This window comes from Salmo salar, chromosome ssa25 (assembly GCF_905237065.1).
Source record: "Salmo salar chromosome ssa25, Ssal_v3.1, whole genome shotgun sequence".
NCBI classification, from domain to species: Eukaryota; Metazoa; Chordata; class Actinopteri; order Salmoniformes; family Salmonidae; genus Salmo; species Salmo salar.
In genome coordinates this window covers 43,982,599-44,054,687 of record NC_059466.1, presented here as the reverse complement: position 1 = coordinate 44,054,687, position 72,089 = coordinate 43,982,599, and the positions used below count along the sequence as shown (strand labels likewise).

The following is a 72,089-nucleotide window of genomic DNA, read 5'->3' as shown; positions in this document are numbered from 1 at the left end:
AGCATATAGAACACCAGGAGAATCAGACCAACAGTAGAGGTATAGCATATAGAACACCAGGAGAATCAGACCAACAGTAGAGGTATAGCATATAGAACACCAGGAGAATCAGACCAACAGTAGAGGTATAGCATATAGAACACCAGGAGAATCAGACCAACAGTAGAGGTATAGCATATAGAACACCAGGAGAATCAGACCAACAGTAGAGGTATAGCATATAGAACACCAGGAGAATCAGACCAACAGTAGAGGTATAGCATATAGAACACCAGGAGAATCAGACCAACAGTAGAGGTATAGCATATAGAACACCAGGAGAATCAGACCAACAGTAGAGGTATAGCATATAGAACACCAGGAGAATCAGACCAACAGTAGAGGTATAGCATATAGAACACCAGGAGAATCAGACCAACAGTAGAGGTATAGCATATAGAACACCAGGAGAATCAGACCAACAGTAGAGGTATAGCATATAGAACACCAGGAGAATCAGACCAACAGTAGAGGTATAGCATATAGAACACCAGGAGAATCAGACCAACAGTAGAGGTATAGCATATAGAACACCAGGAGAATCAGACCAACAGTAGAGGTATAGCATATAGAACACCAGGAGAATCAGACCAACAGTAGAGGTATAGCATATAGAACACCAGGAGAATCAGACCAACAGTAGAGGTATAGCATATAGAACACCAGGAGAATCAGACCAACAGTAGAGGTATAGCATATAGAACACCAGGAGAATCAGACCAACAGTAGAGGTATAGCATATAGAACACCAGGAGAATCAGACCAACAGTAGAGGTATAGCATATAGAACACCAGGAGAATCAGACCAACAGTAGAGGTATAGCATATAGAACACCAGGAGAATCAGACCAACAGTGGAGGTATAGCATATAGAACACCAGGAGAATCAGACCAACAGTAGAGGTATAGCATATAGAACACCAGGAGAATCAGACCAACAGTAGAGGTATAGCATATAGAACACCAGGAGAATCAGACCAACAGTAGAGGTATAGCATATAGAACACCAGGAGAATCAGACCAACAGTAGAGGTATAGCATATAGAACACCAGGAGAATCAGACCAACAGTAGAGGTATAGCATATAGAACACCAGGAGAATCAGACCAACAGTAGAGGTATAGCATATAGAACACCAGGAGAATCAGACCAACAGTAGAGGTATAGCATATAGAACACCAGGAGAATCAGACCAACAGTAGAGGTATAGCATATAGAACACCAGGAGAATCAGACCAACAGTAGAGGTATAGCATATAGAACACCAGGAGAATCAGACCAACAGTGGAGGTATAGCATATAGAACACCAGGAGAATCAGACCAACAGTAGAGGTATAGCATATAGAACACCAGGAGAATCAGACCAACAGTAGAGGTATAGCATATAGAACACCAGGAGAATCAGACCAACAGTGGAGGTATAGCATATAGAACACCACACCACATTCGTTCACTGGGGTAATGCAATCACACTTCCAGTTTGGAACTCAGGAGAGGCAGGCAAGGCTCAGAGCCCTGGAGATCTCTGGGCCTTATAATCTTTCAAATGACTAGAGGGATTCATCTCAATCACAAGACATTACAAAACAAGCACATTACAAAAAAATCACCCATGCAGAGTTGTCCTACAGTTAAAAATCGGTCAGGGATGTGAGGATAAAAATAATTTGACATGAATATCAGAATAATGTCTGTCAGGGCACAGAGGGACACCACATTCTGAGGAACGCTATGAAACGGATGGCCATTATATGAACATCAAAGCAGACAGTTGTGATGGGGCGGCCATGTTGACCTACTCAGGAAGGTCAGGGGAAGTGGCCGTGTGTGTGTGTGTGTGTTCATGCGTGTGTGTGTGTGTGTGTGTGTGTGTGTGTGTGTGTGTGTGTGTGTGTGTGTGTGTGTGTGTGTGTGTGTGTGTGTGTGTGTTGAACTGAGCTCATGTAATTTATCACCCACATGGCCCCAGGGAGAGGGCACTCAGAAAACAGATAAACTTTGGGGGCTAGGGAAGGGAGGACGCAGTTATATCTACAACTATCTCGCTGAGGCCCCATAGAACAGAGAATAAACAAAGAAAGCTTTGTAATAAACCAAAGGGAAAAAAATGAGCAATATACTGTAAGGAGTGTAAAACTACGAGCTGTGAGAATATGCTGGAAATCAGTGTTGCTGTGACTGCTGGGGTCATTTTTAGATGTCTCTTTTCTTTACAGTTGTTGGATTGGTATCTGTACATTTAGACACATTTAAAGAGAAAGACTTTGAATAAGTCTAAAGGAGAAGATATTTGTTGTAAGCAATGTGACAGAGGCACAAGTCCTGTCACATCTGCTGCCTCTGGTTTGTGGCAGGGTTTTGGGGGTAAAGAGCCTCGGAGCGGCCAGATCTTAGGGAATCAGACGGCCTTGTTCGGAGAAGAGTAAAACAAAAAGCATCTAAGCGGACCCTTGTGCCTTTAAAGACAATTGGGTCACTGAAACTCTCCCAATCTCACTAGCTGACACTAGAGGAGACGCAGCATAATGGAGGCATTTATCTGGTATAGTAAAGTCCTTAGAGAGGGCGACTGTCCTCAGTCAAAATGAAAAGTAGAAGGACAACTCTGACAAAGGAGGTACTGAATCACAACCTAAACATTTGCTTGAGCAAAATATGCCGGCCAAATGAGTATGGATCAGAAGCAGAAAGACCATCAGGGTAGCTTGCTCAGGCAGCCCAAAGATCGACCTAGTCTTAAATCAAACACATGCTGAATACATTACTGTAATGTAACCTTTCATTTGGCAGAGATGGCCACGGGCAGATGCAACCTGACAATGTACCCAGATAGCACATTTGGTTCTCATCCAAGCAATTATCTTGCACCAGTCCCATAAAGTTGTGGGAAGGTTGTATGCTAAGTAACCATAGGACAACCACGCTCTCACCAAGCTATAAGAAACATATGGTTCTAAGTACGGTATGTGATAGCTGGGTAGTGTATTCTAACTGAATGTTATGTGATTGAGTTTCACAGGGGCAGGCAGCTACACTATTAATCTGTAACGAACTGCAGAAATAAATGGTGCTATGTTAACATACTGGTGTTCAGAATAAGTAGTAGAAATCTAGTGTAAATCTAAATCACTCCTAATCTAACTAGCATTTCACTGCATTATATCCTGGTGATCCACACTGCCACTGACCTGGAGTCTATCTAGAGTACTTTATTGAGCATCAGAGACAGACAGACAGACAGACAGACAGACAGACAGACAGACAGACAGACAGACAGACAGACAGACAGACAGACAGACAGACAGACAGACAGACAGACAGACAGACAGACAGACAGACAGACAGACAGACAGACAGACAGACAGACAGACAGACAGACAGACAGACAGACAGACAGACAGTCCTTTCCTACACACATAATCAGAACTAATCAATCACTTCCTTTGTCCAGAGATAAGACGTTCCACACCAACATACCACACGCTGACTAGAGTCTGACACATTAGTCATCATGGCCCACCTCAAGCTTTCTAAAAGGATGAAATGGAAAGTACGTCACCAAAACAAATGTTAAATACTGCAAATGCCAGCAGCTTTTCACCTTGCTGCATTTCTATTAGACTAACCCCCCGAAATTAAGTTTCACCCCAAACAAATGTCCAGGACTGTGGCATCCAGATTATTTCTCTCATTCAATATGTGAGAAATCTTAAAATTGAGATGCATTTCAACTGAGGATTTGTCCCAATATCCTTTATGAGTGGTCTATGAGCAATGAGGATATTATTCTGCTGTATACACATGGTAGCTTTCTTATTAACAGCGTGGAATAACATAGCCAAAGTGGACAAATTCATGTGGGAATATGTTAGTTATTTCAGAGCAACCAATTTCCACAAATGCTTTGCTATTTTTGGCAATGTTTTTCTGTAAACAGTTCAGAGAAGTGTTCATCATTCTAATATTCTAACTGGGAAAAAGTGATTAGCCCTTCAGAGGGCAAAATGCATTTCTGGTCCACAAGTCTATACTGCCATCTGGGGGTTCATTCCATACAGCAAATTCTACATTTGAAATGTTTTTGTCAGCTTTGTCATTCTATTGTAATGATGCTGAACCTCTGCTGTGACCCATGAACATCTACATGCACTGTAAGGAAGAGAGTTTGAAAACATATGTCAGTTTTAGGACAAGGGGATTCATCTTCAAGTATCAAATGTATTGAATACATCTAGCATAATTATCTCTTATCTGAATTACAAACCCATTACTTTAAACTTTCCTATTAATCATTTACTACAACAGCAAATTACAGAAGCAATATAAAAAAAAAAGTAAAAAATCCTGACACTACAAAACGAAGCAATTTCAATCCACGTATAGAAAATGTGTATACCATTTTCAATAATGATCTCAATCATTTGTACATTTCTGGATATTATCACATAATCTGAAACTATATGACAGAAGAAAGAACATTGTTTTCTGGGATTTTATCAAATTGGTTGTCAATAGTAAATATTGTGAACAACCCCATAAGACTGGAGCTCAGACTTGTTCTGAGAAAATAACATTTAGGAAGCATTTTGGGGGAAAACAAGACTTTGTAAGTGTAATGAGTGTAAGGACAGCAGTCTTTCCATTAGATGGCCCTTACACCAAGTACAAACATTGCTTTGTGAAACTAGAAGCTCTGACACTTGATGAAATCCTCTCTATTGAGTTGAAATGCATTCATATCAATTTCAACAACTATAGTGAAACTTACGCTTACTCTACTACTTCTGGCCACGGATGGCATGGAGAACACCAGCACTCACACACACCTGAAACTAAAAAGTAATGAGCGCTCTCAACAGCTGACTGACAAATGCAAACAATGATAAATCAATGGATAAACCGAATGCATTGGAATAAAGGCTACTTTTATCAAGGACCCATGGAAAACAAATGGCCAAAATGAGGAGGTACAAAGCCAAATCTATGCATAAAAGAGCTCAGCTGAGGCCCGAAATTCAGCACTACTAAGTGGACAGCTTCTGCGACATAGAAATGAATGGTTTGAACCATGACAGATAGGTCCACATAAATGTAGAAGTGTTAATAAAGATATTATATTCTTATTTACAATAAAAGTGACTCCAAAATGACACAATACATTATTTACCATTAATTTCTATCGGCACAAAGTAATCTGAAACACATCCAAAACAATAGGATTATGGGACTAAATGCTAAACTTTTGACTACTTTAATACACATAAGTGAATTTGTCTCAATACTTTTGGTCCCCTAAAATGGTGGGACTATGTACAAAAAGTGCTGTAAATTCTAAACAGTTCACCCGATATGGATTAACAAACCTGACAAATTAAAGCTGTCCAAAGTTCTTGAGTACAGAGCCAAAAGAACAGGAAATGTGTCACTGTCCCAACATGTTTGGAGCTCACTGTACATGCCTAAATAGTATCATTGAGGATGTATGACTTATAAAATATGGTTACATTTAATTTGCTCTGCTAAACCTACCGTTTGGAATGCCTTCAAAAGCAACAGTAAATATGTTCAGTTATTAAGAGATCTCTCAAAAATCATTCTCACGACAGCACATTGATAGTAATCAGTGGAAAATATCAAAGCTAAGCAGGGCTGGGTTTCATTAAAACCCTGGATGGGAGACCAAATGGATAGCCGTAGATAGATCGACTCTCCAGATAGTAGATATAACATTGAGGATCTGACATTGTTTCAAAGGCACAAATTCAACATATTTTATACAAGGTTTGTCTATGTGGAAATGTGTTTACCGTGACGATGTAATCCTGTGGTTGAAATTATACCCTCAAAACAACAGTTTACCTTTTTTAAAATCCAATGCATTTTCCACGTAGATTCCAAGTCACAATACGTTGACACATTATGTTGAAACAACATTGATTCAACCAATTTGTGCCCAGTGGGAAGCACAATGGCCGTGTTCCAGACTGACTACATTGCAGACTTCTGCATGCACATTTGAAAGATTACAAGTTGTGGCAGGTTTTAATGAGCAATCATCAACTGCACAGCTCAGGTTTATCTGTAGCAGATTATAAAAAAAGACCTGCAGAAGAAAAGAGGGCAGGACAACATATTAACCAAGGATAACATACTACAAATGATAACATATCACCAAGGGTAACATATCACCACGGGTAACATATCACCAAGGACAACATACTACAAATGATAACATATTAACCAAGGATAACATACTACAAAAATAACATATCAACAAGGGTAACATATCACCAAGGATAACATACAACCAATGATAACATATCACCAACGGTAACATATCACCAAGGGTAACGTATCACCAAGGACAACATACCACCAAGGACAACATACCACCAATAACACATCACCAATAACATATCACCAATAACATATCACCAAGGATAACATATTACCAATGATAACATATCACCAATGATAACGTATCACCCAGGATAACGTATCACCAAGGATTACATACTACCAAGGGTAACATATCACCAAGGATAACATATCACCAAGGATAATCTATCACCAAGGGCAACATATCACCAAGGGTAACATATCACCAAGGATAACATATCACCAAGGATAATCTATCACCAAGGGCAACATATCACCAAGGGTAACATATCACCAAGGATAACATATCACCAATGATAACATATCAGTAAGGATAACACATCCCCATGATAACATAACACCAAGGATAACATACCACCAAAAGTAACATACCACCAAGGATAATATACCACCAGGGATAACATACCACCAGGGATAACATACCACCAAGGATAACATACCACCAAGGATAACATACCACCAAGGATAACATACCACCAGGGATAACATATCACTGGGGATAACATACTACCAAGGATAACATACTACCAATGATAAAATATCACAAAGGGTAACATACCACCAAGGACAACATACTACCAAGGATAACATATCAGTAAGGATAACATAACACCAAAGATAACAAACTACCAATGATAACATATCACCAAGGGTAACATATCACCAAGGGTAACATATCACCAAGGGTAACATATCACCAAGGATAACATAACACCAGGGATAACATATCACTGGGGATAACATACTACCAAGGATAACATACTACCAATGATAACATACCACCAATGATAATGTATCACCCAGGATAACATACTACCAATGATAAAATATCACAAAGGGTAACATACCACCAAGGACAACATACTACCAAGGATAACATATCAGTAAGGATAACATATCACCAATGATAACATAACACCAAAGATAACAAACTACCAATGATAACATATCACCAAGGGTAACATATCACCAAGGGTAACATATCACCAAGGGTAACATATCACCAAGGATAACATAACACCAGGGATAACATATCATCAAGGATAACATACCACCAAGGATAACATATCACCAGGGATAACATAACACCAGGGATAACATATCATCAAGGATAACATACCACCAAGGATAACATATCACCAGGGATAACATACCACCAAGGATAACATACAACCAAGGATAACATACTACCAAGCATACCATATCAGTAAGGATAACATATCCCCAAGGATAACATAACACCAAAGATAACATATAATCAAGAATAACATACCACCAATGATAACATATCATCAAGGATAACATACCACCAAGGAAAACATATCATCAAGGGTAACATATCACCAAGGATACCATACCACCAAGGATAACATATCATCAAGGGTAACATGCCACCAAGGATAACATATCATCAAGGATAACATACCACCAAGGATAACATATAACCAGGGATAACATATCACCAGGGATAACATACCACCAAGGATAACATACCACCAGGGATAACATATCACTGGGGATAACATACTACCAAGGATAACATACTACCAATGATAAAATATCACAAAGGGTAACATACCCAAAAGAATATCTAGTTAACAGAAGAAAAGAAAGAGAAAATCAGGACAGAAGAAAAAGGATATCAAAGTGAAACAGTTCTCTAAAGACACAAGAGACAATAATACAAGAAACAACACTTCTGTAGCTTGTCAACTATGTGTCTGTCTATCCCTGTTCTCTCCCCTCTGCACAGGCCATACAAACGCTTCACACCGCGTGGCCGCTGCCACTCTAACCTGGTGGTCCCAGCGCGCACGACCCACGTGGAGTTCCAGGTCTCCGGCAGCCTCTGGAACTGCCGGTCTGCAGCCAACAAGGCTGAGTTCATCTCAGCCTATGCTACCCTCCAGTCCCTAGACTTCCTGGCGCTGACGGAAACATGGATTACCACAGATAACACTGCTACTCCTACTGCTCTCTCTTCGTCTGCCCACGTGTTCTCGCATACCCCTAGAGCATCGAGCCAGCGGGGTGGTGGCACTGGAATCCTCATCTCTCCCAAGTGGACATTCTCTCTTTCTCCCCTGACCCATCTGTCTATCTCCTCATTTGAATTCCATGCTGTCACAGTTACCAGCCCTTTCAAGCTTAACATCCTTATCATTTATCGCCCTCCAGGTTCCCTTGGAGAGTTCATCAATGAGCTTGACGCCTTGATAAGTTCCTTTCCTGAGGATGGCTCACCTCTCACAGTTCTGGGTGACTTTAACCTCCCCACGTCTACCTTCGACTCATTCCTCTCTGCCTCCTTCTTTCCACTCCTCTCCTCTTTTGACCTCACCCTCTCACCTTCCCCCCCTACTCACAAGGCAGGCAATACGCTTGACCTCATCTTTACTAGATGCTGTTTTTCCACTAATCTCATTGCAACTCCCCTCCAAATCTCCGACCACTACCTTGTATCCTTTTCCCTCTTGCTCTCATCCAACACTTCTCACTCTGCCCCTACTCGGATGGTATTGCGCCGTCCCAACCTTCGCTCTCTCTCTCCCGCTACTCTCTCCTCTTCCATCCTATCATCTCTTCCCTCTGCTCAAACCTTCTCCAACCTATCTCCTGATTCTGCCTCCTCAACCCTCCTCTCCTCCCTTTCTGCATCCTTTGATTTTCTCTGTCCCCTATCCTCCAGGCCGGCTCGGTCCTCCCCTCCTGCTCCATGGCTCGACGACTCACTACGAGCTCACAGAACAAGGCTCCGGGCAGCCGAGCGGAAATGGAGGAAAACTCGCCTCCCCTGCGGACCTGGCATCCTTTCACTCACTCCTCTCTACATTCTCCTCTTCTGTCTCTGCTGCTAAAGCCACTTTCTACCACTCTAAATTCCAAGCATCTGCCTCTAACCCTAGGAAGCTCTTTGCTACCTTCTCCTCCCTCCTGAATCCTCCTCCCCCTCCCCCCCTCCTCCCTCTCTGCGGATGACTTCGTCAACCATTTTGAAAAGAAGGTTGACGATATCCGATCCTCGTTTGCTAAGTCAAACGACACCGCTGGTCCTGCTCACACTGCCCTACCCTGTGCTTTGACCTCTTTCTCCCCTCTCTCTCCAGATGAAATCTCGCGTCTTGTGACGGCCGGCCGCCCAACAACCTGCCCACTTGACCCTATCCCCTCCTCTCTTCTCCAGACCATTTCCGGAGACCTTCTCCCCTTCCTCACCTCGCTCATCAACTCATCCTTGACCGCTGGCTACGTCCCTTCCGTCTTCAAGAGAGCGAGAGTTGCACCCCTTCTGAAAAAACCTACACTCGATCCCTCCGATGTCAACAACTACAGACCAGTATCCCTTCTTTCTTTTCTCTCCAAAACTCTTGAACGTGCCGTCCTTGGCCAGCTCTCCTGCTATCTCTCTCAGAATGACCTTCTTGATCCTAATCAGTCAGGTTTCAAGACTGGGCATTCAACTGAGACTGCTCTTCTCTGTGTCACGGAGGCTCTCCGCACTGCTAAAGCTAACTCTCTCTCCTCTGCTCTCATCCTTCTAGACCTATCTGCTGCCTTTGATACTGTGAACCATCAGATCCTCCTCTCCACCCTCTCCGAGTTGGGCATCTCCGGCGCGGCCCACGCTTGGATTGCGTCCTACCTGACAGGTCGCTCCTACCAGGTGGCGTGGCGAGAATCTGTCTCCGCACCATGCGCTCTCACCACTGGTGTCCCCCAGGGCTCTGTTCTAGGCCCTCTCCTATTCTCGCTATACACCAAGTCACTTGGCTCTGTCATATCCTCACATGGTCTCTCCTATCATTGCTATGCAGACGACACACAATTAATCTTCTCCTTTCCCCCTTCTGATAACCAGGCGGCGAATCGCATCTCTGCATGTCTGTCAGACATATCAGTGTGGATGACGGATCACCAGCTCAAGCTGAACCTCGGCAAGACGGAGCTGCTCTTCCTCCCGGGGAAGGACTGCCCGTTCCATGATCTCGCCATCACGGTTGACAACTCCCTTGTGTCCTCCTCCCAGAGTGCTAAGAACCTTGGAGTGATCCTGGACAACACCCTGTCGTTCTCCACTAACATCAAGGCGGTGACCCGATCCTGTAGGTTCATGCTCTACAACATTCGCAGAGTACGACCCTGCCTCACACAGGAAGCGGCGCAGGTCCTAATCCAGGCACTTGTCATCTCCCGTCTGGATTACTGCAACTCGCTGTTGGCTGGGCTCCCTGCCTGTGCCATTAAACCCCTACAACTCATCCAGAACGCCGCAGCCCGTCTGGTGTTCAACCTTCCCAAGTTCTCTCACGTCACCCCGCTCCTCCGCTCTCTCCACTGGCTTCCAGTTGAAGCTCGCATCCGCTACAAGACCATGGTGATTGCCTACGGAGCTGTGAAGGGAACGGCACCTCCATACCTTCAGGCTCTGATCAGGCCCTACACCCAAACAAGGGCACTGCGTTCATCCACCACTGGCCTGCTGGCCCCCTACCTCTGAGGAAGCACAGTTCCCGCTCAGCCCAGTCAAAACTGTTCGCTGCTCTGGCACCCCAATGGTGGAACAAGCTCCCTCACGACGCCAGGACAGCGGAGTCAATCACCACCTTCCGGAGACACCTGAAACCCCACCTCTTTAAGGAATACCTAGGATAGGATAAAGTAATCCTTCTAACCCCCCCCCTTAAAAGATTTAGATGCACTATTGTAAAGTGGTTGTTCCACTGGATATCATAAGGTGAATGCACCATTTTGTAAGTCGCTCTGGATAAGAGCGTCTGCTAAATGACTTAAATGTAATGTAAATGATAACATATCATCAAGGATAACATACCACCAAGGATAACATACCACCAAGGATAACATATCGTCAAGGATAACATACCACCAAGGATAACATATCACCAAGGATACCATACCACCAAGGATAACATATCATCAAGGGTAACATATCACCAGGGATAACATATCATCAAAGATAACATCTCACCAGGGATAACATACCACCAGGGATAACATATCTTCAAGGATAACATACCACGAATGATAACATATCACCAAGGATAACATATTGTCAATGATAACATACCACCAAGGATACCATTTCACCAGGGATAACATATCAAGGATAACATACCATCAAGGATAACATATCATCAAGGATGACATACCTGCAATGATAACATATCGCCAGGGATAACATACCACCAAGGATAACATATCGCCAGGGATAACATATCACCAGGGTAACATACCTCCAAGGATAACATATCACCAAGGATAACATATCAAGGATAACATATCATCAAGGTTAACATACCACCAATGATAACATATGAGCAAGGATAACATACCAAAGTAAGGGAATATTCTATTATCAGTCCAAGCGTATGTGAAGTACAGGGAGACAGGCAGTGCATTCGAGTTGAGTTTCAGAGAATGTCTTGAAAATGTACATGTGACATGTCAATGGACCAGTGCAGAGTCAGATTTGACAAACGCAGGGCAAGGTTGAGCTTAGTACACGTATCTATGTGTGGAGAAAAAGTGGTCTAGAGTTTTATTTCCTTTGGTTGCACATGTTACATGCTGGTAGAAATGAGGTAAGATGGATTTAAGTTTTCCTGCATTAAAGTACCCGGCCACTAGGAGTGCTGCCTCTGGATGAGCATTTTCTTGTATGCTTATGGCCTTATACAGCTCGTTGCGTGCAGTCTTAGTGCAAGCATTGGTTTGTGGTTTGTGGTAGACAGCCATGAAGAGGGCACGACAATGCCTATTCCCCCTCAGCAGAACGAAAATATTTGGCATGGGTCCTCAGATCCTCCATTTTTTTACAGCTGCACCATCGAGAGTATCCTGACTGGTTGCATCACCGCCTGGTATGGAAACTGCTCAGCCTCTGACCGCAAGGCGCAACAGAGGGTAGTGCGTACAGCCCAGTACATCACTGGGGCCAAGCTTCCTGCCATCCAGGACATCTATACCAGGCGGTGGCAGAGGAAGGCCCTTAAAATTGCCACCCTAGTCATAGATTGTTCTCTCTGCTACCACACGGCAAGTGGTACCTGAGCGCCAAGTCTAGGTCCAAGAGGCTTCTGAACAGCTTCTACCCCCAAGCCATAAGACTCCTGAACAGTTAATCAAATGGCTACCCAGACTATTTGCTTTTTCCCACTCCCCCAATTTTTACACTGCTGCTACTCTTCGTTTATTATCTATGCATTAGTCACTTTACCTCTACCTACATGTACATATTATCTCAATTACCTCTGTATTGTCACGGTTGTTTGAAGGAGCGGACCAAGATACAGCATTTTCGTAGTTCCACACATTTATTTAAATGTGAAACTTAATGCAATACATACACTTGAAAATAGAAAAACAACAAACCATGACGCAGAGAGGAAAACACACTACTCAAAAGATAATAACCCACAAACAACATTGAGAAAAAACCCTACTGTAACGCCCTGGCCATAGAGAGGGGTTTTTTGTTCTTTATTTTGGTTAGGCCAGGGTGTTACATTGGGTGGGTGTTCTATGTTCCTTTTTCTATGTTTTGGTATTTCTTTGTTTTGGGCCATGTGTGTGGCTCCCAATCAGGCACAGCTGAAGCTCGTTGCTGCTGATTGGGAGTCACACATAAGGAGCATGTTTTTCCTTTGGGTTTTGTGGGTAATTGTTTCTGTTTAGAGTGTTTTCCTAACAGGACTGTTTGCTGTCGTTTTAGTTCATTTTGTAGTGTTCTCTTGTTTTTTGTATTAAAATTCTAATGATGAACACATCCTCTGCTGCACCTTGGTTCCCTCTTACAGACAGCCGTTACAGAATTACCCACCGAAAACGGACCAAGCAGCAGAGGAAGGAGAGGCACCAGGAGAAGGACTCATGGACTTTGGAGAAGATGGAGAGGATCGTTCAGGATTCCTGGAGATGGGAGGAATTACAGGACGAAGGTGAACCATGGGCTCAAGCTGGGGAGTATCGCCGCCCGCAGTGGGAGATCGAGGCGGCGAGAGCTGAGAGGCGCTGGTACGAGGCAAGGGAGAGCAACGGACACGGGAAGCATGCCCCACAATTTTTTTTTTGGGGGGGGCACACGGGGAGATTGGCAGAGTCAGGTGGTAGACCTAAGCCAACTCCCCGTGCTTACCGGAAGCAGCGTGGCACTGGTAAGACACCGTGTTATGCTGTGGAGCGCACGGTGTCCCCAGTGCACGTTCAAAGCCCGGTGCGCTCCATACCAGCCCCCCGCAAGTGCCATGCGAGTGCAGGCATCGAGCCAGTGCGGATGGTGCCAGCTCAGTGCGTCTGGTCTCCAGTGCGCCTCCTCGGTCCAGGTAGTCCTGCCACCTCCCAGGACTAGGCCTCCAGTGGGTCTCACCTGTCCAGAGCAGTCAGAGCTGCCCGCCAGTCAACAGTCGCCAGAGCTGCCCGCCAGTCAACAGTCGCCAGAGCTGCCCGCCAGTCAACAGTCGCCAGAGCTGCCCGCCAGTCAACAGTCGTCAGAGCTGCCCGCCAGTCAACAGTCGTCAGAGCTGCCCACCAGTCAACAGTCGCCAGAGAGGTCAGACTGCGCTGAACTGCCGGAGTGGCCAGACTGCGCTGAACTGCCGGAGTGGCCAGACTGCGCTGAACTGCCGGAGTGGCCAGACTGCGCTGAACTGCCGGAGTGGCCAGACTGCGCTGAACTGCCGGAGTGGCCAGACTGCCCTGAACTGCCAGAGTGGCCAGGGACGCCCGCCAGCCCGGTGAGTCCTGTGCCTACGCCTAGGGCCAGGCCTCTGTCATGTCTCCCCAGCCTGGTGAGTCCTGTGCCTGTGCCCAGGGCCAGGCATCCATCATGTCTCCCCAGCCTGGTGAATCCTGGGTCAGTGCCGTCGGAGCCGCCAGGGACGCCCGCCAGCCGGGCGCAGCCAGGGACGCCGGGCGCAGCCAGGGACGCCCACCAGCCGGGCGCAGCCAGGGTCGCCCGCCAGCCGGGCGCAGCCAGGGTCGCCCGCCAGCCGGGCGCAACCATCGCCGCCCGCCAGCCAGGCGCAACAAGGGTCGCCCGCCAGCCGGGCGCAACCATCGCCGCCCGCCAGCCGGGCGCAGTCAGCGTCGCCCACCAGACCTTCGGAGCGGCCAGGTGCGCCACCTAAGAGGGCGACGTCAAGGGTGGAGCAGAGGCCACGTCCCGCACCTGAGCCACCGCCGTAAGAAGGCCCACCCGGACCCTCCCCTTCAGAGTCAGGTTTTGCGGCCGGAGTCCGCACCTTTGGGGGGGGGGGTACTGTAACGCCCTGGCCATAGAGAGGGGTTTTTTTGTTCTTTATTTTGGTTACGCCATGGCGTTACATTGGGTGGGCGTTCTATGTTCCTTTTTCTATGTTTTGGTATTTCTTTGTTTTGGGCCATGTGTGTGGCTCCCAATCAGGCACAGCTGAAGCTCGTTGCTGCTGATTGGGAGTCACACATAAGGAGCATGTTTTTCCTTTGGGTTTTGTGGGTAATTGTTTCTGTTTAGAGTATTTTCCTAACAGGACTGTTTGCTGTCGTTTTTGTTCATTTTGTAGTGTTCTCTTGTTTTTTGTATTAAAATTCTAATGATGAACACACCCTCTGCTGCACCTTGGTTCCCTCTTACAGACAGCCATTACACCTACTTAAATATGATCTCTAATCAGAGGCAATGAGGATCAGCTGCCTCCAATTAGAGATCAACACCAAACAATCCCAACATAGAAATAGAAAAACTAGAACTAAAACATAGAACACCCCATGTCACGCCCTGCCCTACTATAGAAAATGACATCTTACTAGGGTCAGGACGTGACAGTACCCCCCCCCCCCAAGGTGCAGACTCCGAATGCAAACCCCAAAAAAATAAAAAATAACCACAAAACACAAAGGAAAGGTAGGGTGGGTGACTAGTGTCTATGGCGGCGGCTCTGGTTCCGGGCGTAGTACTCCCACCGCCCGCTGATCCCCCTGCTTCTGTATGTCCGGAGGAACCAGACCATTGATCATCGCCGGAGGCGTCGGACCGCCAACCGCCGCTGAAGACTCTGGGCTAAAGGCCACCACTGAAGGCTCCGGGCTAAAGGCCGCCGCTGAAGGCTCCGGCCTGAGGAGCGTCGCTGGAGGCCTGATGCGTGGGACTGGCATAGGAGGCGCCAGCCTAGTAACACGCACCTCAGGGCAAGTGCGGGGAGCAGGAACAGGACACCCCTGACTGGGCAGACGCACTGGAGGCCTGATGTGTGGGGCTGGCATAGGAGGTGCCAGACTACTAATACGCACCTCAGGGCGAGTGCGGGGATCTGGCACAGGACTACTGGGCTATGGAGGCGCACTGGAGGGAGAGTGCGAGGAGCAGGAATCGGTCTCACCGGACTGGGGAGACGCACTTAGGGCCGAGTGCTCACAGCAGGCACTGGCTGTACCGGGTTATGGCTGCGCACTGGAGGAATAGTGCGAGGAGCAGGCACAGGACGTACTGGACTATGGAGGGAGAGTGCGAGGAGCAGGCACAGGACGTACTGGGCTATGGAGGCGCACTGGAGGGAGAGTGCGAGGAGCAGGAATCAGTCTCACCGGACTGGGGAGACGCACTAAGGGCCGAGTGCTCACAGCAGGCACTGGCTGTACCGGGCTATGGATGCGCACTGAAGGAAGAATGCGAGGAGCAGGAACAGGACACCCCGGACTGGGCAGGCGCACTGGAACCCTGATGCGTGGGACTGGCATAGGAGGCGCCAGACTAGTAACACGCACCTCAGGGCGAGTGCGGGGAACAGGAACAGGACACCCCGGACTGGGCAGGCGCACTGGATATACTGGGCCGTGGAGGCTCACTGGAGATCTCGAGCGTAGAGCTGGCATAACCCGTTCTGGCTGGATGCTCAACTTAGCTCGACTAATGCAGAGCGCGGGCACAGATCGCACCGGCCTGTGAATGCTCACTGGCGATACAGTGCGCATCACCGCATAGCTCGGTGCTTGCCTCGTCACCTGCTCCCCACGGTAAGCATGGGGAGTTGGCTCAGGTCTCCAACCTGACTCCGCCAATCTCCCCGTGTGCTCCCCCCCCAAATTTTTTGGGGGGGCTGCCTCTCCCACTTGCCTCGTGCCTTGTACAGCGCCTCATAGTAACGCCGCTCTGCCTTCGCTGCCTCCAGTTCCTCCTTCGGTCGGCGATACTCCCCAGCCTGACTCCAGGGTCCTTTCCCATCCAGGATTTCTTCCCAAGTCCATTTCTCCTGCTGCTCCATACCACACTGCTTGGTCCTTTTATGGTGGGTTATTCTGTCACGGTTGTTTTGAAGGAGCGGACCAAGATGCAGCGTTTTCGTAGTTCCACATATTTATTTAAACGTGAAACTTAATGCAATACATAAATAACTTGAAAATAGAAAACAACAAACCGTGACGCAGAGAGGAAAACACACTACTCAAAAGATAATAACCCACAAACAACAATGAGAAAAACCCCTACTTAAATATGATCTTTAATCAGAGGCAATGAGGATCAGCTGCCTCCAATTAGAGATCAACTCCAAACAATCCCAACATAGAAACAGAAAAACTAGAACTAAAACATAGAAATAGGAAACATAGAACAATCCTAAACACCCCATGTCACGCCCTGCCCTACTCTACTATAGAAAATTACATCTTACTAGTGTCAGGACGTGACATGTATATAGCCTTGGTACTGTTATTTTATTGTTGCTCTTTAATTTCTTTTGATTTTTTAACCTTTTTGTTGTTGTTGTTTATTTAGTAAATCCTTTCTTAATAATATTTTTTCTTAAAACTGCATTGTTGGTTAAAGGCTTGTAAGTAAGCATTTCACTGTAAGGTCTACACTTGTATTTGGCACATGTGACAAATTTGATTTGAATGAATAGACAGCTACAAATAAATATAGATGAAAACTCTCTTGGTAAATAGTGTGGTCTACAGCTTATCATTTTTAAATTTGTTATTTAACCTTTATTTAACTAAGCAAGCCAGTTAAGAACAAATTCTTATTTACAATGACGGCCTACCCCAGCCAAACCCAGACGACGATGGGCCAATTGTGTGCGGCCCTATGGTACTCCCAAGCACAGCTGGATGTGATACAGCCTGGATTCAAACCAGGGACTGTAGTGACGCCTCTTGCACTAGAGATGCAGTGCCTTAGAACGCTGCGCCACTCGGGATCCCTTCAGGAGACTTGATGAGGTACTCTACCTCAGGCGAGCTTAACCTTGAGACTTCTTTAATATTAGACTTTGTGCACCAGCTGTTATTGACAAATAGACACAGACCTCCACCCCTTGTCTTACCGGAGGCAGCTGTTCTGTCTTGCAGATGCATGGAAAACCCAGCCAACTGTATAGTATTCATGTCATCATTCAGCCATGACTTAGTGAAATATAAGATATTTCAGTTTTTAATGTCCCGTTGGTAGGATAGTCTCGAACGGAGCTCATCCAGTTTATTCTCCAATGATTGCACGTTGACCAATAGGATGGATAGTAGAGGCGGGTTACCCACTCACCGAGGAATTCTCACAAGGCACCCGGATCTGCGTTCCCTGTATCGGCGGCGTCTCTTCATGCGAATGACAGGGATTTGGGCCTGGTCCTGTAGCAGCAGTAAATCCTTTGCCTCATTAAAAAAAAATCTTTGTCCAGGTCGAGGTGAGTAATCTCTGTTCTGATATCCAGAAGTTATTTTAGGTCATAAGAGACAGAGGCAGAAACATTATGTACAAAATAAGTTACAAACAACGCGAAAAAACACAAAATAGCACAATTGGTTAGGAGTCAATAAAACAGCAGTCATCCCCTCCGGCGCCATTGTATTGATAGTGTGATTTGGATTACTGTCTTGCTGCATGACGCAGCTGCGCTTCAGGCTCAGCTCACAGACGGATGGCCTGATATTCTCCTGTAGAATTCTGATACAGAGCAGAATTCATGGTTCCTTCTATTAAGGCAAGTTGTCCAGGTCCTGAGGCAGAAAAGCATCCCCAAGCCATCACACTACCACCACCATGCTTGACCGTTCGTAGAAAGTTGTTACTGTGGAATAAGGTTTTTGGTTTTCGCCAGACTTAATGGGACCCATTTTATTCAAAAAATGGACTCAAGTTTCCCAAAAAGCACCTGGAAGCACCTGGGTGATCTTCATGACTCTGGGAAGAATGTTCTATCGACAGATGAGTCAAAAGTATAACTTTATGGATGACATGGGTCCCATTATGCCTGGCAAAAATCCCAAACTGCGTTCTGATAACATCCAGTATCAAAAATATGCAAAAATAGAGAAAATCAGTAAGGGGGCAGATACATTTTCACGGCACTGTATGTGTTGTGCACTACCTTTTGTTTCCCAGAATATAGCAGAGTGTCGTGAAACTTTCCTCTCCTCTCAAGTTTTTCAAAAACGTTCAAAGGGTAACTGAGTTTAAATGGATACACATGAATAAGGACACTGAGATGGTTTTGAGAGTCAAAGGTTTGAGAGTATGAGCTGGAATATGCTGTAGAATCTGAATAACACGGTTCAGAAGCACTGCAGCGGCAGAATTTCCAACTGTTGTTGCAAATGTCATTTTTAGGTAGTTTTTAGGAGATGATAAATAACTGTGCCGGCCGAATTGTCTTTTCACTACTACATTTTTACTGTTGTGTTGGAAGAACAAGACTTTGTTCTTTATCAACGACACAAGTTTATCCACTATCACTCGAACATGCCCATTTTCCTGAGCTCGCATAACAACATTTTGTCAAAGTACGGTGGCCCTTCAGGATCACAATACGGTGAATCATAAGACATAACTCTTTGGAGTTTTCTGAAAGCGAAACTAGAACAGTATTTCTTATGAACACAAAATGTTCACTAGAACTTATCTAGTCAGGTTGTTATCTTGATTCCGAGAGAGCATCTGCAGCCCTATCTCAGAGGACATTTACCTTTACCTAATCATACATTCTAGCTGAAGTTCTCAGAAACTATGTGCTATCCACTATTTTTTTTTATTTGAGTTCAACTAAAAAATATATAAATAAAAAAGCACAAATAATTTTGGGGGAAACAGGACAGCCCCTTGAAAGGTAATTCGCCATCAGATAAAACAAAAATAGAGTTTATTGTTATTGTTCATGTGCTGTATAACAAATTAAATGTAAGTGTTTACAAAACAATAGGATTGACAGGGTGCATGACATAATCTAATGATGTTTTTACCAACAACAACACTGACAATATCAAATTCTACTGACAAACAAAAACGGTTTCATCCCAAAGTTAGTAATGTATCATTCTACTGTATAGTATACAAAGCTGTTACAAGTCACAACACAGGGTCAGGTCAAAGGTTGGTGCTGCAGAGCAAACTTACAAGGAACTAAGGTAGTTCAGACATCATCCATCTTGTGAAGCTGGTTGTTGGTAGCCTGGGTACCAGTCTGTATCTTACTGTATTTGGAGGTAGCTTTTTTGAATACTGAAACAGTCAGGTAGCCAAGCTACATTTTGCTTTTATGTATAGGTAGAATTCAGGTGAAGATTATTGAATCAATCATCCTGCCAACATTTTTCCATGACTTAAGGGGAAACAATTTAGACATTCTAATAACTTTACAATGCAGTTTTCATGATGAAGGTGGATGTTGATGCTCATTAGGCCATTACTTAATGAATCTCACTTATGTAAATGGTCAAAGATTTGCATGCAATAAATGATTTGTGTTCTGAACAAACATACCTCCAATAAATTATACAAATGAATATTTTATCCTCACATTTTGTTTAGTTCACTAAATATACAAATGCACACTATTTTCTACTACTAGGGTAAGGCAACGCACAATACTAGTTGTTATGTGCTTATCCTGGCTACTGTGTACGTGTCACTATTCTCTGGCTAGCTTCTCCTGACCAAATCATCATTAAATATTCTGGTTTAACCCTTTACACTTGTGGGAGTTGGGCTAAATTGAAATTTTTCTTAATGAAGAAATATGAAATACATATGCATAAGCATGGTAGCAATTGAAAGGGAACAGTTGGGAGATTATGGGGAAATTATCTGACCAAAAGGTGAGGACACAACAGTTCACCTGACACAAGAATGAATATAAACATTACACTGTTGATATTATGTGCATTTTACATTTACTGTACTTTTAAAATATTCTGGATACATTCAGTAATATGATGAGGATATTTGTGGAAAATGTGGGGTAGGTGCAACATAAGACAAAAAATGACAAGGGTTTGAGTGACAGGACTAACTCCAAAGTGTGCCCAGTTCCTAAGTAATTGCAATGCACTTTTATGATTCAAAGAAGAGTCTTCAACTATAAGGTGCTTTTTTGAGCTCTCCTAATGTAGCTGTGCTGTTGAGGAACTAGAGCAGGCACACTTGTCGTTGTTTTGTTTGGAACACAGCCCTGCATCCCCGCCATCACACAAAACCGTTGTTATTTACGCAATCCAGAAACAGTCCATTATAAATCGCAATCTTGGTCAGCTTTTTATATTACCAAGATGACTAAGTTATACAATAACAACTGTACATCAAACATAGACTCATTCTGTTCAGAACAACCCAGGGTATGACAGCCATGTCATCCGGTAACTGCATGATGGCCATGTCATCTTGTAGCTGTACATCAAACATAGAGATCATAAACATTGACACTGTATATGAAATGAGTTGTGAGATGGAAATGCGAAGTGCACATTTGGACTCAAAGGTGTTTGACTTGCTTTTCTGACATCAAAGCAATATTTATTAGAATACTCAAAGTCTCATCTTTCATAGTACATCCAGTCATCTTAATTACAGCATTTCCCTTAGACAACATAACATTTGCAAAAGTTTCCCATTAGCAGGAGGGATGGAGGGCAACTTCTTGTTGCATGTGGTGCTCAAGTTCAGATCAGCTGAACCCATACAGAGCTGTGAAGCACAGAGCCTGAGCTCTAATGCCATTTATAGCATGTTACTGTACAGGCACTGTGTTCCAATTTAGGCAAAGTGGAAAACAATTTAAATGTATATCTATTTGTGAACTGTCTCTTTAATAACTATTGCATGAAAATGGTTAACAGAATGTATCAGTGTAACTGAAAGAAGAGGTAATCATTTTAAACACCAATACAGTTAGTGAAACAGCTTAACTGGTACATGACTGAAAAATGAACATGAGATGGAAACTTTTTTTGTTAAATTGCTTGATCTAAAGTGACATTAAGATAGTACCCCAGCGATTCATGTAATTGAACACATTACTGAAGTGTTTTATAAAGTAACATGTACATCACATCATAGTAATAAATGGGAGAATATGAGAAATGTAAAAAATGTATAAAAAAAAACTTTGGATGGAGATTCTAAAAACATGACGATGCATTTTTGAATCAAGCAGTACCACATACAGTTGAAGTCGGAAGTTTACATACACCTTAGCCAAATACATTTCAACTCAGTTTTTCACAATTCCTGACATTTAATCCTAGTAAAAATTCCCTGTCGTGGGTCAGTTAGAATCACCACTTTATTTTAAGAATGTGAAATGTCAGAATAATAGTAGAGAGAATGATTTTTTCAGCTTTTATTTCTTTCATCACATTCCCAGTGGGTCAGAAGTTTACATACACTCAATTACGATTTGGTAGCATTGCCTATAAATGGTTTAACTTGGATCAAACGTGTCAGGTAGCCTTCCACAAGCTTACCACAATAAGTTAGGTGAATTTTGGCCCATTCCTTCTGACAGAGCTGGTGGAAATGAGTCAGGTTTGTAGGCCTCCTTGCTATCACGTGCTTTTTCAGCTCTGCCCACAAATGTTCTATAGGATTGAGGTCAGGGCTTTGTGATGGCCACTCCAATACCTTGACCTTGTCCTTAAGCCATTTTGTCACAACTTTGGAAGTATGCTTGGGCTCAACGTCCATTTGGAAGACTCATTTGCGACCAAGCTTTAACTTCCTGACTGATGTCTTGAGATGTTGCTTCAATATATCCACATAATTTCCCTTCCTCATAATGCCATCTATTTTGTGAAGTGCACCAGTCCCTCCTGCAGCAAAGCACCCCCACAACATGATGCTGCCACCCCCGTGCTTCACGGTTGGGATGTTGTTCTTGGGCTTGCAAGCCTCCCCCTTTTTCCTCCAAACATAACGATGGTCATTATGGCCAAACAGTTCTATTTTTCTTTCATCAGACCCGACCACAATTCTCAAAAAAGTACGATCTTTGTCCCCATGTGCAGTTGCAAACCATAGTCTTGCTTTTTTATGCCGGTTTTGGAGCAGTGGCTTCTTCCTTGCTGAGCAGCCTTTCAGGTTATGCCAATATAGGACTCGTTTTACTGTGGATATAGATACTTTTGTACCGGTTTCCTCCAGCATCTTCACAGGGTCCTTTGCTGTTGTTCTGGGATTGATTTGCACTTTTCGCACCAAAGTACGTTCATCTCTAGGAGACAGAATGCGTCTCCTTCCTGAGCAGTATGACGGCTGCGAGGTCCCATGGTGTTTATACTTGCGTACTGTTGTTTGTACAGATGAACGTGGTACCTTCATGCATTTGGAAATTGCTCCCAAGGATGAACCAGACTTGTGGAGGTCTACAATTTTTGGTTGATTTGGCTGATTTCGTTTGATTTTCCCATGTGGTCAAGCAAAGAGGCATTGAGTTTGAAGGTAGGCCTTGAAATACATCCACAGGTACACCTCCAATTGACTCAAATGATGTCAATTAGCCTATCAGAAGCTTCTAAAGCCATGACATAATTTTCTGGAATTTTCCAGGCTGTTTAAAAGCACAGTCAACTTAGTGTATGTAAACTTCTGACCCACTGGAATTGTGATACAGTGAAGTAATCTGACTTTAAACAATTGTTGTAAAAATTACTTGTGTCATGCACAAAGTAGATGTCCTACCCAACTTGCCAAAACAATAGTTTGTTAACAGGAAATTTGTGGAGTGGTTGAAAAATGAGTTTTAATGACTCCAACCTAAGTGTATGTAAACGTCTGACTTCAACTGTATCTGTTCAAGGTCATCTTGAGGGGAACTAAGACTATGGCTAACGCTAGTCAACATGAAATAGAACTACTGCACAGTGACCACAATCCCCACAACTGGTACAACTAGACATTGACACGGGGTTTCTCAACAACAGATTGTCAGTATTGCTCTACTTATACACACTTGGTTTTGTACTACTTAAAGTGAGAAGGTGGGATGTAAACCCTGTTATTACTGTTTTGTAGTTCAGACTATATACACTTCTAGGATTTCCCTTCCGTTTAGTAAGACAGAGTACGTCAACATCTCCATTTATATGGCCTCTGAGACCATTGTCATGACAATCACTACTTGTGCTTATTCTTGATGGCTATCATACACACCCGATGTTATCACGGAAAACTGTCTTGCAATAACATACAAATATGATACTTTGTTGTTCCATATGTTGTCATCCCATATGTTGTCATCCCATATGTTGTCGTCCAAATATGTTGCCATCCCATATGTTGTCGTCTTCCCATATGTTGGGGCGGCAGGTAGCCTAGTGGTTAGAGCTTTGGACTAATAACCGAAAGGTTGAAAGATCAAATCCCAGAGCTGACAAGGTAAAAATCTGTTGTTCTACCCCTGAACAAGGCACTGTTCCTAGGCCATCATTGAAAATAAGAATTTGTTCTTAACTGACTTGCCTTGTTTAAATAAAGGTAAAAATCAAAAATGTTGTTGTCGTCCCATATGTAAATTCCAAATGAAGGCTCTCCCTGAATTGTAATAAATATTTAAGTTGGTGTCATAAATGAAAGCCTCTAAGGTTTTTTATCACCATTAGAACCTTGGATGAGTCAACCCATGGCAACACCATGGTAACCCGGCACTTTGTCAAGATAAATAAGACTTTTCTGAGCCAAATCCTGGTTGAGTCAAAGTCAATGGAACTTCTAGTGTTGTCTTGGTAACTGACATCCTTATTTTACACAGCACATATTTAAATGACAACAACGACAAATAAACACTTTTCAGAGTCAGAATTCTGTATGTACAAATGCGACATCTACAGACCCCTCGCCGTCAGTCTTGAAAGTAAGAAAGGAGAACGATAGAGTAGGGAAGGGAGGGGGAATCAACACAGTCAGTGAAAACACAAAACAATGGGCTTCTACGAGTAGAGAAATAAAGGCTCTCTAGGTGGTTTGGCAAAAAAGAAACTAAATGTAAAATCCCTTATCTTGAGGCAACATTGGTTGTTAAGGCTCTAATGCAGCTGTGCTTGTTTAGTATTGACCAACGACGACTGTGTTGTGAAAGAGGGATGCGCAAGGAGGAAGATAAGGAGGAGAAGAGGTGCTATCTGGAATCCTCTGGCTATGATTTGATGGTCTTCTTGTCAGAAAGGCTGAGAGCCCCTTCGAAGTCAGTCCCGTTCCCATTTTCTGGAATGAGAAAGAGAAAATAAATAAATAGGAGTTGGAATATTTTCAAATGATTCAGCATGAGAGAACTATGACAAAGAATCAACAAACTGATTCAGTATCAAAGATTCAGAATCAAAGGATTCAGAATGAAATATGATAACATCTTTGAGCTGACTCAGTATCAAATGATGCATTGTGAATGAACAATAAGAGAGAATCTCTAGGGGCAGACCTATGGTCAGAGTTTTGCACTTGACATTGCCATGGTGACTCGTCGGCGGGGTCTTTCCCTCCCTGTTGCCGTGATGCCTCTTCAGCTCATTGGCTAGTTGTTTCCCCAGGGGTATATCTCCATTCGACCTTTGACCCGCCACCTGCAGGTTCAGTGGCCTCTCCCCTGCAGGAACACACAGCTAGGTAAGGACAAAGCTCGGATACAGACAGCTAGGTCAAATCAAATTTTATTTGTCACAAGTGCCGAATACAACAAGTTTAGACCTTACAGTGAAATGTTTACTTACAAGCCCTTAACCAACAATGCAGTTAAAACAAAAATACCTAAAAAATAAGAAATAAATTACAAATAATTAAAGAGCAGCAGTAAAATAACGATAGCGAGGCTATATACAGGGGGTACCGGTAAAGAGTCAATGTGCAGAGGCACCGGTTAGTCAAGGTAATTGAGTTAATATATACACATGTCGGTAGAGTTATTAAAGGGACTTATGCATAGATGATAAACAGAGAGTAGCAGCACCGTAAAAGGGGGGGGTGCAATGCAAGTAGTCTGGGTAGCCATTTGATCATCTGTTCAGGAGTCTTATGGCTTGGGGGTAGAAGCTGTTTAGAAGCCTCTTGGACCTAGACTTGGTGCTCCGGTACCACGTGACGTGTGGTAGCAGAGAGAAGAGTCTATGACTAGGGTGGCTGGAGTCTTTGACAATTTTTTTTGCCTTTCTCTGACACCACGTGGTATAGAGGTCCTGGATGGCAGGAAGCTTGGCCCCAGTGATGTACTGGGATGTACGCACTACCCTCTGTAGTGCCTTATGGTCAGAGGCCGAGCAGTTGTCATACCAGGCACTGATGCAAGTAGTCTGGATACTCTCGATGGTGCAGCTGTAGAACCTTTTGAGGATCTGAGGACCCATGCCAAATCTTCTCAGTCTCCAGAGGGGGAATAGGTTTTGTCGTAAACTCTTCACGACTGTGTTGGTGTGCTTGGACCATGTTCGTTTGTTGGTGATTTGGACACCAAGGAGCTTGAAGCTCTCAACCTGCTCCACTACAGCCCCATTGATGAGAATGGGGGCGTGCTCGGTCCTCCTTTTCCTGTAGTCCACAATCATCTCCTAGTCTTGATAACGTTGAGGGAGAGGTTGTTGTCCTGGCACCACACGGCTAGGTCTCTGACCTCCTCGCTATATCCTGTCTCGTCGTTGTTGGTGATTAGGCCTACCACTGTTGTGTCATCGGCAAACTTAATGATGGTGTTGGGAGACGTGCCTGGTCTTGCAGTCATGAGTGAACATGGAGTACAGGAGGGGAATGAGTACACACCCCTGAGGGGCCCCCGTGTTAAGGATCAGCGTGGTGGATATGTTGTGACCTACCCTTACCACCTGGGGGAGGCCCATCAGGAAGTCCAGGATACAGATCCAGAGGGAGGTATTTAGTCCCAAGGTCCTTAGCTTAGTGATGAGCTTTGAGGGTACTATGGTGTTGAATGCTGAGCTGTAGTCAATGAATAGCATTCTCTCATAGGTGTTCCATTTGTACAGGTGTGAAAGGGCAGTGTGGAGTTCAAAAGAGATTCCATAATTTGTGGATCTGTTAGGGCGGTATGCAAATTGGAGTGGGTCTAGGGTTTCTGGGATAATGTGTTGATGTGAGCCATGACCAGGCTTTCAAAGCACTTCATGGCTACAGACTTGAGTGCTACGGGTCGGTAGTCATTTAGTCAGGTTACCTTAGTGTTCTTGGGCACAGGGCCTATGGTGGTCTGCTTGAAACATGTTGGTATTACAGACTCAGTCATGGACAGGTTGAAAATGTCAGTGAAGACACTTGCCAGTTGGTCAGCGCATTCTCGGAGTACATGTCCTGGTAATCTGTCTGGCCATGCGGCCTTGTGAATGTTGACCTGCTTAAAAGGTCTTACTCACATCAGTTGCGGAGAGCGTGATCACACAGTCGTCCGGAAGAGCTGGTGCTCTCATGCATGTTTCAGTGTTAGTTGCCTCGAAGAGAGCATATAAATAGTTTAGCTCTTCTGGTAGGCTCGTGTCACTGGGCAGCTCTTGGCTGTGCTTCCCTTTGTCGTCTGTCATAGTTTGCAAGCCCTGCCACATCCGACGAGTGTCAGAGCCAGTGTAGTATGACTCGATCTTTGTCCTGTATTGATGTTTTGCCTGTTTGATGGTTCGTCGGAGGGCATAGTGGGATTTCTTATAAGCTTCTCTGTTAGAGTCCTGCTCCTTGAAAGCGGAAGCTCTACCCTTTAGCTCAGTGTGGATGTTGCCTATAATCCATGGCTTCTGGTTGGGTTATGTACGTACAGTCACTGTGGGGATGACGTCATCGATGCACTTATTGATGAAGTCAGTGACAGATGTGGTATACTCCTCAATGCCATCGGAAGAATCCATGGTTGCACATTTAACATGCTGATAGAAATTAGGTAAAACAGATTTAAGTTTCCCTGCATTAAAGTCCCGGGCCACTTCTGGATGAGCGTTTTCCTGTTTGTTGATGGTGGTATACAGCTCATTGAGTGAGGTCTTAGTGCCAGCCTCGGTCTGTGGTGGTATGCAGACAGCTATGAAAAATACAGATGAAAAATCTCTAGGAAGATAGTGTGGTCTACAGCTTATCATGAGATACTACAGTTTTTAATGTCCCGTTGGTAGGATATACGTGCATTTAGCTCGCCCAATTTATTTTCCACCGATTCTGCATTGGCCAGTAGTACGGATGGCAAGGGCAGATTCGACACTCATCAGCGGATCCTCACAAGGCACCTCCATCTCTTTCCGTTATATCTTCACCGTTTCTTTCTCCTGCGAATGACGGGATGAGGGCTTGTTCGGGTCTCTGGAGTAAATCCCTTTCGTCCGACTAATTAAAGGTAAATTCTTTGTCCAGTTCAAGGTGAGTAATCGCTGTTCTGATTTCCAGAAGCGCTTTTCAATCATAAGAGCTGGAAGCAGAAACATTATGTACATTGGCTCTCATAAGGACAAAGTTAGGATACAGACATGATAGACCACAGCTGTTATTTAAAGGGATACTTTGGGATTTTGGCAATGAGGCCCTTTATCTACTTCCCCAGAGTCAGATGAAGTTGTGGACACCATTTTATGTCTAAGTGTCCCGTATGAAGGAAGTTAAGGGCACTTTTGCGAGCCAATGCTAACTAGCATTAGCTCAATGACTGGAAGTCAATGGGTATTCGCTAGTCTATGAGTATTCGCTAGGCATGAAAATGGTATCCACGAGATCATCAGACTCTAGGGAAGTACTGTAGATAAAGGGCCTCATTGCAAAAATCCTGAAGTGTCCCTTTAACCTGCAACCATACAGGGAGCTGTTATTTCATCTGTAATTGGGCAAAGAGCTGTTACTTAACCTGTATTTAGACAGGGAGCTGTTATTTAACCTGTAATTAGACAGGGAGCTGTTAATTAACCTGTAATTAGACAGGGAGCTGTTAATTAACCTGTAATTAGACAGGGAGCTGTTATTTAACCTGTATTTAGACAGGGAGCTGTTATTTAACCTGTAATTAGACAGGGAGCTGTTATTTAACCTGTAATTAGACAGGGAGCTGTTATTTAACCTGTAATTAGACAGGGAGCTGTTATTTAACCTGTAATTAGACAGGGAGACGTTATTTAACCTGTAATTAGACAGGGAGCTGTTATTTAACCTGTAATTAGACAGGGAGACGTTATTTAACCTGTAATTAGACAGGGAGCTGTTATTTAACCTGTAATTAGACAGGGAGCTGTTATTTAACCTGTAATTAGACAGGGAGACGTTATTTAACCTGTAATTAGACAGGGAGCTGTTATTTAACCTGTAATTAGACAGGGAGCTGTTATTTAACCTGTAATTAGACAGGGAGCTGTTATTTAACCTGTAATTAGACAGGGAGACGTTATTTAACCTGTAATTAGACAGGGAGCTGTTATTTAACCTGTAATTAGACAGGGAGCTGTTATTTAACCTGTATTTAGACAGGGAGCTGTTATTTAACCTGTAATTAGACAGGGAGCTGTTATTTAACCTGTATTTAGACAGGGAGCTGTTATTTAACCTGTAATTAGACAGGGAGCTGTTATTTAACCTGTATTTAGACAGGGAGCTGTTATTTAACCTGTAATTAGACAGGGAGCTGTTATTTAACCTGTATTTAGACAGGGAGCTGTTATTTAACCTGTAATTAGACAGGGAGCTGTTATTTAACCTGTATTTAGACAGGGAGCTGTTATTTAACCTGTAATTAGACAGGGAGCTGTTATTTAACCTGTATTTAGACAGGGAGCTGTTATTTAACCTGTATTTAGACAGGGAGCTGTTATTTAACCTGTATTTAGACAGGGAGCTGTTATTTAACCTGTATTTAGACAGGGAGCTGTTATTTAACCTGTATTTAGACAGGGAGCTGTTATTTAACCTGTAATTAGACAGGGAGCTGTTATTTAACCTGTATTTAGACAGGGAGCTGTTATTTAACCTGTAATTAGACAGGGAGCTGTTATTTAACCTGTAATTAGACAGGGAGCTGTTATTTAACCTGTAATTAGACAGGGAGCTGTTATTTAACCTGTAATTAGACAGGGAGCTGTTATTTAACCTGTAATTAGACAGGGAGACGTTATTTAACCTGTAATTAGACAGGGAGCTGTTATTTAACCTGTAATTAGACAGGGAGACGTTATTTAACCTGTAATTAGACAGGGAGCTGTTATTTAACCTGTAATTAGACAGGGAGCTGTTATTTAACCTGTATTTAGACAGGGAGCTGTTATTTAACCTGTAATTAGACAGGGAGCTGTTATTTAACCTGTAATTAGACAGGGAGCTGTTATTTAACCTGTAATTAGACAGGGAGCTGTTATTTAACCTGTAATTAGACAGGGAGCTGTTATTTAACCTGTATTTAGACAGGGAGCTGTTATTTAACCTGTAATTAGACAGGGAGCTGTTATTTAACCTGTAATTAGACAGGGAGCTGTTATTTAACCTGTAATTAGACAGGGAGCTGTTATTTAACCTGTAATTAGACAGGGAGCTGTTATTTAACCTGTATTTAGACAGGGAGCTGTTATTTAACCTGTAATTAGACAGGGAGACGTTATTTAACCTGTAATTAGACAGGGAGACGTTATTTAACCTGTAATTAGACAGGGAGCTGTTATTTAACCTGTAATTAGACAGGGAGCTGTTATTTAACCTGTAATTAGACAGGGAGCTGTTATTTAACCTGTAATTAGACAGGGAGCTGTTATTTAACCTGTATTTAGACAGGGAGCTGTTATTTAACCTGTAATTAGACAGGGAGACGTTATTTAACCTGTAATTAGACAGGGAGCTGTTATTTAACCTGTATTTAGACAGGGAGCTGTTATTTAACCTGTATTTAGACAGGGAGCTGTTATTTAACCTGTATTTAGACAGGGAGCTGTTATTTAACCTGTAATTAGACAGGGAGCTGTTATTTAACCTGTAATGGACAGGGAGCTGTTATTTAACCTGTAATTAGACAGGGAGCTGTTATTTAACCTGTATTTAGACAGGGAGACGTTATTTAACCTGTATTTAGACAGGGAGCTGTTATTTAACCTGGATTTAGACAGGGAGCTGTTATTTAATCTGTAATTAGACAGGGAGCTGTTATTTAACCTGTATTTAGACAGGGAGACGTTATTTAACCTGTATTTAGACAGGGAGCTGTTATTTAACCTGTATTTAGACAGGGAGCTGTTATTTAACCTGTAATTAGACAGGGAGCTGTTATTTAACCTGTAATTAGACAGGGAGCTGTTATTTAACCTGTAATTAGACAGGGAGCTGTTATTTAACCTGTATTTAGACAGGGAGCTGTTATTTAACCTGTATTTAGACAGGGAGCTGTTATTTAACCTGTAATTAGACAGGGAGACGTTATTTAACCTGTAATTAGACAGGGAGCTGTTATTTAACCTGTATTTAGACAGGGAGCTGTTATTTAACCTGTATTTAGACAGGGAGCTGTTATTTAACCTGTATTTAGACAGGGAGCTGTTATTTAACCTGTATTTAGACAGGGAGACGTTATTTAACCTGTAATTAGACAGGGAGCTGTTATTTAACCTGTATTTAGACAGGGAGCTGTTATATAACCTGTAATTAGACAGGGAGACGTTATTTAACCTGTAATTAGACAGGGAGCTGTTATTTAACCTGTATTTAGACAGGGAGCTGTTATTTAACCTGTAATTAGACAGGGAGCTGTTATTTAACCTGTAATTAGACAGGGAGCTGTTATTTAACCTGTATTTAGACAGGGAGCTGTTATTTAACCTGTATTTAGACAGGGAGCTGTTATTTAACCTGTAATTAGACAGGGAGCTGTTATTTAACCTGTAATTAGACAGGGAGACGTTATTTAACCTGGAATTAGACAGGGAGACGTTATTTAACCTGTATTTAGACAGGGAGCTGTTATTTAACCTGTAATTAGACAGGGAGCTGTTATTTAACCTGTAATTAGACAGGGAGCTGTTATTTAACCTGTATTTAGACAGGGAGCTGTTATTTAACCTGTAATTAGACAGGGAGCTGTTATTTAACCTGTAATTAGACAGGGAGCTGTTATTTAACCTGTATTTAGACAAGGAGCTGTTATTTAACCTGTAATTAGACAGGGAGCTGTTATTTAACCTGTAATTAGACAGGGAGCTGTTATTTAACCTGTATTTAGACAGGGAGCTGTTATTTAACCTGTAATTAGACAGGGAGCTGTTATTTAACCTGTATTTAGACAGGGAGACGTTATTTAACCTGTATTTAGACAGGGAGCTGTTATTTAACCTGTATTTAGACAGGGAGCTGTTATTTAACCTGTAATTAGACAGGGAGCTGTTATTTAACCTGTATTTAGACAGGGAGACGTTATTTAACCTGTATTTAGACAGGGAGCTGTTATTTAACCTGTAATTAGACAGGGAGCTGTTATTTAACCTGTAATTAGACAGGGAGCTGTTATTTAACCTGTATTTAGACAGGGAGCTGTTATTTAACCTGTAATAAGACAGGGAGCTGTTATTTAACCTGTAATTAGACAGGGAGCTGTTATTTAACCTGTATTTAGACAGGGAGCTGTTATTTAACCTGTAATTAGACAGGGAGACGTTATTTAACCTGTAATTAGACAGGGAGCTGTTATTTAACCTGTAATTAGACAGGGAGCTGTTATTTAACCTGTAATTAGACAGGGAGCTGTTATTTAACCTGTAATTAGACAGGGAGACGTTATTTAACCTGGAATTAGACAGGGAGACGTTATTTAACCTGTATTTAGACAGGGAGCTGTTATTTAACCTGTAATTAGACAGGGAGCTGTTATTTAACCTGTAATTAGACAGGGAGCTGTTATTTAACCTGTATTTAGACAGGGAGCTGTTATTTAACCTGTAATTAGACAGGGAGCTGTTATTTAACCTGTAATTAGACAGGGAGCTGTTATTTAACCTGTATTTACACAGGGAGCTGTTATTTAACCTGTAATTAGACAGGGAGCTGTTATTTAACCTGTAATTAGACAGGGAGCTGTTATTTAACCTGTATTTAGACAGGGAGCTGTTATTTAACCTGTAATTAGACAGGGAGCTGTTATTTAACCTGTATTTAGACAGGGAGACGTTATTTAACCTGTATTTAGACAGGGAGCTGTTATTTAACCTGTAATTAGACAGGGAGACGTTATTTAACCTGTAATTAGACAGGGAGACGTTATTTAACCTGTAATTAGACAGGGAGCTGTTAATTAACCTGTAATTAGACAGGGAGCTGTTATTTAACCTGTAATTAGACAGGGAGCTGTTATTTAACCTGTATTTAGACAGGGAGCTGTTATTTAACCTGTATTTAGACAGGGAGCTGTTATTTAACCTGTAATTAGACAGGGAGACGTTATTTAACCTGTAATTAGACAGGGAGCTGTTATTTAACCTGTATTTAGACAGGGAGCTGTTATTTAACCTGTATTTAGACAGGGAGCTGTTATTTAACCTGTATTTAGACAGGGAGACGTTATTTAACCTGTAATTAGACAGGGAGCTGTTATTTAACCTGTATTTAGACAGGGAGCTGTTATTTAACCTGTAATTAGACAGGGAGACGTTATTTAACCTGTAATTAGACAGGGAGCTGTTATTTAACCTGTATTTAGACAGGGAGCTGTTATTTAACCTGTAATTAGACAGGGAGCTGTTATTTAACCTGTAATTAGACAGGGAGCTGTTATTTAACCTGTAATTAGACAGGGAGCTGTTATTTAACCTGTAATTAGACAGGGAGCTGTTATTTAACCTGTAATTAGACAGGGAGACGTTATTTAACCTGGAATTAGACAGGGAGACGTTATTTAACCTGTATTTAGACAGGGAGCTGTTATTTAACCTGTAATTAGACAGGGAGCTGTTATTTAACCTGTAATTAGACAGGGAGCTGTTATTTAACCTGTATTTAGACAGGGAGCTGTTATTTAACCTGTAATTAGACAGGGAGCTGTTATTTAACCTGTAATTAGACAGGGAGCTGTTATTTAACCTGTATTTAGACAGGGAGCTGTTATTTAACCTGTAATTAGACAGGGAGCTGTTATTTAACCTGTAATTAGACAGGGAGCTGTTATTTAACCTGTAATTAGACAGGGAGCTGTTATTTAACCTGTATTTAGACAGGGAGCTGTTATTTAACCTGTATTTAGACAGGGAGCTGTTATTTAACCTGTATTTAGACAGGGAGCTGTTATTTAACCTGTAATTAGACAGGGAGCTGTTATTTAACCTGTATTTAGACAGGGAGCTGTTATTTAACCTGTAATTAGACAGGGAGACGTTATTTAACCTGTATTTAGACAGGGAGCTGTTATTTAACCTGTAATTAGACAGGGAGCTGTTAATTAACCCTTAATTAGACAGGGAGCTGTTATTTAACCTGTATTTAGACAGGGAGCTGTTATTTAACCTGTATTTAGACAGGGAGCTGTTATTTAACCTGTAATTAGACAGGGAGCTGTTATTTAACCTGTATTTAGACAGGGAGCTGTTATTTAACCTGTAATTAGACAGGGAGCTGTTAATTAACCTGTAATTAGACAGGGAGCTGTTATTTAACCTGTATTTAGACAGGGAGCTGTTATTTAACCTGTAATTAGACAGGGAGCTGTTATTTAACCTGTAATTAGACAGGGAGCTGTTATTTAACCTGTATTTAGACAGGGAGCTGTTATTTAACCTGTATTTAGACAGGGAGCTGTTATTTAACCTGTATTTAGACAGGGAGCTGTTATTTAACCTGTAATTTGACAGGGAGCTGTTATTTAACCTGTAATTAGACAGGGAGCTGTTATTTAACCTGTAATTAGACAGGGAGCTGTTATTTAACCTGTAATTAGACAGGGAGACGTTATTTAACCTGTAATTAGACAGGGAGCTGTTATTTAACCTGTAATTAGACAGGGAGCTGTTATTTAACCTGTATTTAGACAGGGAGCTGTTATTTAACCTGTAATTAGACAGGGAGCTGTTATTTAACCTGTAATTAGACAGGGAGCTGTTATTTAACCTGTATTTAGACAGGGAGCTGTTATTTAACCTGTAATTAGACAGGGAGCTGTTATTTAACCTGTAATTAGACAGGGAGCTGTTATTTAACCTGTATTTAGACAGGGAGCTGTTATTTAACCTGTAATTAGACAGGGAGCTGTTATTTAACCTGTAATTAGACAGGGAGCTGTTATTTAACCTGTAATTAGACAGGGAGCTGTTATTTAACCTGTAATTAGACAGGGAGCTGTTATTTAACCTGTATTTAGACAGGGAGCTGTTATTTAACCTGTAATTAGACAGGGAGACGTTATTTAACCTGTATTTAGACAGGGAGCTGTTATTTAACCTGTAATTAGACAGGGAGCTGTTAATTAACCTGTAATTAGACAGGGAGCTGTTATTTAACCTGTATTTAGACAGGGAGCTGTTATTTAACCTGTATTTAGACAGGGAGCTGTTATTTAACCTGTAATTAGACAGGGAGCTGTTATTTAACCTGTATTTAGACAGGGAGCTGTTATTTAACCTGTAATTAGACAGGGAGCTGTTAATTAACCTGTAATTAGACAGGGAGCTGTTATTTAACCTGTATTTAGACAGGGAGCTGTTATTTAACCTGTAATTAGACAGGGAGCTGTTAATTAACCTGTAATTAGACAGGGAGCTGTTATTTAACCTGTAATTAGACAGGGAGCTGTTATTTAACCTGTAATTAGACAGGGAGCTGTTATTTAACCTGTATTTAGACAGGGAGCTGTTATTTAACCTGTATTTAGACAGGGAGCTGTTATTTAACCTGTAATTAGACAGGGAGCTGTTATTTAACCTGTAATTAGACAGGGAGCTGTTATTTAACCTGTATTTAGACAGGGAGCTGTTATTTAACCTGTATTTAGACAGGGAGCTGTTATTTAACCTGTATTTAGACAGGGAGCTGTTATTTAACCTGTAATTAGACAGGGAGCTGTTATTTAACCTGTAATTAGACAGGGAGCTGTTATTTAACCTGTAATTAGACAGGGAGACGTTATTTAATCTGTAATTAGACAGGGAGACGTTATTTAACCTGTAATTAGACAGGGAGCTGTTATTTAACCTGTAATTAGACAGGGAGCTGTTATTTAACCTGTAATTAGACAGGGAGCTGTTAATTAACCTGTATTTAGACAGGGAGCTGTTATTTAACCTGTATTTAGACAGGGAGCTGTTATTTAACCTGTATTTAGACAGGGAGCTGTTAATTAACCTGTAATTAGACAGGGAGCTGTTATTTAACCTGTATTTAGACAGGGAGCTGTTATTTAACCTGTATTTAGACAGGGAGCTGTTATTTAACCTGTAATTAGACAGGGAGCTGTTATTTAACCTGTATTTAGACAGGGAGCTGTTATTTAACCTGTAATTAGACAGGGAGCTGTTATTTAACCTGTAATTAGACAGGGAGACGTTATTTAACCTGTAATTAGACAGGGAGCTGTTATTTAACCTGTAATTAGACAGGGAGCTGTTATTTAACCTGTAATTAGACAGGGAGCTGTTATTTAACCTGTAATTAGACAGGGAGCTGTTATTTAACCTGTATTTAGACAGGGAGCTGTTATTTAACCTGTAATTAGACAGGGAGCTGTTATTTAACCTGTAATTAGACAGGGAGCTGTTATTTAACCTGTATTTAGACAGGGAGCTGTTATTTAACCTGTAATTAGACAGGGAGCTGTTATTTAACCTGTAATTAGACTGGGAGCTGTTATTTAACCTGTATTTAGACAGGGAGCTGTTATTTAACCTGTATTTAGACAGGGAGCTGTTATTTAACCTGTAATTAGACAGGGAGCTGTTATTTAACCTGTATTTAGACAGGGAGCTGTTATTTAACCTGTATTTAGACAGGGAGCTGTTATTTAACCTGTAATTAGACAGGGAGCTGTTATTTAACCTGTAATTAGACAGGGAGCTGTTATTTAACCTGTAATTAGACAGGGAGCTGTTACTTAACCTGTATTTAGACAGGGAGCTGTTATTTAACCTGTAATTAGACAGGGAGCTGTTATTTAACCTGTAATTAGACAGGGAGCTGTTATTTAACCTGTATTTAGACAGGGAGCTGTTATTTAACCTGTATTTAGACAGGGAGCTGTTATTTAACCTGTATTTAGACAGGGAGCTGTTATTTAACCTGTATTTAGACAGGGAGCTGTTATTTAACCTGTAATTAGACAGGGAGCTGTTATTTAACCTGTATTTAGACAGGGAGCTGTTACTTAACCTGTATTTAGACAGGGAGCTGTTATTTAACCTGTAATTAGACAGGGAGCTGTTATTTAACCTGTAATTAGACAGGGAGCTGTTATTTAACCTGTATTTAGACAGGGAGCTGTTATTTAACCTGTATTTAGACAGGGAGCTGTTATTTAACCTGTATTTAGACAGGGAGCTGTTATTTAACCTGTATTAGACAGGGAGCTGTTATTTAACCTGTAATTAGACAGGGAGCTGTTATTTAACCTGTATTTAGACAGGGAGCTGTTATTTAACCTGTAATGGACAGACTGCTCTTTAATTACTTGTTACTTTTATTTCCTATTCTTATATATATTTTTTAAACTGCATAGTTGGTTAGGGGCTCGTAAGTAAGCATTTCACCGGTAGGTCTACACCTGATGTATTCGGCGCATGTGACAAATACAATTTGATTTGATTACTCTACTGCTACTCTCTGTTTATCATATATGCATAGTCACTTTAACCAAACCTACATGTACATACTACCTCAAATAGCCCGACTAACCTGTGCCTGTATATAGCCTCGCTACTGTATATAGTCTCGCTACTGTTATTTTTCGCTGTTGTTTTTATTTCATTATTTATCTATTGTTAACTTAATACCTATTTATTTTGATTTAAAAAGTAAGTAAGCATTTCACTGTAAGGTCTACACTTGTTGTATTCGGCGTACGTGACAAATAAACTTTAATTTTATTTAATTAGGCAGGGAGTCCCTGTTCTCAACAGAAGACACATTACTGATATAACAGAATGATAATAAAGTACTGTGGTATTCTAGCACTCAAATCACCTCACAAAAAGTCAACACCCCTTATTTAAAACAATGCTTTGTGGCTTTCTCTCTGTCATCAATAGAGGCTGTTAAATGAAAGAGCGGTGTGTTGTGCTGTGTATGAAAAGTGTTAGTCACGCCACATTGCTGTCAACGCTGTGACTGAAGACCCAGAGGTGGAGCACAAAGGAAGATAATTCAGTCTGTGTACATGTGAGTGCATGTGTGTAAGTGTGTGTGTTTTATTGTGTTTAAGTGGGTGTGTTTAAGTGTGTGTGGTTGCGCGCGTGTGAGCATGAGAGGAAACAGAGGAAGCAGGTGAAAGTGTTAACGTTGCGGTGTCATGCTGTTGACTGTGTGAGGTTGAGTTTGTGAAAGTAGAGAGGACGTGTCACCCTTCATCCTCAGTGCTCACCACACACTCTTCGTTGTCTCAAATTACACATGTTTCCCGGTCGAAACAGTTCCGAAGAGTTTGTGCATATATTATGATGATATTTTATGACGTTTGTTTGTTTTGGACATCGGTGAGGGTTTTTTCGGCTGTTTGGGCACACAAAATGTTTTCTGGATCCAAGCCGAAGTTCAGAGCCGAAGTCTACGCCCCTTTGTGGGTGATTGATCAACAGTAGGCATTATTCAATAAAGTCTTTGTTGTCATTCAATGAGAGACTCGTTTTCATGCACGTTTTAAGTGACAAATACTGCACTAAACATCTTAGTTAGATGTAAAATTGTACGAATAAGATCTCCTTGGCAAAAACGTCAAAATTCATGACAGATTTCTTGAGATATCTTAGATTTAATTTGGACAAACTCAAAATGGACAAACCGTACTATTGCCACTCAGTTTTTCAAGCGAAGGTCTTTTCAAGCGAAGGTCTTTTAAGGGAGTATGCGAGCACACTTGTTCGCTTCGTACTAGCTGAGTTCGACTAGGCGCCAGCCAAACTGAAGCATTCTGATGTCTTATGCGCGAAAAATGCTAATATCAGTCCCATGACTTGAATGGGATTTGTGCTACAAATGTTAAAACGTTAGTATGTGGAAACAGTGCCAGGGAAACTAAACCAAAGCATGGATTGCAGTCATACCTTGTCCACAGACTGCTTACAGGGTCAAGAAATCAATGTGTAATTTTGTAATTTGGGTGAATTATCCATTTTAGAGGGCTTCAGGGCAAATCAATAGCTGCCTAATGGTCCTCAAAGCAAACTTAAAAACAACTCAGAGCATTTATAATCTTTATATATAAGTCTGTTTTCTGAGGACCTAGATAGATTGTGTGTATATATTGATATGTAGGCTACATGTGCCATTTTGAAATGTATGTAGTTCTGCCCTTGAGCTGTTCTCATTCATTAATGTTCTGTGTTATGTCAAGTTTCAGGCTTTGTGTGGACCTCAGGAAGAGTAGCTGCTGCTTCACAACAGCTAATGGGGATCCTAATAAAATACCAAATACCAAAAAATACACACACACACACACACCTGGACCCATCCTGAAACTCCCCCCAAAAACCCCAAAACAAATGACTGAAAGAAATGAAAGTGTGACTAGGAAATGAAACATAAAGGCAGTGTATATTTAACCAGCAGAAATAGAATGGTGGCGGACAGTGGTACCACTGACCCAATGTTAACTTTTTATGCTTTCTCCTTACTCCAACCCTAACCTTAATCGAACCCTGGTTCCTAAACTTAACCTCAACACCTAATTAATTCAACCTTACGTTTTTGTTCTGCCGGTCCAATATACACTTCCTAACATGAATGTGGAATGACTGACCTGGTGGTAGACTGGTGCTGTCAGTGGAGACTCCGTTGACATGGTGACAGTGCTCTGGGTTAGTGTTGTGTCTCAACCTGAAGGCCCCCAGAGGGACCTTCCACTCCAGGGCCTGCAGTCTGTCCTGGGTCTGCAGTCTGTCCTGGGCCTGCAGTCTGTCCTGGGCCTGCAGTCTGTCCTGGGCCTGCAGTCTGTCCTGGGCCTGCAGTCTGTCCTGGGCCTGGGCTTCGTGATGGATCTCCATCTGTCTGGCCAGCAGACACTCCAGCTGCAGCTAACACACCCGCATGAACAGACCACACACACCACACACACACACACACACACACACACACACACACACACACATGGACAGACGCAGACACACATGGACAGACGCAGACACACACGGACAGATGCAGACACACACGGACAGACACACACACACACACACACACACACACACACACACACACACACACACACACACACACACACACACACACACACACACACACACACACATATACACACACACACACACACACACACGGACACACACACGGACAGACGCAGACACACACACGGACAGACGCAGACACACACGGACAGACGCAGACACACACACACACACGGACAGACGCAGACACACACACACACACGGACAGACGCAGACACACACACACACACGGACAGACGCAGACACACACACACACACGGACAGACGCAGACACACACGGACAGACGCAGACACACACACACACACACACACACAGATGGACACACACACACACACGCACGCATGGACAGACGCAGACACACACACAGATGGAGGCATGCAGAGTTAGAGATAAACACAATACAAATGAAGTTTGTTTTTCACATTAGAAAACACATCACACACAAAAAAACTGAGCCTGCAGTTCTCTCAAAGACCATCTAAATGGGCAGCACAAGTCTGTTCTCCTGTCTAGATACTGGTTATTAATACTCGTATCTGTTCTCCTGTCTAGATACTGGTTATTAATACACGTATCTGTTCTCCTGTCTAGATACTGGTTATTAATACACGTATCTGTTCTCCTGTCTAGACACTGGTTATTAATACACGTATCTGTTCTCCTGTCTAGACACTGGTTATTAATACACCTATCTGTTCTCCTGTCTAGACACTGGTTATTAATACACGTATCTGTTCTCCTGTCTAGATACTGGTTATTAATACATGTATCTGTTCTCCTGTCTAGATACTGGTTATTAATACACGTATCTGTTCTCCTGTCTAGATACTGGTTATTAATACACGTATCTGTTCTCCTGTCTAGATACTGGTTATTAATACACGTATCTGTTCTCCTGTCTAGATACTGGTTATTAATACACGTATCTGTTCTCCTGTCTAGATACTGGTTATTAATACACGTATCTGTTCTCCTGTCTAGACACTGGTTATTAATACACGTATCTGTTCTCCTGTCTAGATACTGGTTATTAATACACGTATCTGTTCTCCTGTCTAGATACTGGTTATTAATACACGTATCTGTTCTCCTGTCTAGATACTGGTTATTAATACACGTATCTGTTCTCCTGTCTAGACACTGGTTATTAATACACGTATCTGTTCTCCTGTCTAGACACTGGTTATTAATACACGTATCTGTTCTCCTGTCTAGATACTGGTTATTAATACACGTATCTGTTCTCCTGTCTAGATACTGGTTATTAATACACGTATCTGTTCTCCTGTCTAGATACTGGTTATTAATACACGTATCTGTTCTCCTGTCTAGATACTGGTTATTAATACACATATCTGTTCTCCTGTCTAGATACTGGTTATTAATACACGTATCTGTTCTCCTGTCTAGATACTGGTTATTAATACACATATCTGTCAGCCATTTCCTGCCTCGTCTGTCTCTCCGAAACGACAGAAAAGAAACCTATAATTTGACGAGGGATAATTAGGAGAGTTATTTTAAATGGATACTTTGGGATATTGGCAATGAGGCTCTTTATCTAATCAAATCAAATGTTATTTGTCACATGCTCTGAATAAAACATGTGTAGACCTTACAGTGAAATGCTGACTTACAAACCCTTAACCAACCATGCAGTTCAAGAAATAGAGTTAAGAAAATATTTACTAAATAAACTAAAGTAAAAAATGTAATAAAAAGTAACACAATAAAATAACAACAATGAGGCTATATACAGGTGGTACCGTTACAGAGTCAATGTGTGGGGGTACAGGTTAGTCGAGGTCATTTGTACATGTAGGTAGGGGTAAAGTGACTATGCATAGATGATAAACAGCGAGTTGCAGCAGTGTAAAAACAAAGGTGTAAATAGTGTGAGTGGCCATTTGATTAATTGTTAATCTACCTGCCCAGTCTGATGAACTTTTGGATATCATTTTTTTGGTCTCGGTGTTCAGTAGGAAGGAGGTTAGACGTAGTTTTGTGAGCCAATGCTAACTAGCATTAGTGTAATGACTGGAAGCAGATACCCATAGACTTCCAGTCTTTGCTCTAAAGCTAGTTAGCAATTGCGCTAGCACTAGTTAGCAACTTCATTTAAACTGCACACATAAAAATAGTATCCACGAGTTCATCTGACTGGGGAAGTAGATAAAAGGGCTTCACTGCCAAAATCCCGAAGTATCTGTTTAAGCACAGTGGATGATGTCTTAACAGATGTGGAGGAAAGCATGGATGAGTGACTGCTTTCATCATTCCGTTTTTTTTCCCCTCAACTAGAAACAAGATAAGCTGAGAGGAAACAAAACAGCTTGCCAATAACTTTGCTGATTATATGCAGTTGCTTCCTCACTTCATTTCTTCTCATTTACCCAGTCCATCAGCCAGCCATCCATACAGTTATCCAGTCAGTCAGTCACACACACAGCCAGCCAGCAAGCCAATCAGCCAAACAGTCATCCAGCAAGCCAGTCAGTCAGTCAGTCAGTCCGTCAGTCCGTCAAACAGCCAGTGAGTCAGTCAGTCAGCAAGCCAGCCAGTCAGTCAGTCAGTCCATCCATCAGTCCATCAGACAGACAGTCAGTCAGTCCTTCAGACAGTCAGTCAGTCAGTCAGTCAGTCAGTCAGTGAGTGGTAGTGTAGTCACCTGGATGCTGCGCCCCATAGTATCCTCTCCTTTAGACTTGGCTGTGGCCAGCTGCTCTCTCAGGGCCTCCCTTCTCATGTGGATGGCCTGCAGGGCTTCCTGGAGGTCTAAGAAGCCCTCCTGACACAATAAAGAGACAGAGTCAGTGAGGAACATTGAGACCACGGTCCTGATGAGCCCTTCTTTTCTTCTCTAGGGGAGAGTGGGGTAAGTTGAGACACCCTTGTTTCTAGGAAACCATACACAACATTTATCATTTGACCAAATTTGACCAATTCACAGAGTCTGTGAAGGAAGAAACAACATGCACAAAGTGGTAAGAAAGTTAGGTCCAAGTTGAATTAATGTATTGTCTAAGATTTCATGATGCTTGTATCTAAACCAAAGTAGATCACTTTAAGATTGATACATCAGTTAGGGTCCCTATTAGTTTCAATATGAGGTCCTAACAGAACTAGACAATCATTTGTGCCAGGTGTGATATTCCTCCTAAATAGCTCTGGCTAATGTTCCTATCGACTCAGTAAGGCCAGCAGGCTAATGTTCCTATCAACTCAGTAAGGCCAGCAGGCTAATGTTCCTATCCACTCAGTAAGGCCAGCAGGCTAATGTTCCTATCGACTCAGTAAGGCCAGCAGGCTAATGTTCCTATCCACTCAGTAAGGCCAGCAGGCTAATGTTCCTATCGACTCAGTAAGGCCAGCAGCTAATGTTCCTATCGACTCAGTAAGGCCAGCAGGCTAATGTTCCTATCGACTCAGTAAGGCCAGCAGGCTAATGTTCCTATCCACTCAGTAAGGCCAGCAGGCTAATGTTCCTATCGACTCAGTAAGGCCAGCAGGCTAATGTTACAATCAACTCAGTAAGGCCAGCAGGCTAATGTTCCTATCGACTCAGTAAGGCCAGCAGGCTAATGTTCCTATCGACTCAGTAAGGCCAGCAGGCTAATGTTCCTATCCACCCAGTAAGGCCAGCAGGCTAATGTTCCTATCGACTCAGTAAGGCCAGCAGGCTAATGTTCCTATCGACTCAGTAAGGCCAGCAGGCTAATGTTCCTATCGACTCAGTAAGGCCAGCAGGCTAATGTTCCTATCCACTCAGTAAGGCCAGCAGGCTAATGTTCCTATCCACCCAGTAGGCTAATGTTCCTATCAACTCAGTAAGGCCAGCAGGCTAATGTTCCTATCCACCCAGTAAGGCCAGCAGGCTAATGTTCCTATCGACTCAGTAAGGCCAGCAGGCTAATGTTCCTATCCACTCAGTAAGGCCAGCAGGCTAATGTTCCTATCCACTCAGTAAGGCCAGCAGGCTAATGTTCCTATCGACTCAGTAAGGCCAGCAGGCTAATGTTCCTATCGACTCAGTAAGGCCAGCAGGCTAATGTTCCTAACGACTCAGTAAGGCCAGCAGGCTAATGTTCCTATCGACTCAGTAAGGCCAGCAGGCTAATGTTCCTATCGACTCAGTAAGGCCAGCAGGCTAATGTTTCTATCCACTCAGTAAAGCCAGCAGGCTAATGTTCCTATCGACTCAGTAAGGCGAGCAGGCTAATGTTCCTATCCACTCAGTAAGGCCAGCAGGCTAATGTTCCTAACGACTCAGTAAGGCCAGCAGGCTAATGTTCCTATCGACTCAGTAAGGCCAGCGGGCTAATGTTCCTATCGACTCAGTAAGGCCAGCAGGCTAATGTTCCTATCCACTCAGTAAGGCCAGCAGGCTAATGTTCCTATCGACTCAGTAAGGCCAGCAGGCTAATGTTACAATCAACTCAGTAAGGCCAGCAGGCTAATGTTCCTATCGACTCAGTAAGGCCAGCAGGCTAATGTTCCTATCGACTCAGTAAGGCCAGCAGGCTAATGTTCCTATCCACCCAGTAAGGCCAGCAGGCTAATGTTCCTATCGACTCAGTAAGGCCAGCAGGCTAATGTTCCTATCGACTCAGTAAGGCCAGCAGGCTAATGTTCCTATCGACTCAGTAAGGCCAGCAGGCTAATGTTCCTATCCACTCAGTAAGGCCAGCAGGCTAATGTTCCTATCCACCCAGTAGGCTAATGTTCCTATTGACTCAGTAAGGCCAGCAGGCTAATGTTCCTATCGACTCAGTAAGGCCAGCAGGCTAATGTTCCTATCAACTCAGTAAGGCCAGCAGGCTAATGTTCCTATCCACCCAGTAAGGCCAGCAGGCTAATGTTCCTATCGACTCAGTAAGGCCAGCAGGCTAATGTTCCTATCGACTCAGTAAGGCCAGCAGGCTAATGTTCCTATCCACTCAGTAAGGCCAGCAGGCTAATGTTCCTATCGACTCAGTAAGGCCAGCAGGCTAATGTTCCTATCGACTCAGTAAGGCCAGCAGGCTAATGTTCCTAACGACTCAGTAAGGCCAGCAGGCTAATGTTCCTATCGACTCAGTAAGGCCAGCAGGCTAATGTTCCTATCGACTCAGTAAGGCCAGCAGGCTAATGTTTCTATCCACTCAGTAAAGCCAGCAGGCTAATGTTCCTATCGACTCAGTAAGGCGAGCAGGCTAATGTTCCTATCCACTCAGTAAGGCCAGCAGGCTAATGTTCCTAACGACTCAGTAAGGCCAGCAGGCTAATGTTCCTATCGACTCAGTAAGGCCAGCGGGCTAATGTTTCTATCCACTCAGTAAGGCCAGCATGCTAATGTTCCTATCGACTCAGTAAGGCCAGCAGGCTAATGTTCCTATCGACTCAGTAAGGCCAGCAGGCTAATGTTCCTATCGACTCAGTAAGGCCAGCAGGCTAATGTTCCTATCGACTCAGTAAGGCCAGCAGGCTAATGTTCCTATCCACTCAGTAAGGCCAGCAGGCTAATGTTCCTATCCACTCAGTAAGGCCAGCAGGCTAATGTTCCTATCCACTCAGTAAGGCCAGCAGGCTAATGTTCCTATCGACTCAGTAAGGCCAGCAGGCTAATGTTCCTATCGACTCAGTAAGGCCAGCAGGCTAATGTTCCTATCGACTCAGTAAGGCCAGCAGGCTAATGTTCCTATCCACTCAGTAAGGCCAGCAGGCTAATGTTCCTATCGACTCAGTGAGGCCAGCAGACTAATGTTCCTATCGACTCAGTAAGGCCAGCAGGCTAGTCTTTTTGTATTTTTTTATGTATTGGTATGTAACTGCTATGAAAGTTGTATTGTCAATGTTGTTTTGTATTTAAACGCCACTTTAAACATGTACATGACACTGCAACAAAATTTCCCCACGGGGACAATAAAGTCAGTAAGTAAGTCAGTAAGTCAGTAAGTAAGTCAGTCAGTAAGTCAGTAAGTAAGTCAGTCAGTAAGTCAGTCAGTAAGTCAGTCAGTAAGTAAGTCAGTAAGTCAGTAAGTCAGTAAGTAAGTCAGTAAGTAAGTCAGTAAGTAAGTCAGTCAGTAAGTCAGGAAGTAAGTCAGTCAGTAAGTCAGTCAGTAAGTCAGTCAGTAAGTAAGTCAGTCAGTAAGTCAGTAAGTAAGTCAGTAAGTCAGTAAGTAAGTCAGTAAGTCAGTAAGTAAGTCAGGATGTAAGTCAGGAAGTAAGTCAGGAAGTAAACCTACCAGCTGAGGTGGATCCTTCCTGCTGTACTGGGGTTAGTGAAGGTTGGAGGAGGAAGGTTAACACATGTCTGCTGGTCCATCAACCCTGAGCTAACCCTACAACCATATCTTATGATGTGTCACTCCTTTACAGAACCCACAGAAGGTGTCCAGTCAGACTGGGTGTGTGTGTGTGTGTGTGTGTGTGTGTACGTGAGAGAGAGGGGGAGAGACAGAAGGAGAGTTAAAGACCGTGTGTGTGTGTGTGTGTGTGTGTGTGTGTGTGTGTGTGTGTGTGTGTGTGTGTGTGTGTGTGTGTGTGTGTGTGTGTGTGTGTGTATGTGAGAGAGAGGGGGAGAGACAGAAGGAGAGTTAAAGACCATATGACTGTGTGTGTGTGTGCGTGTGTGTGTGTGTGTGTGTGTGTGTGTGTGTGTGTGTGTGTGTGTGTGTGTGTGTGTGTGTGTGTGTGTGTGTGTGTGTGTGTGTGTGTGTGTGTGTGTGTGTGTGTGTGTGTGTGTGTGTATGTGAGAGAGAGCCGGGGAGAGACAGAAGGAGAGTTAAAGACCATATGACTGTGTGTGTGCGTGTGCGTGTGCGTGTGTGTGTGTGTGTGTGTGTGTGTGTGTGTGTGTGTGTGTGTGTGTGTGTGTGTGTGTGTGTGTGTGTGCAGACAACTCAACTGTGCAAGTGTATGGGTGTGGGTGATTCAGAGAGCGCCCACATGGTGATGTCATCAGGCCTATGGGTAGGTGCGACTGCACTCATTTGGGCTTTTCTGTTGTTGGAGTCCACATGGGCGTGTGCCTGGCCCTTAACGGGAGGGTGGCAGCAGTGTGTATGTGTGGTATGGTGAGGACTGAAACAGCAGGGGAAAAGCAGGTGGGTGGGGATTCATTTTAGTACTCTGTCATTAAGTCCTTTGTTGTGGTAAATATGTAAAACTTCTTCTCAAGCAGGAGACTGGGTCGTGTACAGTCAAAAGAAAACCACCAGGTCGTGAGAACAATTGGCACTTTAGCAAGAGAAAAATGGCTCAAAATGAAAACAACTCCAAAAGTTGTTTTAAGGTAAAATGTGTGTCATGTATGTAACAAACTGGGTCTAATGAAGATCATATATCTGTAAGTATATTCTCTGATTCAGAGGGGTTGGGTTAAATGCAGGAAGACACGTTTCAGTTAAAGACATTCAGCTGTATATCTGACTAGGTATCCCCCCTTTCCCTTCAAACAAATAACTCTGTATATGTGTTCTACAAAGTTCTGCAATGTGACTGCCCCAAAGGATTGAGAAACAGGGGGAAGGAGATGGGGGAGTGTGTCTGCTACCTAGCTGGTCCCACCCTGGTCCACCCCTGTACTGTGGAGGTGTGGAGTATGATCACTCACATCAGAGGTTTGGACCACCATCAAACCAACCACTGGAGAGAGATGAATGAACAGCTGCCACAATCTCACACAGCTCACTGCACAAAGCCACTCTTTAGTCAACAGCTCAGAGGAGTTTCTGGGGAAACTCTTTACTCAACAGCTGCACTACACTGTGAGGAATGGAAATATAGAGGCATTGACACACTGACAGACAAGGCCCTACTACGTAGCGTCTGACGCACTTCAAAAGACAAGGAGGGGACGCAAGGAGGTGTGTCAGTCGATCAATGTGGATTCTTAGGGCCTGACTTAAGGTGTGGAGGAGATGACCTGATTCGACAGAGGAAGTTTTTATTGTGGTGAACTTTGAGCGTTCACTTACATTATGACACCCAGTAGTCTTGAGGGACACGCCCCTCTCATTCGAGCCACGCCCACACAGCCAAGCCGGCTGACAGGCAGCTAAGTAAACAATAAGGCGCTGAACACAACAAGCCAGAACCATGCACTATCTGTCTGTCTGTCTGTGGGAATCAATTGTTAATGTATTAACCCTTTTTAATATACTAACACAAAAGGTGTTAGGAAACTGAGGATACAGGAATGAGCTTTGAATTATATATAGCCAAACGCTGTGCTCATCAGAACATGTGGTGTGAGAGGAAAGAGATGAGCTCACCTCTGTTTTGATCATCTTGGGAGAAGGATCATCTCTGTCACAACATCGAGACCTACAGGAGATTGAGAGAGAGAGAGAGAGAGAGAGAGAGAGAGAGAGAGAGAGAGAGACCAGAGAGAGAGAGAGAGAGAGAGAGAGAGACCAGAGAGAGAGAGAGAGAGAGAGAGAGAGAGAGACCGAGAGAGAGACCATAGAGAGATAGAGAGAGGGGTAGAGAGACCAGAAAGAGAGAGGGAGAGACAGAGACCAGAATGAAAGAGCGAGAGACCAGAGAGAGACCAGAAAGAAAGAGAGACCAGAGAGAGAGAGAGGGAGAGACAGACCAGAAAGAAAGAGAGAGCGAGAGACCAGAAAGAGAGAAAGCGAGACCAGAGAGAGATCAGTGAGAGAGAGGAACATTTTAAAGAGCATAAACCTTCTAATAGTGAACAGGATAATAGTATCTTGATCTATAATGCCTAAAGGATCTTCTGTAATCCCTAAACGTTCTGTAATCCCTAAAGGATCTATAATGCCTAAAGGATCTATAATGCCTAAAGGATCTTCTGTAATGCCTAAATGTTCTGTAATCCCTAAAGGATCTATAATGCCTAAAGGATCTATAATGCCTAAAGGATCTTCTGTAATGCCTAAACGTTCTGTAATCCCTAAAGGATCTATAATGCCTAAAGGATCTATAATGCCTAAAGGATCTTCTGTAATGCCTAAACGTTCTGTAATCCCTAAAGGATCTATAATGCCTAAAGGAAAAAAGGTACATATGAAAACTCCTGTAAAATATTGTCAAATGCTGATTTATTTCCCTTTAATTTATGGTGCAACACCAATGACGCAATACTGGCAAGGTGGAAAAACGTGACGTTCCGCCCTTGAGCAAGGCAGTTAACCCCCAACAACAACTGCTCCCCAGACGCCCATGACGTGGACATCAATTAAGGCAGCACCCCGCACCTCTCTGATTCAGAGGGGTTGGGTTAAATGCAGGAAGACACATTTCAGTTGAATGCATTCAGTTGTACAACTGTAACGGCTGTCTTCTTCACATGCTCCTTATGTGTGACTCCCAATCAACAACAACGAACTTCAGCTGTGCCTGATTGGGAGCCACACACGGCCCAAAACAAAGAAATACAAAAACATAGAAAAAGAACATAGAACACCCACCCAATGTAACACCCTGGCCTAACCAAAATAAAGAACAAAAACCCCTCTCTATGGCCAGGGCGTTACAGTACCCCCCCCAAGGTGCGGACTCCGGCCGCAAAACCTGACACTGAAGGGGAGGGTCCGGGTGGGCCTTCTTACGGCGGCGGCTCAGGTGCGGGACGTGGCCTCTGTTCCACCCTTGGCGTCGCCCTCTTAGGTGGCGCACCTGGCCACGCCGAAGGTCTGGTGGGCGACCCTGACTTCGCCCGGCTAGCCGGCGACCCTTGTTGCGCCCGGCTGGTGGACGACCCTGGCTGCGCCCGGCTGGCGGGCGGTGATGGCTGCGCCCGGCTGGCGGGTGTCCCTTGCTGCGCCCGGCTGGCGGGCGGCGATGGCTGCGCCCGGCTGTCGGACGACCCTGGCTGCGCCCGGCTGGCAGGCCATTCTGGCAGATCCGGACAGGCGGGCCACTCTGGCAGATCCGGACAGGCGGGCCACTCTGGCAGATCCGGACAAGCGGGCCACTCTGGCAGCTCTGAACAGGCGGGCCACTCTCGCAGATCCGGACAGGCGGGCCACTCTGGCAGATCCGGACAGGCGGGCCACTCTGGCAGCTCCGAACAGGCGGGCCACTCTCGCAGCTCCGAACAGGCGGGCCACTCTGGCAGCTCCGAACAGGCGGGCCACTCTGGCAGCTCCGAACAGGCGGGCCACTCTGGCAGCTCCGAACAGGCGGGCCACTCTGGCAGCTCCGGACAGGCGGGCGGCTCTAGCAGCTCCTGACTGGCGGGTGGCTCTGGCAGCTCCTGACTGGCGGGCGGCTCTGGCAGCTCCTGACTGGCGGGCGGCTCTGGCAGCTCCTGACTGGCGGGCGGCTCTGGCAGCTCCTGACTGGCGGGCGGCTCTGGCGGCTCCTGACTGGCGGGCGGCTCTGGCGGCTCCGGACTGGCGGGCGGCTCTGGCGGCTCCCGACTGGCGAGACCCACTGGAGGCCTAGTCCTGGGAGGTGGCACAGGATGGACCAGGATGGGGAGACCCACTGGTGGCCTGGTCCTAAGAGGAGGCACAGGACTGACCAGGATGGGGAGACCCACTGGAGGCCTGGTCCGTGGAAACGGCACAGGACGGACCAGGATGGGGAGACCCACTGGTGGCCTGGTCCTAAGAGGAGGCACAGGACAGACCAGGATGGGGAGACCCACTGGAGGCCTGGTCCGAGGAGGAGGCACAGGCTTAACCAGGATAGGGAGACCCACTGGAGGCCTGGTCCGTGGAGCAGGCACAGGATAGACCGGGTCCAGAAGACGCACTGGAGGTCTAGAGCGCACGGCCTGCACAACCCGTCCTGGCTCAATGCCCAACCTCCCCCGGCAGATGTTAGGAGCTGGGATGTAGCGCACCGGGCTCTCCACGCGTACTGGGGACACCGTGCGCTTTATCACATAACACGGTGTCTGACAAGTACTGCGCTGCCTCCTGTAAGCACGGGGAGCTGGCTCAGGTCTCCAACCTGACTCTGCCACACTCCCCGTGTGCCCCCCCCAACATTTTTTGGGGGGCTGTTTCTCGGGCTTCCTTGCCAGCCGTGTTCCCTCATACCGTTGGTCCTTCTTTCCTGCTGCCTCCACTCTTCTGAGTGCCTCTACCTGTTCCCATGGGAGGCGATCCCTTCCGACCAGGATCTCTTCCCAAGTGTAGGATCCCTTGCCGTCCAGGATGTCCTCCCATGTCCAGTCCTTTCTCTCCCTGGTCCTGGATCCTTGCTCCTCCTGGTGCTGCTCCTTCCTCCGCTGCTTGGTCCGTTGTTGGTGGGGGATTCTGTAACGGCTGTCTTCTTCGTCAGATGAATCAGAGAAGTCATCGTCTGAGAACGTGGACCAATACGCAGCGGAGTTAGTGTTCATCTTTGAGTTTAATTAAGCAAGAACACTATTCAACAACAAAACAAGGAAACCGACAGCCAAACAGTCCTGTCAGGTGCAAAACACTAAACAGAAACAATCCCCCACAAAACCCAAAAGAAACACATGCTCCTTATGTGTGACTCCCTATCAACAACAACGAACTTCAGCTGTGCCTGATTGGGAGCCACACACGGCCCAAAACAAAGAAATACAAAAACATAGAAAAAGAACATAGAACGCCCACCCAATGTAACACCCTGGCCTAACCAAAATAAAGAACAAAAACCCCTCTCTATGGCCAGGGCGTTACAACAACTGACTAGGCATCCCCACTTTCCCTTTCTTGCCATGAAGCCCACTTCAAAAACAAATGTACAGATTTCACTATACAAACATGCCCATTTAATCCGATAAACCGAAATGTCAGATATTTTTTTTTTTTTTTTAAAACAACTAATTGACCAATGTTGGTTAAATTATTAGAATTCCATTTTATTTAAACAATTTTGCAAGCTCAATGCACATAATGCTCAGCTTTTCTAGAGATAAATCAGACCAGGCCCGAACTGTGCAATGTAGCAGGGAGTTGTAGTTTCCAACAGGTCAATATTCTACATACATACTGTAGTTTAGTGCAGAAAACGTGGCAATTAACTACAATGACTAGTGATGCACCGATATGACATTTTTGGCCAATACCGAAATCCGATATTTTCCTTGCCCTAACCGATAACCGATATTTAAAATTTTAGCGGCCTTTTAAGCTTTCTAGTACAGTTAAATAGTTAACACACACACACGCATGGACGCACTGCATCTAAGGTACTGCATCTCAGTGCAAGAGGTGTCACTACAGTCCCTGGATCGAATCCTGGCTCTATCACATCCGGCAGTGATTGGGAGTCCCTTAGGGCAGCGCACAATTGGCCCAGCTTTGTCCGGGTTTGGCCATCATAGTAAATAAGAATTTGTTCTTAACTGACTTGCCTAGTTAAATAAAAAAGGTTACACACACACACACCAAAAAATTATTTTGTTGGCATTCACATATGTCCCCATTACCAGTAAAACATAATCAAAACCTATTTCTTTCACTTACTTGCTGTGCTGTTTCGTTGTTCATTTCTGCAGTCGTTTCATTCTCAACCAGGATTTCTATGGAACGTCGTTTGGGTTTTGCGTGTCAAAAAAGATTCATGTCAAATAACACTATTTGACGTGTCAAATAAACTTGTTGACCAATCAGGAACTGAATATGACTGCACGTCACATAATTTAACGCGTTTGTACAGTTTTTACATAGTTATTACACTATCACTCGTATTTCATATGCCACAATGATTCATCAATACATATGCTATGATGCTGGTAAAGTTGTCTTGCACACCTACAGCGCTGGTCATTAAAAAAAAGCTAGGTAGCTCATGGACGCAAACAATGTTCTTCCCCAAAAATATAGCATAACAACATAGTCTGTTTCAGTAGCTATAGTTAGCTAGCTAACAATCTAGCTAGGTGTCATCATCTAAAATAACCCTCATTTATAAGACAGTTCTTATTTGATTAATGGTGGCCGGACCCATCTATGTGAAGCTAGCCACAATAAGGATTAGTCACAATAGTGGACTTCGCGGTTAGCCTTAAACATAAAAGTATGGTATAATTCTACTATTTGTATTAATTTGCATCACTGTCAATGACATACTTTTATTTTGAAGGCAAACCAGAAATTCCACTATTGTGCCTAATCCTTATTGTGGCTAGCTTCACAACACATAACCCAGTCCGGTTGAGCCTCACTAGCCAGATGACCTTAGCTTTAGGCAACAGGGTTAAGTAGCTGGCTAGCTATTTACTTTCATGAACTGAAGTTCATTTTCAGTAGGCGAACAACAAGTGGCAACCTAGCTAATACTTACTCACAAGGATTCCTAAATCATTGCTAAGAATAACGAAAATGACTGCAGTTTCTACTGGTCATTGTTTTCAGGCTGGTTGTATTGGTGCTAGCTAGGTACCAAGCTAAAGCTAACTACCCCAGAAGCTGTGGTCGAACAAATGATGCTTTATTACCAACGTGGTATTGTAAACACATTGTTCGTGGCCGGTGTTTGCAGACTTTTTTGTCCAGCTTTGACAGTGCTACTGTATCTTCTTTTGACACGCAAAGACCCAAACGGCGTTCCATAGTATGTTTGTCGTGAAGCTAATAGCAGTGACCCTATTACTGTGTAACTCCAGTAGGGCAACATCTGAAAAATAGCGCACTTGGTAGTGTGTACGGGTACTCGACCAGTCGGCGAAAGCCAACATCACCCACGACACGACAGAGAACGGTTGATTGTCAAGGGCAATGAATTCCATTATCTTGGCTTTAATGGATTTCGCCTTTGAGTTGACTCACTGAAATGTTCTTACTCTTTCAAATGACTGTTCGACTTGTTGACTGCTCGATCCACACAGCAGACATTGTGGGCTAGGTTAGGAATGCTGTGTTGCACGTGTAGCGCAAAATTTTACATGCCGTCGTTATGTCATGTACCTACGTTACATAGGTATGCACGTCAGCTTTGACATCGGTTTTTAACATTGGTGTTAAACTAGACATCGAGCCGATACCGATGTTGGCATTTTTCACTGTTCACCGATATATCGTGCGTCCCTAACAATGACCATAATCCATTGCGCACCTACTTATCCAGTGTGTGTTTCTTTTACACCTGCTACATTAAGTTATTGTGGGGAAGACAGAGAGAGAGAGAGAGAGAGAGAATAATGTACAATCGAGAGGGACAGAGAGCAGTTGCTTGCTACAGTAGAGACAGAATAATGTGCTATTGTGAGGTGATTTAGAAAGCAGCTGTTGCTTCCGGAGGTATCTCTACTTGAAAATACACAATCTAATTGATTGACAGTTGGTATTCAGCAGTCAAAATAGTATGCCTTATTTACTTTGAAGAACTACATAATAGTGATTTTGTCAAACACCGTAGACAGCAGCTCTATAGAGGTGAGATGATGACTTGGAATGAAATAATAAAGTCATCAAATAAAACAAATGTAATATACACAACAACTGAAATATTTTATTAAAGTAATTGTGAATAGCCCTGTTTATAGCCTCGTTGTTATTTTATTGTGTTACTTCATTTTATTAGTATATACATATTTTTTAACTTTAGTTTATTTAGTAAATATTTTCTTAACTCTTATTTTTCTTAAAACTGCATTGTTGGTTAAGGGCTTCAGAGTAAGGTCTACACCTGTTGTATTCGGCGCATGTGACAAATACAATTTGATTTGAATAAATCATGGTTAATAAGTGATAAGCACTAATGGAAAGCCACTACAATCATGGGACTTTTATTAATAGTTTTATTCTGTTTTGTCACAGCATTTAACCCACATAATGCATAGTGCATTTAATGTTATAGTGCATTTAATGTTATTTAATATAAAATCTAAACCGAAATCGAAAACAGTGATTATTTTTTTTATAATTGAAACATTCAGGTTACATCAACTAAGCCAAAAGGAGGGTGGAAGTGGGCACAACGTCCGTCCCATAAAAATAATTATTTATGAATCAACATGCAACAACGTCATGACGAGAAGAAGTGAGAAAGATACACGGCGCTGGGTGGAATTTTCCGTCGTCGTGGTTGCCAGCCAGGAAGCACCTGCATGTCTGATTAAAACCTCTGTCATCAAGAAGGAGTAAAGGGGGAGTGGCTGGCACAAGCAAGCTGGCAACTTCCAAGATGGAGCATGAGATTTTATACTCAGCAACTCGTGTGATATTTTCTACTTCAACTTTATTCTCATGGACCAGTCATGAGAAGGCAATGCTGTCAAATAAAAGTATTTGATCAGAGATTGATCAGCAATGAAATTAGAATATAGAATTAGAGTATCAAATAACATTACTCGCATAATTTCTAATCCTCTTTATATATATATATATATATATATTACAGTTGAAGTCAGAAGTTTACATACACCTTAGCCAAATACATTTCAACTCAGTTTTTCACAAATCCTGACATTTAGTCCTAGTACAAATTCCCTGTGTTAGGTCAGTTAGGATCACCACTTTATTTTAAGAATGTGAAATGTCAGAATAATAGTAAATCATTCTGATTTATTTCAGCTTTTACTTCTTTCATCACATTCCCAGTGGGTCAGAAGTTTACATACACTCAATTAGCATTTGGTAGCATTGCCTTTAAATTGTTTAACTTGGGTCAAATGTTTGGGGTAGCCTTCCACAAGCTTCCCACAATAAGTTGGGTGAATTTTGGCCCATTCCTCCTGACAGAGCTGGTGTAACTGAATCAGGTTTGTAGGCCTCCTTGCTCATACACGCTTTTTCAGTTCTGCGCATAAATGTTCTATAGGATTGAGGTCAGGGCTTTGTGATGGCCACTCCAATACCTTGACTTTGTTGTCCTTAAGCCATTTTGCCACAACTTTGGAAGTATGTTTGGGGTCATTGTTCATTTGGAAGACCCATTCGCCACCAAGCTTAAACTTCCTCACTGATGTCTTGAGATGTTGCTTATGTTGAAATATATCCACATACTTTTCCTTCCTCATGATGCCATCTATTTTGTGAAGTGCACCAGTCCTTCCTGCAGAAAAGCACCCCCACAACATGATGCTGCCACCCCCGTGCTTCACGGTTGGGATGGTGTTCTTCGGCTTGCAAGCCTCCCCCTTTTTTCCTCCAAACATAACGATGGTCATTATGGCCAAAAAGCTCTATTTTTGTTTCATCAGACAAGAGGACATTTCTCCAAAAAGTACAAACTTTGTCCCCATGTGCAGTTGCAAACCGTAGTCTGGCTTGTTTATGGCGGTTTTGGAGCAGTGGCTTCTTCCTTGCTGAGCGGCCTTTCAGGTTATGTCGATATAGGACTCGTTTTACTGTGGATATAGATACTTTTGTACCTGTTTCCTCCAGCATCTTCACAAGGTCCTTTGCTGTTGTTCTGTGATTGATTTGCACTTTTCGCACCAAAGTATGTTCATCTCTAGGAGACAGAACGCGTCTCCTTCCTGAGCGGAATGACGGCTGCGTGGTCCCCTGGTGTTTATACTTGTGTACTGTTGTTTGTACAAATGAACGTGGTACCTTCAGGCATTTGGAAATTGCTCCCAAGGATGAACCAGACTTGTCGAGGTCTACAATTTTTCATCTGAGGTCTTGGCTGATTTCGTTTGATTTTCCCAAGATGTCAAGCAAAGAGACACTGAGTTTGAAGGTAGGCCTTGAAACACATCCACAGGTACACCTCCAATTGACTCAAATTATGTCAATTAGCCTATCAGAAGCTTCTAAAGCCATCACATCTTTTTCTGTAATTTTCCAAGCTGTTTAACAGTCAACATAATGTATGTAAACTTCTGACCCACTGGAATTGTGATATAGTGAGTTATAAGTGAATTAACCAGTGTTTAAAAAATAGTTGGAAAATGTACTTGTGTCATGCACAAAGTAGATGTCCTAAACGATTTGCCAAAACTAAGGTTCGTTAACAAGAAACTTGTGGAGTGGTTAAAAACGAGTTTTAATGACTCCAACCTAAGTGTATGTAAACTTCCGACTTCAACTGTATATATATATATATATATATATATATATATGTTTTCTATTTATGACTGACCCATTAGGAAGATTACACCCTTTATACACATGAAAGTATTTCCGTTCATCCTCCTGATGCTTGGACTGCTTACGAAATCACACTGCTTTCAGTGTGTGTGTGTGTGTGTGTGTGTGTGTGTTCTCACTTGCTAGTCCTGTAGGTGTACTTGTAGGTGACCTCCCGAGAGACCTGTCTAGCCAGACCAAACAACTCATCTCTCCTGGTCAGCAGGGACACCTCCTTCATACACAACTGAGCTGCTGCCTCATTCACTGTCAGCTAGCCACAGAGAAGGGGGAGGAGGAGAGGAGGGGCAGGAGGAGAGGAGAGGAGGGGAGGAGAAGAGAGGGGGAGGAGAGCAGTTGGAGGGTTATTGTTATAACGAGTTATGAAGGAGGTTCTCATTTTCTTGAAAGTTGAATGACAACAATCAAGTTCCCAAATATCTGAAAATGTTATACTTTTTTGCACACTGATGCCACACACATACAAACAGACACATGCACACACACCCCCATCTACCTCGTGAAGCGTGAAGTGCTTGCCGTCCTTCCTCTTGGAGTCAAAGCGTCCATAGATGGCGCTGTACTTGCGTATCTCTTCTGCTCTCCTCGGGTCCTCCTCCTCCATGTCCAGGATGTGGCATATCACCTTGGACAGCTTCTTGTTGCCCCGCAGCCCCTCCTTCACCTTGGACGGATCGCTCCGGGGCAGTGCCTGGGCCAGCCGCTCCACGCACTCTGCCAGCGACTTCAACGCTGCGGCATCTAGTACCTCCTCGCCGCGGGGGGACGAGGGCGAGGGAGAACCCAGACCCAGGGTCAACTCTGCAGGGGACAGGCTTTGCTCGCTCTCCGCTCCCCCTCCCCCGCCGCCGTGAGAGGACAAGGAGCCCCAGAAACGAGGTTCGCTGCCACTCTGCACTGGAGACCCAGAGGCCGAACATCCTCGTCCCTCGCCCCCCACCCCTGACGCCGCCGCACCCCTCATGGGCTCCCCCACACATTCCGCCGCCAGCAGCGTGCGCACCGTGACGTGGGCGCTAGCGTTAGAATTACCGTTAGCTTCCAGCTTGTAGACGGGGATGCTGCAGACAGGGAGAGAGGCCAGGGGCTGGTTGAACAGGGCCGGGTTGGTGACCCAGTCTCGAAGGCCCTTCTGGAGCCTCCTAACATGGAGGGGCTTGCTGGCCATGCCCACCAGGGCCATGATCTCTAGAAACTCCTCCTCTGCCGCCTCACACAGCTGCTGCACGTCGTCGCCGCCCTGCTGGATGAAGGCCCCGTAGTAAGACAGCAGGTTGGCCCTCTGGAGGATCCTGTAGAGCTGGAGCTCCCCAAGGGTCCTGGGTAACACTGCCGCCATCCCTGACAGAACACACTGACAACTTAGTTTCAATGCTGCCAACATACCTGACAGAACACACACAGTAATGCCATATACTTTAACCGTCATAAGTCATAAAGATTATGACATAACATGGTATGTCAAGTCTGAGAAGGGATAGTCTTAACACTGTGAAAACCACTATGAAATACTAAAACCAGCCAAATGCATATATACAAATAAATTGTTCAAATTCAAACTCCAGAAATACAAAGTAAAGTTCAGCCGTGAAAGACCTGAACAATAAATAAATCATAAATAATCTATGAATATAAAAACACAGCACAAATATTCCAGATATATACTTGTAATGTACTGTAGATTAGAGGAATACAGAACGTGAAGCAGTGGAGCATGCAGTCACAGAGAGGCAGATCTGAACCCATCCCAGCATGCCACACTCCTGGAGACCAGGGAGAGTTACACACCATACATACTCTGCAGCACGCGTAGTTGCTCACTCTCTCTTTAGATCCTTTAGGTATTATAGATCAAGATAATGTTATCCTGTTCACTATTGGAAGGTTTATGGTCTTTAAAACATTTTCCTCTCTCTCTTTCTGGTCTCTCTCCCTCTCTTTCTCTCTCTCTCTCTCTCACTACCTCTCATAGCTTTGTGGAAGTAACCTGTGGCACTGATGTTAAGGCCGAGGTATGATTTGTTTTTTTTGCGTGCTCTAGGGCAACGATGTCTACTTGGAATTTGTATTTGTGGTCCTGGCAACTGGACCTTTTTTGGAACCCCATTATTTTTGTCTTACTTAAATTTACTGTCAGGGCCCAGGTGTGACAGAATCTATGCAGAAGATCTAGGTGCTACTGTAGGCCCTCCTTGGTTGGGGACATTTGACTTCAGATTGTAGTAGTCTCTCTCTCAGCATGGAGTCAACCATTGTGTGTGTGTGTGTGTATGTGTGGTATGTGTGCGTTCTTCCCCCACTCCCTGTCCCCAGTACAGCTTATAGCTAGGTACCCAACATAGCCAGTGAGAAGAGTGACAGGGAGTAGGGAGTGAAATGAAGCAACAAGGCAGGTTGCTGTCTATTACAGTGGCCCATTTACATTAGATTGCACTGCATCTGCGCACAAGAGTGGGTTTTGTACTGATAATTTCACACAAACTTCAGCCAATCCCAATGTTCAATTATAAATCAACTCAATCCCAGTATTCATACCCCTTGACTTATTCCACATTTTGCTGTGTTAGTCTGAAATCAAAATTGATAAAAAATGTTTTTTTTTCTCACCAATCTACACACAATACCCCATAATCACAAAGTGAAAATGTGCTTTTAGAAGGTTTTGCAAAAGTATTGGAAATGAAATAGAGAAATATCAAATTTACATGAGTATTCACACCCCTGAGTCAATACATTTTAAAATCCCCGTTAGCAGTGATTACAGCTGTGAGTCTTTCTGGGTAAGTCTCTAAGAGCTTTGCACACCTGGATTGTACAATATTTGCACTTTATACTTTTTTTTTATTCTTCAAGCTCCATCTAGTTGGTTGTTGATCATTGCTAGACAGCCATTTTCAAGTCTAGCCATTGATTTTCAAGCTGATTTAAGTCAAAATTGTAACTAGGTCATTCATGAACATTCAATGTTGTCTTGGAAAGCAACTCCAGTGTATTTTTGGCCTTGTGTTTAAGGTTATTGTCCTGCTGAAAGGGGAATTTGTCTCCCAGTGTCTGTTGTAAATCAGACAGAACCAGGTTTTCCTCTAGGATTTTGCCTGTGCTTAGCGCTATTCTATTTAGATTTATCCCCCCCAAAAACCCTAGTCCTTGCCAATGACAAGCATACCCATAACATAATGCAGCCACCACCATGCTTGAAAATATGGAGAGTGGTACTCAGTGATGTGTTGTGTTGGATTTGCCCCAAACATAACACTTTGTATTCTGGACAAAAAGTTAATTTCTTTGCCACATTTTTAAATTTTTTAATGTTTGCTACTTTATACACAGTACCAGCGAAGAGTTTGGACAAACATACTCATACATTGTAGAATAATAGTGAAGACATTGAAACTATGAAATAACACATATGGAATCATGCAGTAACCAAAAAAGTGTTAAACAAATCAAAATGTATATTTTATATTTGAGATTCTTGAAAGTAGCCACCTTGATGACAGCTTTGCACACTATTGGCATTCTCTCAGCCAGCTTCACCTGGAATGCTTTTCCAACGGTTTTGAAGGAGTTCCCACATATGCTGAGCACTTATTGGCTGCTTTTCCTTCACTCTGCGGTCCAACACATCCTAAACCATCTCAATTGGGTTAAGGTCGGGTGATTTTGGAGGCCAGGTCATCTGATACAGCACTCCATCACTCTACTTCTTGGTCAAACAGCCTGGAGATGTGTTGGGTCATTGTCCTGTTGAAAAACAAATGATAGTGGGACTAAACGCAAACCAGATGGTATGGTGTATTGCTGCAGAATACAGTAGTAGCCATGCTGGATAAGTGTGCTTTGAATTCTAAATAAATCACAGACAGTGTCACCAGCAAAGCACCCCCACACAATCACACTTCCTCCTCCATGCTTCATGGTGGGAACCACACATGCGGAGATCATCCGTTCACCTACTCTGCGTCTCCCAAAGACATGGTGATTGGAACCAAAAATCTCAAATTTGGACTCATCAGATCAAAGGACAGATTCCACCGGTCTAATGTCCATTGCTCGTGTTTCTTGGCCCAAGCAAGTCTCTTCTTCTCATTGGTGTCCTTTAGTAGTGGTTTCTTTGCAGCAATTCAACCACAAAGGCCTGATTCACGTAGTCTCCTCTGGCAGTTCATGTTGAGATGTGTCTGTCACTTGAGCTCTGTGAAGCATATATTTGGGCTGCATTTTCTGAGGCTGGTAACTCTAATGAACTTATCGTCTGCAGCAGAGGTAACTCTGGGTTTTCCTTTCCTGTGGCAGTCCTCATGAGAGCCAGTTTCATCAGCGCTTGATGGTTTTTGCGACTGCACTTGAAGAAACTTTGAAAGTTCTTGAAATGTCCCGGATTGACTTACCTAAAATAATGATGGACTGTTGTTTCTCTTTGCTTATTTGAGCAATTCTTGCCATAATATGGACTTGGTCTTTTACCAAATAGGGCTATCTTCTGTATACCACCTCTATCTTGTCACAACCCAACTGATTGACTCAAACGCATGAAGAAGGAAAGAAATTCCCCAAATTAACTTTTAACAACGCACACCTGTTAATTGAAATGCACCTCGTGAAGCTGGTTGAGAGAATGCCAAGAGTGTGCGAAGCTCTTATCAAGGCAAAGGGTGGCTACTTTGAAGAATCTCAAATATATTTTGATTTGTTTGACACTTTTTTGATTACTACATGATTCCATGTGTGTTATTTCATAAATTGTTGTCTTCACTATTATTCTAAAATGTAGAAAATAGTAAAAATAAAGAAAAACCCTGGAATGAGTACGTGTTCAAACTTTTGACTGCTACTGTTGTCATGAAGTTGCCTCTTTGGGTACAGCGAGCACAGTTGACCCCCCTCCCTCTGCACCAGGCCTTTTCTATGCACCATCCCCCGACCTCTATACTTCTGACACCAGGCTAAGTGAGTGTGGTCATATTTTCCGAAGGAGAATGTCCTGCCTCATGGCCACAGTTTTGAGACAGAGTGGGTTTCGTATAGAGAACAAAGGATTCTTCCACCTCACAGAATTGGAGAACCGAACGACATTTATGTTCTGGAGAAGGTATAAAAGATCGGTGAATAATCCAGCTATGAACTGGTCCGTTTGGTACAATTTTGTGAAACTCATGAGAGACAATACGGCCACATTACCATAATAATGTTTATATAATAGCCTCAGCTATGAGACTTACATCTAAATGGTTGTATAAAATGAATGAATAAGGATGGAACTGTTTGTGAAATTGTGTAAATGTGGTTTTGGACTGTTAATGAAGGAAACTCCAATTCCCTTTGGAGTCTTAACTAAGTCATCGGCACGGCCCCAGGGACACAGACAGGACAAGGCGTCGTGTGACAGTCTTTTCTATGTTCAGTATATAAACCCCCCAGGGTTTCTTTCCTTAGACCAGGCCTCCACTCCATTACGGGTAGGCCAATAGGTTTGACCATGCATCCGTCTACTGAACTTTAACCATACCACGTGGTTAACTTTTTAGACTATCGATACAGAATAAGAACAAGTCTTTGATATTAATTACTAGTCTGCAGCTAGGAATTCGGTATCATTGAACGCGAAGACTGACGAAACATCCATTCTTTAACGACATTAATGAATGTCACTTTGAAATATCCATTCTAATCGAGAGAGAGAGAACACGAGTACGAAACTCTCCAACAGAACCAAACTCTCCAACAAAGACCCCAACGACACACTGAGCGTAAATATATATATTGATTGCAATTGTTCCCGAATGAGTGAGCGTTCATGTGCAAAGGATTAGCATATCAATTGTTAATATTTATCAACTATGTAGTGTCTTCTCAGCTGACCCCCACTACTCTTTTGTTTAACAAGCCGCCATGCCGGTTTAGCCCACTAGGGCACATTCCTCTACCATTTCTTTGGAACGATACCTACTGTATTGTATGCTTTCTGTGAATTACTTAGTTTAGTAAATAAATGATTTTAAGACAATTGATGTATGGATGACTTAGTGAAGACTGGGTTCATACAGATAACAACAACTTACGACGTTTGGAATGAGACTGACGCGAGGTAAAAATACATCATTAAATCAGAAGACTAATCGATTAGATATTATAATATCTGAAAGTTATATTAGGAAAATTAAAACTTTGTAATCTGAATATTTTCCTTGGTGCCCCGACCTCCTAGTTAATTACAGTTACACGATTAATCAGTTAATCGCGTAATAATAATTACAGAGAGTTATTTGATAAACATGTCTTCAGTTTAATGATGCCAAAGACACGACACTGTATTTAAAATTAATTATATTACATTTACATAAGTATTCAGTACTTTGTTGAAGCACCTTTGGCAGCGATTACAGCCTCGAGTCTTCTTGGGTAAGACGCTACAGGCTTGGCATACCTGTATTTGGGGAGTTTCTTCCATTTTTCTCTGCAGATCCCCTCAAGCTCTGTCAGGTTAGATGGGGAGCATTGCTGCACAGCTATTTTCAGGTCTATCCAGAGATGTCTGATCGGGTTCAAGTGCGGGCTCTGGCTGGGCCACTCAAGGACATTCAGAGAATTGTCCCAAAGACACTCCTGCGTTGTCTTGGCTGTGTGCTTAGGGTTGCTGTCCTGTTGGAAGGTTAACCTTCGCCCCAGTATGAGATCCTGATCGCTCTGGAGCAGGTTTTCATCAAGGATCTCTCTGTTCTTTGCTCTGTTCATCTTTGCCTCAATCCTGACTTGTCTCCCAGTCCCTGCCACTGAAAAACACCCTCACAGCATGATGCTGCCACCACCATGCTTCACCGTAGGGATGGTGCCAGGTTTCCTCCAGACGTGACGCATGTCATTCAGGCCAAATAGTTCAATCTTGTTTCTCATGGTCTGAGAGTCTTCAGGTGCCTTTTGGCAAACTCCAAGCAGGCTGTCATGTGCCTTTTACTGAGGAGTGGCTTCCGTCTGGTCACTCTACCATAAAGGCCTGATTGGTGGAGTGCTGCATAGATGGTTGGCCTTCTGGAAGGTTCTCCCATCTTAACAGAGGAACTCTAGAGCTTTGTCAGAGTGACCATCGGGTTCTTTGTCACCTCCCTGACCAAGGCCCGATTGCTCAGTTTGGCCAGGCAGCCAGCTCTAGGAAGAGTCTTGGTGGTTCAAAACTTCATCCATTTAAGAATGATGGAGGATACTGTGTTCTTGGGGACCTTCAATGCTGCAGACATTTTTTGGTACCCTTCCCCAGATCTGTTCCTCGACACATCCCGTCTCAGAGCTCTACGGACAACTCCTTTTTGCTCTGACATGCACTGTCAACTGTGGGACCTTATATAGACAGGTATGTGCCTTTCCAAATCATGTCCAATCAATTGAATTTACCACAGATGGACTCCAATGAACTTGTAGAAACATCTCAAGGATGATCAATGGAAACAGGATGCACCTGAGCAAAGGGTCTGAATGCTTACGTAAATCAGGCATTTCCATTTTTTATTTTTAATACATTTGCAAAAAAATCTAAAAACCTGTTTTTGCTCTGTCAATTTGGGGTTGCTCTGTCAATTTATGTGTATTTTTTTTCATTTAGTCCATTTTACAATAAGGCTGCAACTTAACAAAATGTGGAAATGTAAAGGGGTCTGAATACTTTCCAACAGTACCTTCAGAAAGTATTCACACTCCTTAAAATTGATCACATTGATATTTTCTGTCATAATTTCAAAGTGGAATTTTGTTTGTAGAACATTTTTTTTTATTAATAAAGCATTAAAAGCTGAAATGTATTGAGTCAATAAGTATTCAAACCTTTGTTATGGAAAGCCTAAATAAGTCCAGGAGTAGAAATATGCTTAACAAGTCGCAGAATAAGATGCATGGACTCATTCCGTGTTCAATAAAAGTGGTTAACATGATTTTTGAATGAGTACCCAATCTCACACATATAATTATCTGTAAGGTACCTCAATCGAGTAGTGAATTTCAAGCACAGATTCAACAACAAAGACCAGGGAGATTTTTCAATGCCTCGCGAAGAAGGGCACTGATTGGTAGATGGGTAAAAAAATAAAAAGCAGACGCTGAATATCCCTAGTTATTAATTACACTCTGGATGGTGTATCAATACACCCAGTCACTACAAAGATACAGACGTCTTTCCTAACTCAGTTGCCGGAGAGGAAGGAAACTGCTCAGGGATTTCACTATGAGGCCAATGGGGATTTTAAAATAGTTACAGAGTTTAATAGTTGAGATATGAGAAAACTGAAAATGTAGTTACTCCACAATACTTAACCTAAATGACAGAGTGAAAAGAAGGACGTCTGTACAGTGCAACAAGGCACTTAAAGTTGCATTATGTCACTTTTTGGGCGACTTGACCAAATTCACATAGAAATGCGAGTTATAGAACCGTAATTCTCATTGAAAGCAAGTCTAAGAAGTGGCATATATGTTCTATGTGTGCTATTTCTATGTTTTCCATTCTTAAATTTCATTCTTGTGTCTTTTACTTTCGGTTTTCTACTCCAAACAACTGAAAATAAAATATTTTTGGTTATGAAAACTATATATTTCACAGTTTAGATGGTACAATGATTCTTTACACTACGCTTGCTTGTTTGTCACAAATTAAGCGAACTATTATAATTTTAGGAAGCAAGAAACGGCGGAGTGATTTATGTATGCTGCATCTTTAAGTAATACTGCAAAAAATGTGGTAAAGAAATTTACTTTTTCTATTAGATATTTCGATATTTCATATTCAATTAATTAGCAAAAATATGTTTTCACTTGGCTCATTATTGGGTACTGTGTATAGATGGGTGAGATAAAAAAAATGTATATCAGTTTAGAATGCAGGCTGTAACACAACAAAATGTGGAATAAGTCAAGGGGTATGAATACTTTCTGAAGGCACTGTAGCTAGCTATTTACAGTATCCTAGGTTTGTTCGCATAATCTTCTTATGACTGTCAGCCTGGTGCAAGCAGCTGTGTTGTTGTGGAGCAACCGACCCAGTGTCAGAACTCTGCGCTTCGGCTAAAATAGACATTAGCATCATCAGAAATGCTAAAAAAAAAAAATGTAGCACATCGTTGGTTCTTAATGGACAGAAATGAGCACGTGAGAGCGATAAATTATTATTTTCATCAAAACTGTTTCCCCATAAACGTTTTCAGTCCGAAAGGTGGCAAGTTTAATGATCACTTTATAGAAGCTTTAGTCTTGTTCTTATCCAATGCCTAGATATTGATCTCGGTCAGGCCAAGACCTTGTCTTATTTTCCTAATGCCGGACGGCTCATGACAGAGGCAGGGAGTGTGTTGGGTACCTCAAATCAAGTTTATTTTTTGAAGTTTCATCAACATTGGTGTCATATTGGCTTAGATATCCTGGTAGGGAGATCTGAATATAGCATTGAGTCAGTTGACATCTCAATTAAAAATCCTTTACAATTGGACAGGGTGAGAAGGCTAGAGGAGGATGAGCGTAGCTAGCATGGTGGTAATGTCAGTATCTCTCTGTTATCTTCTTTCTCTCAGTCACTTACTATAACACCTCCCTCTCCCCCTGCCTCGCTCTCCTTCTCTCCCCTGCCTCGCTCTCCTTCTCTCCTCTGCCTCGCTCTCCTTCTCTCCCCTGCCTCGCTCTCCTTCTCTCCCCCTGCCTCGCTCTCATTCTCTCCCCTGCCTCGCTCTCCTTCCCTCCCCTGCCTCGCTCTCTTTCTCTCCCCTGCCTCGCTCTCCTTCTCTCCCCTGCCTCCCTCGCTCTCCTTCTCTCCCCTGCCTCGCTCTCCCCCTGCCTCACTCTCCCCCTGCCTCGCTCTCCTTCTCTCCCCTGCCTCGCTCTCATTCTCTCCCCTGCCTCGCTCTCCTTCTCTCCCCTGCCTCGCTCTCCTTCTCTCCCCTGCCTCGCTCTCCTTCTCTCCCCTGCCTCGCTCTCCTTCTCTCCCCCTGCCTCGCTCTCCTTCTCTCCCCTGCCTCACTCTCCTTCTCTCCCCTGCCTCACTCTCCTTCTCTCCCCTGCCTCGCTCTCCCCCTGCCTCACTCTCCCCCTGCCTCGCTCTCCTTCTCTCCCCTGCCTCGCTCTCATTCTCTCCCCTGCCTCGCTCTCATTCTCTCCCCTGCCTCTCTCCCTCTCATTCTCTCCCTCTCCCACTCTCCCTGTCTGAGAGTCACCCTGATCCAGACAGACAGGTGCTGCATGGGATTCCTTTTTCCCCCATCCAAAGTCAGACACGGTAGAGCAAGCTTTACACCTCGCTTACCTACACACACACCTAGTCTACCCCCTTACCCAGGACACTACAGAGACACACCCTTACCCAGGACACTACAGAGACACACCCTTACCCAGGACACTACAGAGACACACCCTTACCCAGGACACTACAGATGCTGTTGTTTTCAAAGCTGGATCTGAAGTAGAACACTGTTCAGGCACTTGTTTCATGTAGAGTCGATGTTGGTAGACGGTGATGTACAGCCTCTCGTTCAACCTCTCTAGCCCTCCAATAAACTCTCAACTCTGACCAAGGAGTAAAATCAATAGGAGAAAGACCAGACATAACCAATTAAAATAGGCAATTTACTGGAAAAGTTGCATTTACTTGATGGGAGGCCACTTTTTGAAAAACCACAAGTTTACTCCAGGGATGGGCAACTTTGATGCCACAAAAAAACAGAACTCATCATGAGGGGCCGCAGTGGCTTGTGGGTACCACTCCACGCTTGCAGTAAAACTGCTACCTTTGCTATTCCTCATATTAGACAATATGGAATCAATTAACATTGGTCTGTTTCTGTGTGTTCTGTTGCCAGTGTGTGTTAAAACAACTTTTTGAAGCTCCATTAAATGATATTGTTGACGCCTGAGTTTCAGAGGTCAAAGCACTTGTTCCTTCACCAAACCATTGTAAGCATCCAGTGTTTTTGCTGTCCTCATGTTACCTGGGGCGGCAGGTAGCCTAGTGGTTAGGCTGTTGGGCCAGTAACCAAAAGGTTGCTAGATCAAATCCCTGAGCTGCCAAGGTAAAAATCAGTCATTCTGCCCCTGAACAAGGCAGTTAACCTTGTACTGTAAAATATGCTAGGCTGTCATTGTAAATAAGAATTTCTTCTTAACTGACTTGCCTAGTTAAACAAAGGTTAAAAAAAATGGTGTTAAACTTCAATTAAACACTGAGTCTCAAATAGGCGCCTGTCATAGCCGGGCACCGGCACACATTTCATACCTTGGATAGTTTAGCTGTTTGTTATTGGAATTTTAGGACCCCTGTTGGTATCTGAAAATATGAAACAATTATTTGATAAATTATTGCATGCGGGTCGTGGGCATTACTACTATAGCCCATAGAAATGAAAAACAGACAGTCAAAAACCTCATCGTAAGGAATAACGGGTTTGAAGTGTCTGTCCTGTATCTAGGAGATTTTTTTTTTTTAAAGCTCAGGAAATCTGTACTTTTTTTGGACACATATTTAAAAACCTTTTTTTTGTTGGCAAAAAGCTGCCTCCATACTTCCATTAATTTGTTAAACCTATACTAGGTGTCACGTTCGTTTTTAGAGAAGGACCAAGGCGCAGCGTGAGTATCGTTCCACATCTTTATTAATATGTGAAACTATGCAAGACATACAATAAACCAAAAAAAAAACGTGACGACAGAGGTGCAACATGCACTAACTCAAAATAAGATCCCACAAACACGGGTGGGAAAAACTACTTAAATATGATCCCCAATTAGAGACAACAATGACCAGCTGCCTCTAATTGAGAATCATACAAAAACTAACATACAAAAACGAAACTAGAACACAACATAGAAATAAATAAACTAGATAAACCCCCCAGTCACGCCCTGACCTACTCTACCATAGAAAATAAGATACACCCCCCCCCCGGCGACAGACTGCGGAAGCTCTGGACTGGGAACTGTTGCCGGAAGCTCTAGACTGGGAAGGCGCACTGGAGGCCTGGTGCGTGGAGCTGGAACAGGTAGCGCCAGACTGGTGACACGCACTTCAGGGCGAGTGCGAGGAGCAGGCACAGGATGTACCTGACTGGGCAGGCGCACTTCAGGGAGAGTGCGAGGAGCAGGCACAGGATGTACCTGACTGGGAACATGCACTTCAGGAAGAGTGCGAGGAGCAGGCACAGGACGTACTGGGCTGTGGAGGCGCACTGGAGACCTGGTGCGTAGGACCGGTGCAGGATATACTGGACCATGGAGGCGCACTGGAGGTCTGGAGCGTAAGGCTGGCACAACCCGTCCTGGCTGGATGCTCACTTTAGCCGGCAAGTGCGGGGCGCTGGCACAGGACGCACTGGGCTGTGAAGGCGCACTGGCGACACAGTGCGTAGCGCTGGCGCAGGATATCCTGGACCGAAGAGGCGTACTGGAGACCAGGAGCACTGAGCCGGCACAACCCGTCCTGGCTGAATGCTCACTTTAGCCCGGCAAATGCGGGGAGCCGGCAACGAGCGCACCAGGCTGTGAATGCGCACTGGAGATACGGTGCACATCACCGCATAACATGGTGCCTGACTGGTCACACGCTCCCCATGGTAAGCACGGTTTTGGGGGAGCCGCCTCTTGGGCTTCCGTCGTTGCCGTGCTAATTCCTCGTATCATTGCCGTTCCTCTCTTGCTGCCTCTATTCCTCCCTTGGACGGCGATACTCCCCAATCTGCGTCCAGGGCCCTTTGCCGTCCAGGATCTCCTCCTATGTCCACTCTTTCTAGCCACGCTGCTTGGTCCGTTTTAGGTGGGATCTTCTGTCACGTTCATTTGTAGAGAAGGACCAAGGCGCAGCGTGAGTATCGTTCCACATCTTTATTAATATGTGAAACTATGCAAGACATACAATAAACTATAAACAACTATAAACAAAACTGTGACGACAAACACAGGTGGGAAAAACAACTACGTAAATATGATCCCCAATTAGAGAGAACGATGACCTGCCTCTAATTGGGAATCATACAAAAACCCCAACATAGAAAAAAGAAACTAGAACACAACATAGAAATAAATAAACTAGATAAACCCCCCCCAGTCACGCCCTGACCTACTCTACCATAGAAAATAAGAGCTCTCTATGGTCAGAACGTGACACTAGGTTACCTTCAGACTAGACCCAGGTTTGTGAGATTCTTCCCTTTACACACTGTAAATAAATATTGTGCTAGATCCACTTAAAATACATTTAGGCAACTATTTGCATCAGCTTTTCAGTATTGCCAACATGAGGTATTTGCCTCTGTCAAGAGTGGCGGCATGATCTGGCTAATGGTGAGAATGGGTGGTCTTATTATTGAACGTCAATTTACCTGACAGTTTTGATATCCATTCATCATGATCCATTACACGTCCTAGCATAGCAAACAGTTTGATATTAATATAGAAATGTGCTTTCCGTTCTTAAAACATGCATATAACATTGTGTAAAAGTATAGTAAAGCTCAGTTGAAAGGAAATATTATGAAAATTGAGTAAGTTAAACACAATTTTCCTTGTAATTGTTTTTACACAAAAATATTTGTTTCAATTATGCATTTATCTTATGTTGTATTCATTTTTTTTCAGGTTGGTTTTGCTATGTGAAGTACAGTAAAGTAGTAATTATATTCAAGTAAAGATGACAACAAAAAATGTAAGTCAAAATAATTGTATTTTCAAGTATAGTTTACTAACCACCTGAATCAATCTTTTTACAGTACATAGTGGGGTCATATTAGTTTGTAACCCAAATGGTTCAGACACTCCAGATGTTTTCCTGATAAGACCGATTTTCTGGATGTCTCCTAGTCTGTCAAAATGTGCTGTAGCTCTGCGACTTTCCACTGCAGATGCTGAAGGCCGACAAGGCGGATGTGGTGGATTGAGATGCAGCCCATGCAAAAAAAACCCGGATCTCTCTAGTTTAAACTGGCGGATTTTGATGGGGATTTTTTATGTTAATTAGATTGACGCACAGGTGCATCAATAGACTCTTCAGCTGTGTGTGTGGGGGGGACTGTGATATCACTACTGCCCCAAGGACTGGAGTTGTCCATTCCTGCCCAACTTTTTCGGTTTTAGTAATGACAACAAAATCACTTTAATTAACTGTACTCAGATATATTAAGTGCAACAGGTTTCTTCATATTCCTCAAATGTTTGGAGTATTGACAGTACATTGGGGTAATGTAGACGCCCACCGGCTGTGTCCCTGCGCCCGGGAGTAATGGGTTTGAGATTCCCACTCATAGACTAGCCTAAAAACCCCGTCCTGCTTCTACTGTCATTGTTGCCCAAATGCACAGCAGTTCACAACTCTACTCTCCGCATACAAAAGTAATACAAAACGTATCAATTAGTTTATGTGCCAACAATTAGTTTATGTGCACTTCATCAACAATAGGTAGGCTATCAACAAATAGTCTTATCACTCCCAGTCTCTTCTTTATGATATTGGTAATGCCATTTCATGTCTCCAACATTATTTAGCGTATTAAAGTCCAACCAAGATGTCTATGGTTGCGTCTCAAGTTTGCGCCCTGCTAGAAAAGGAAAGAAAACCTCCACTGTGCGCTCTCTATAGCCTACCTGCAGAACTCTTCGCGCCGCTCATCCAACCTCTCGTTCCGTTCTTCACTTCTCCGTGAAATAGAGGTTTAGTATAAAAGACCTGCTAACTATTCGTTCCACCCAACTCCCCTACTGTTGGGCTGCTCCTCCCTTGCTACATCTCTCACTCCCACGCGACAGCGTGACGCAGATCCCCACGTGTGTGTCTGGGGGGCGTGGGAGCCGCTGTATGGAATACCAAGCATCCTATCACACCAGGCTGCGACCGCGGCCAGAGGGAGGAAGAGGTTTGAGTTCATTTTTGAAAAGCCAATTGTAGCATACTGAAAATAGGTCTACACCCAACTGTCAATTAACACTGTCAACCAAATAAGCAGAGGTTCCCCAAGCATTATGTAGGCTATTTTACTGTCTTTGGGACAACCTCTCCACCCTTTTCTTGTAGCGATTCAAGTGTGTTCCATTGCCACCTTCTTTTCACTTATTTTTTTGAGTCCCACGGTAATAGAACAGTAAAAACAACAACAACATTATGCTAACA

General features: G+C 43.4%; 1 protein-coding gene across 1 annotated transcript; it reads right to left on the bottom strand.

The window, feature by feature from the left end:
* Window positions 1-23,274: 23,274 nt before the first annotated feature.
* Window positions 23,275-71,714, bottom strand: LOC106586818 (NGFI-A-binding protein 1). Its single transcript, XM_014174500.2, has 8 exons — window positions 71,567-71,714; window positions 57,465-58,309; window positions 57,088-57,221; window positions 48,245-48,296; window positions 42,658-42,777; window positions 39,550-39,823; window positions 25,114-25,278; window positions 23,275-24,899 (listed from the first exon to the last, which is right to left on the bottom strand). The coding sequence occupies exons 1-8, from the start codon at window positions 71,589-71,591 to the stop codon at window positions 24,832-24,834; spliced, it is 1,683 nt and encodes a 560-aa protein (XP_014029975.1). The 5' UTR covers window positions 71,592-71,714; the 3' UTR covers window positions 23,275-24,831.
* Between the last annotated feature and the right edge of the window lie 375 nt (window positions 71,715-72,089).

Bases quoted from the DNA above. Each gene is read 5' to 3' on its own strand.
- LOC106586818 (XM_014174500.2), bottom strand. From the start codon at position 71,591: ATGAGCGGCGCGAAGAGTTCTGCAG. The intron at 25,279-39,549 runs GTCAGTCATTCC...GTGTTCCTGCAG, and splicing joins CAGCACCAGTCTACCACCAG to GGGAGAGGCCACTGAACCTG. The intron at 24,900-25,113 runs GTCTGCCCCTAG...TTCTCATTCCAG, and splicing joins GTGCAAAACTCTGACCATAG to AAAATGGGAACGGGACTGAC.